This window comes from Thalassophryne amazonica, chromosome 6 (assembly GCF_902500255.1).
Source record: "Thalassophryne amazonica chromosome 6, fThaAma1.1, whole genome shotgun sequence".
Lineage (NCBI taxonomy): Eukaryota > Metazoa > Chordata > Actinopteri > Batrachoidiformes > Batrachoididae > Thalassophryne > Thalassophryne amazonica.
In genome coordinates, this window is record NC_047108.1 from 26,877,386 (window position 1) to 26,949,474 (window position 72,089).

General features: G+C 43.4%; 1 protein-coding gene across 1 annotated transcript; it reads left to right on the forward strand.

Moving 5' to 3' along the window:
• Positions 1–14,458: 14,458 nt before the first annotated feature.
• On the forward strand, positions 14,459–28,330 carry LOC117511435. Its single transcript, XM_034171461.1, is given in 6 exon segments — positions 14,459–16,682; positions 16,870–17,117; positions 21,063–21,249; positions 24,927–24,985; positions 26,221–26,411; positions 28,117–28,330. Coding segments are annotated over 6 exon segments (3,123 nt in total).
• The last annotated feature ends 43,759 nt before the right edge of the window (positions 28,331–72,089 follow it).

Below are 72,089 nucleotides of genomic sequence, written 5' to 3' on the forward strand. Positions count from 1 at the left end.
AGTGGTACAAATATTTAGAGGAAATCAAGAGAGGAAAAAAGAGTCCATCTAAAGCTATTTTGGTACTGTGAAGGAGTAATTTTTGTTTTTCAAATTGTCCTGGGTTTGGTGACGTTGTATACATTGCTGAATGGGACTTGATGACTATAAAAATTGTATTTAATTTCATGCAAAGGATATTTTGTCAAATTGAATTGGTCGTTTCATGTAAATGGAAAGTTGAGGTAGCACATTCATGTTGTTTGATGTTAATTTGGTGGACATAAATTGTGAATTACATGCTTTAAAGCAGCACGGGCCTGTAGTTCAATGACCTTTGATGCTTTCTTTTTTCACCCGCCATGACGGTCAGTGTGCCACCAGAGTAAGTACTAATTAAGCTGAAAAACTGACTTTTATTAGTATTGGAAGCTATCTGATCTAATTTATTGTTGCATATTAATTTGTTGCTATGGTAGGCTATTAAAGTTTGGACTGAAAATTCAGAGCTAATAAAGCTTGGATTCCACATGCATAAAAAACAAGATGGCAAGATGGTGACCCTCCCAGGGATCCCTTGAGCTGTGAATCGAGGTGAATACTGGAAAACTGACAGCATTTATCCTTACTTCTCTCCAACCTGCAGTAAACTCTTAGAAATACAGGACTCACTACTCAGGACCATCAAAGGATTCACACTTAAAGGGAAAAGAGACTTTTATTTGTGACATACAAGGTTATTCAGTCTTCTCCTGAATTATTTTGAGTGTGCTGTTTGTCACATGCATTTTGGTCAACTATCTGTCTATAAAGCAAGAAACTTCTGTGTGTGGTATGTAGCTCAGAGATCTCTCTGACTGTTTTGTCAGATCCACCTCAGCTTTTAGATATGGCTTGCACATGGCATGATGATGTGTATGTTGTCTGGGCCGCCAGAAGAGGAGGCCAGAGGGCGCCCTGCCTGAAGTGCGGGCTTCAGGCACAAGAGGGCGCTGCCGCCACGGACACAGCTGGGGGATGGCAGCTGTCACTCATCAACTCATGACAGCTGTCACCCATCTCCACTTCATCAATCCACTCCATAAAAGCCGGACATCATCTCCACCTCGCTGCCGAGATATCATCTACCTGTGAAGGTAATTGTCTCTGCTGACTTAAACATTGAGTAATAATCTGAACTTCTTTGCAGCCGTATTCCTGTGGCGTTTCCTTATCTGTGGGATTGGCGTAAAGTGTGATCAGCGACGGCTTCGCTTCACACTCCAGCCAGATAAGTGATTTAACAGGAGCTGCACGAGTGTGTGATTAGAGGTGGAGGTGACTTTCCACCTTCTGACTGTTTTTGTTACTGGGTGTGCACACACCCACATCTCACTGTTTGTGCTCCTCGCCAGCAGTACCAGATCCGACAGTCGGGGACGGTGATCACCTGGGAATTCGGGACTTGGCAGCTCCAGTATTCACCAGGTTCGGTGGCGGTGGAAATCGTGTGGTTCCGACTCTTCTCAGGACAGACGTCTTCTATCCTCGAGCCTGCCCACATGTCACCTTTGTGTATTGACTGCTATCAGATTCTGTGATTGTCTGTATAATTGTTGTGCACATTCACAACATTAAATTGTTACCTTTTGGCTCATCTATTGACCGTTCATTTCCGCCCCCTGTTGTGGGTCCGTGTCACTACCCTTTCCCCAACAGGATATTTTGGCCATTGTCATGGATCCCGAGGGGCGTCAACCATCTGTTGGACAGCCAATGGAAGAGCAGGGTGCACAGGCGTCGGCTGGAGGCGTGATTGGTGAGTTGCAGCACATCCTCACCGCCTTTACCGCTCGGATGGACCTGATGACCGAGCAAAACATCATCCTTAATCGCAGGATGGAGGCTCTCACCGCGCAGGTGGAAGCGCGCGCTCAGGGCGCTGCTGCAGCTTCTCCTCCTGTCGACCCGGTGCCGAATACAGACATTCCACTGGTCATTCAACAACCCCCCCCACCATCCCCTGAAGCATACATAAGCCCCCCAGAGCCGTACGGAGGTTGTGTGGAGACGTGCGCGGACTTTCTTATGCAGTGTTCGCTCGTCTTTGCACAGCGTCCCGTGATGTATGCGTCTGACGCCAGTAAGGTGGCTTACGTGATTAATTTGCTTCGAGGTGAGGCACGCGCTTGGGCTACAGCGCTTTGGGAGCAAAATTCACGACTCCTTGCCTCTTATACTGGGTTTGTGAGGGAGCTCAGAACTGTTTTTGATCACCCTAACAGAGGCGAAACCGCGTCTACCGTGCTGCTGTCAATGAGACAGGGGCACCGGCTGCGAGATCCGGCTGGAATATGACTGCGCTCCGCGCCACCTTCATAAACAGACTGTCGTCGGTCCTGAAGGAGCACCTGGTGGCTAAGGAGGAACCGCGGGATTTGGCTGAGCTTATCGATTTGGTTATACGATTGGACAATCGGTTAGAAGAACGCCGACGGGAGCGAGGCGAAGGGCGTGGTCAGGCACAAGCCGTCCCTCTTCCTCCCGGGTCCGAAAGGGAGCAGTCTTCCCCACGCTCCACAGCCACAGTGCTCCGTGTGGCTACAGCACCCCCTGCTGACGATGCTAGGGACACGAGCAGGGCCGCATTCAGACAGAGGAGGCTGGTCCACGGGGAGTGCTTTGTCTGCGGCTCGAGTGAGCATCAGCAGAGAGACTGCCTCAAACGGTCAAAACACAAACGCCCGCCCTTAGAGACTGGGCTGAGGGGGGGTCAAAACATTCACGTGGGTCATACACATCTTTCAACACGACTCCCAGTTACAATCCTGAGCGGGGATTTAACCCTTCAAGCCCCAGCACTGGTGGACACGGGGTCAGAAGGGAATCTGCTGGACAGCAGATGGGCAAGGGAGGTAGGGCTCCCTCTGGTGGCACTTTCTTTGCCAGTGAAGGTGCGAGCACTAGATGGCACTCTTCTCCCTTTTATCACACACAAGACACTACCTGTAACCCTGGTAGTGTCAGGGAATCACCGGGAGGAGATTGAGTTTTTTGTGACTCCTTCTACCTCCCGCGGGATTTTGGGCTTCCCATGGATGATTAAACACAATCCCCGGATTGATTGGCCGTCTGGGGTTGTGACTCAGTGGAGCGAAACCTGCCACCGGAATTGTTTAGGATCCTCGGTTCCTCCCGGTGTAAATGCTAATGAGGAGGTTAAAGTCCCTCCCAATCTGACGGCGGTGCCGGTTGAGTACCACGATCTTGCTGACGTTTTCAGCAAGGATCTGGTGCTCACCCTTCCCCCGCACCGTCCGTACGATTGTGCCATTGATTTGGTCCCGGGTGTTGAGTTCCCGTCCAGCAGGCTGTACAATCTCTCACGTCCTGAGCGCGAATCAATGGAGACCTACATCCGGGACTCATTAGCTGCCGGGAATTCCACCTCCCCGATGGGTGCAGGTTTCTTTTTTGTGGGCAAGAAAGATGGCGGACTCCGTCCATGCATTGATTAAAGGGGGTTGAACGACATAACGGTTCGTAATCGATACCCTTTACCCCTGTTGGATTCAGTGTTCACGCCCCTGCATGGAGCCCAAATTTTCACCAAACTGGACCTTAGGAATGTGTATCACCTGGTTCGGATCCGGAAGGGAGACGAATGGAAGACGGCATTTAACACCCCATTAGGTCATTTTGAGTACCTGGTCATGCCGTTCAGCCTCACTAACGCCCCCGCGACGTTCCAAGCTTTGGTAAACGATGTCTTGCGGGACTTCCTGCACCGATTCGTCTTCGTATATCTGGATGACATACTTATCTTTTCCCCGGACCCTGAGACTCATGTCCAGCATGTACGTCAGGTCCTGCAGCGGTTGTTGGAGAACTGGCTGTTTGTGAAGGGCGAGAAGTGTGAGTTTCACCGCACCTCTTTGTCCTTCCTGGGGTTTATCATCTCCTCCAACTCCGTCGCCCCTGATCCAGCCAAGGTTGCGGCAGTGAGAGACTGGCCCCAACCAACAAGCTGTAGGAAGCTGCAACAGTTCCTCGGCTTTGCAAATTTCTACAGGAGGTTCATTAAGGGCTACAGTCAGGTAGTTAGCCCCCTGACAGCCCTGACCTCTCCAAAAGTCCCCTTCACCTGGTCGGATCGGTGCAAAGCCGTGTTCAAGGAGTTGAAACGCCGGTTCTCGTCTGCACCAGTTCTGGTGCAGCCCGACCCTAGCCGCCAGTTTGTGGTTGAAGTGGATGCCTCTGACTCAGGGATAGGAGCTGTGCTATCCCAGAGCGGAGAGACCGATAAGGTTCTTCACCCATGTGCCTACCTTTCTCGCAGGTTGACCCCAGCTGAACGGAACTATGATGTCGGCAATCGAGAACTCCTTGCGGTGAAAGAGGCTCTTGAGGAGTGGAGACACCTGTTGGAGGGAGCGTCTGTGCTGTTCACGGTTTTCACTGACCATCGGAACCTGGAGTATATCAGGACCGCCAAGCGGCTGAACCCCAGGCAAGCCCGCTGGTCACTGTTCTTCGGGCGTTTTGACTTCCGGATCACCTATCGCCCCGGGACCAAGAACCAGAGATCGGATGCCTTGTCCCGGGTACACGAAGATGAAGTCAAGACGGAGCTGTCGGATCCACCGGAGTCCATCATTCCTGAGTCCACTATCGTGGCCACCCTCACCTGGGATGTGGAGAAGACCATCCGGGAGGCCCTGGCACGGAGCCCGGACCCAGGAACCGGTCCGAATAACCGTTTATACGTCCCACCAGAGGCCAGAGCTGCAGTCTTGGACTTCTGTCACGGTTCTAAGCTCTCCTGTCATCCGGGGGTGCGAAGGACCGTGGCAGTTGACCGGCAGCCCTTTTGGTGGGCGTCTATGGAGGCCGACGTCCGGGAGTATGTCCAGGCCTGTACCACCTGTGCCAGGGGCAAGGCACACCACACGAAGACACAAGGACTTCTGAAGTCTCTACCGGTGCCTGGTCGCCCCTGGTCCCACATTGGCCTGACCTTTGTCACGGGTCTCCCACCGTCCCAGGGCATGACGACCATCTTCACGATAGTGGACCGATTCTCCAAGGTGGCCCACTTCATGGCCCTCCCGAAGCTCCCAACGGCCCAGGAAACAGCAGACCTCCTGGTCTGCCACGTCGCGCGTCTGCATGGGATACCAGCGGACATCGTCTCGGACCGTGGTCCTCAGTTCTCCTCACAGGTGTGGAGGAGTTTCTGCAGGGAACTGGGGGCCAGCGTGAGCCTCTCGTCCGGGTATCATCCTCAGACGAACGGACAGGCAGAACGGGCCAACCAAGAACTTGAACAGGCCCTCCGCTGCGTCACGTCCGCGCACCCGTCGGCCTGGAGTGACCATCTGGCCTGGATCGAGTACGCCCATAACAGCCAGGTATCCTCTGCCACCGCCCCGTTCGAAGTGTGTCTGGGGTATCAGCCCCCACTGTTCCCCGTGGTGGAGGGAGAGGTCGGTGTGCCCTCGGTCCAGGCCCACCTGCGAAGATGCCGACGGGTGTGGCGCACTGCCCACTCTGCCTTGTTGAAGGCCCGGACGAGGGCTAAGGCCCATGCAGACCGCAGGCATTCCCTGGCCCCTGCTTACCAGCCCGGGCAGGAGGTATGGCTATCAACGAAGGACATCCCCTTACAAGTGGATTCCCCTAAGCTGAAGGAACGTTACATTGGACCATTCCAGATCCTCAAAGTCCTCAGTCCGGCTGCAGTGAAGCTGGTAGCGGATCCACCCGGTCTTTCATGTCTCACGTGTCAAGCCATACGACACCTCCACCCTCTGCACTCCTGGACCGGCACCGCCTCCTGCCCGGATCATTGACGGGGAGCCTGCATGGACAGTGCGCAGGCTCCTGGACGTCCATCGTAAGGGCCGGGGGATTCAGTATTTGGTGGACTGGGAGGGGTATGGACCAGAGGAACACTCCTGGGTGAAGAGGAGCTTCATCCTGGATCCGGCCCTCCTGGCCGACTTCTACCACCGTCACCCGAACAAGCCTGGTTGGGCGCCAGGAGGCGCCCGTTGAGGAGGGGGTCCTGTTGTGTGGGCCGCCAGAAGAGGAGGTACTGCTGGCCCACCACCAGAGGGCGCCCTGCCTGAAGTGCGGGCTTCAGGCACGAGAGGGCGGTGCCGCCACGGACACAGCCGGGGGTGACAGCTGTCACTCATCAACTCATGACAGCTGTCACCCATCTCCACTTCATCAATCCACTCCATAAAAGCCGGACGTCATCTCCACCTCGCTGCCGAGATATCATCTACCTGTGAAGGTAATTGTCTCTGCTGACTTAAACATTGAGTAATAATCTGAACTTCTTTGCAGCCGTATTCCTGTGGCGTTTCCTTATCTGTGGAATTGGCGTAAAGTGTGATCAGCGACGGCTTCGCTTCACACTCCAGCCAGATAAGTGATTTAACAGGAGCTGCACGAGTGTGTGATTAGAGGTGGAGGTGACTTTCCACCTTCTGACTGTTTTTGTTACTGGGTGTGCACACACCCACATCTCACTGTTTGTGCTCCTCGCCAGCAGTACCAGATCCGACAGTCGGGGACGGTGATCACCTGGGAATTCGGGACATGGCAGCTCCAGTATTCACCAGGTTCGGTGGCGGTGGAAATCGTGTGGTTCCGGCTCTTCTCAGGACAGACGTCTTCTATCCTCGAGCCTGCCCACACGTCACCTTTGTGTATTGACTGCTATCAGATTCTGTGATTGTCTGTATAATCGTTGTGCACATTCACAACATTAAATTGTTACCTTTTGGCTCATCTATTGACCGTTCATTTGCACCCCCTGTTGTGGGTCCGTGTCACTACACTTTCCCCAACAGTGTATCCTTTATTATGAAAATTTGGGGGATTAATTTTCAAAAGCTTTGTTTTGAAATTAAACCTTTATTTTGACATTGTAACATTAGTACTTCCAAGAGGGCACCCTCCGTGGCATCTCTGTCCTGCAAAACCTCCATTGTTATACAGATTTCCATAAAAATTTGTTTCCATATTCCGTTTATTTCGTCATATGAAACTGCTAACTTAAGAAAATATAAATATATATTTTATAGTTTTATTTTAGCACAAAACATACTCCTCTCAAAAGGTGCGCCTGGGGTAAAAACAAATGCACCCTTTTATTCTTCTATGGTGGATAACGGCAGCCGGCATCCTTATTGCTGCATTGCTGCCACCTTCTGCACCCCCCCCCCCCCCCCCCCCCACCCACACACACACCCCTTGTCCCTCCCATTAGAGAAAACCCAGAGGTGAACTGTCCTCTGTGCGGCGCGCCCGTCCTTTCTTTCACCATCTCCAGCAAGCAGGGGGCCTGCAGCTGCCTACAGGGGGTGCCAATTTGCCAATTCTACAAATCATGACACTCACCTGTTTCCAATTAGGTGTTCTTTGAGCATTGATCAACTTTCCCAGTCTTTTGTTGCCCTGTCCCAACATTTTTGAAATGTGTTGCACGGATCCATTTCAAAATAAGCAAATATTTGCACAAAAACAACAAAGTTTATCAGTTTGAACATTAAATATCTTGTCTTTGTGGTGTATTCAATTGAATATAGGTTGAAGAGGATTTGGAAATCGTATTCTGTTTTTATTTACATTTTACGTCCCAACTTCATTGGAATTGGGGTTGTAAGTCTTGGGCATCCTCACTACACTCTACAAAGAAACATCTGCACATTTTCTTTTTCAGCAAATGTGTGTACTTTAAAGTGAAAAAGCAAAGTAGTAAAACAATAAACACAAGCTCATAAAGTAAATTTAAAGATTTTTCTTTCAAAATTAGCCTGTATAAAACTAGCAGGAGCTGTCTTTCTGCTTGGATACACATCAGCTTCTTCAGTTTGTTGTTTTCTGTGTTGGAATGGATGCCTTATCTCTGCCTGCAGTTGCTGCTGGGTGCCAGTCCCAAGACCACATAGATAAGTACATTTTAGTGAGCAAGAACATCCGGTGTAAACTTGACCAAACTGAACATGCAGATTTGCAATTTTCTTCCAGGATTGGTTTAGGCACAGGAGAATGATGACATCCACAGTACTGTTGTCCAGCAGGGTGCCAGCAGAAATCATGCTGCTGTTTTGTTAAGAGAAGAGAGTAGAGGATAACTGGCATTGAAATGCAAAATGCATAGACTCAGAGTGGAATTGTTCAAAAAGGTTTACTGGTAAAACATGCAGGGTTCGGTACACAAAAAGGCAGTCCAGGAAAAGCAACAGTAACAAGTTCATCAGGCAGAGACGTGGTCCAAAAAACAAGCAGGTGGTCATATAAGCATGAAGAGGCAAGCAGGATGAGAACAACACAAGAAACAAGGCTGGAAGGGAAGGCATGGAGCACAATGATGTGGTGGGAAACAGGTGGAAGGTTTATATACAGGAAGGCGAATAGCCAAAAACAGGGAACAGGTGTGAGGGAAAGATCCAGGGCGTGGGAGTGGAAAGACAGGGGTCACGCTCACCACCAAGCACCAAGTGACAGACAAGTAGAGACAGAAAAACCCCAAGCAAAAAGGCAGATAAGAAAATAATCTCACAGAACTTGTTCAGAACCAAACAATCTAAAGCATAACACAAAAATAACAACCCCCAAACCCTGACAGAGGATATCCTGAAAAACTATACCAAGAGTGTGTTGGAGAGCAAGTGAGTGTCTGACAGGGTGAAGAGTATGATGATTAATGTCATCAGTGCATATGCCCCACAGGTAAGTTGTGAGATAAAGTAGAAAGAATATTTGTAGAGTGAGTTAGATGAGGCCTTAGAGAATGTCATTCAACCCATTCAGGGGCACCAGTATGGAATGGGTCAAGGACTTCCGTTTCCAGGGAGTCCACATAGATGAGAAACTGACCTGGGACAGGAACACTGTACACTTGATAAAGCACAGCAAAGACTCCACTTTCTGAGAATCATCACGAAAAATAACAAACCAGAGATTGCTTGTCTCTTTTTACTGCTCAAGCATGGAGAGCATCCTCACATACTGATTCTATATGTGGTTTGCCAGCTGCATGGTGGCAAACAGTGTAGAGCTTGAGAGGGTTACCAAAATGACAGAGCAGGTCACTGGGTACCCTCTACCCACACTGGGGGACCTTCATGGTTCTTATTGTCTCTTATTGCCAACACTATCCTAAAGTACTCATCCCACCCTGGTCACTCTCTGTTTGAGTGACTGTCATGTGCAATATCCACAGTTTTGTCCATACTTTTCCTTTTTTTTATATGCAATCTCTTTTATGCTACTCCATCCTTATTTATTTTGTCTTCTTTTAATTTGCGCGCTGGACATACCTCTTTCATTCGGATAAATTTTATGTTTATTTTTCTCTTCCTCTCCAGACATTTCAAGTCTGTGCGTAGTCTACTCAAGTTTATACGTATGTGAAATTACTTAGGCTATAAACACCTGTTGGTAACTGTAGCTCAATTTTTCAAAATAGTGTTATACTAACTGGAGAACAATACAATGAGTACATTGAATAAGTACTATGAATAAATAAACAGTGGAGTTGTGAAACATAGATTAAAACATAAATTACCCTTAACATTAAACACTAGCAGGGTGCTATTGTATTAAAAAATAAAATGAAAGATGACTTGAGAGAAATTAATTAATTAGTTTTCACATTTCTGTCACTGCTTGAGCCAGTATTTAACTTTCAAACTAAACCTCTTTAGGTCTGTTTGGGATTTATTTATAATAGTAAACAATTCCATAAGTGTATTTTGTGTATCCTGTAAATATATAAATTTGTTGACAGACGTTAACCAGACTGGACAAAAGACAGACTGTTAACTCACCTGTTTGTGTGTTCTGTGTTCCTTATTTTGTATCTAAAGCATTCTCTGACTGAATATCCACAGCTGAATATTGTTAAATTCTTAATTGTGTGCTATTACATTGTGTGAACATTTGCTTCTGCGCTTTGGAATATTTGGTGTCTGCAGCTCCCATCATATCAACTGTTTCGGAACGAAGTGTTCTCAAAGAGGAAAGTTGTTACTTCTCACACAGAGGAGTGTTAGTCAGTCATATGCTAAAGTAGCTTGGCATATAAAGGTAAATCGCTGAGATATATAAAAACTGAGGGCATATAAACCTAAAAAAATATTTAGTTCCAGGCCCAAATTCAGCCAGATCAGAGATCTACCTGGACCCCATGGACAATGAGGGCGGTACATGTCTGTTTGAGACAGTCTTCCTGGCGGGGATAACAGTTCCTTGTTCTAAACCAACTAGAACCAACAGAAGCAGGATTTCATTTAAGTTATTAAAGTTAATTAAAATTCAATTAAGCATACGTATTACAGTTTACAGTTATGTGAAAAGTTAACTATTGTTAAAGATTTGGGAACAGCAGATGTCCATCTCCCACTACAGGTATCCAGGAGACTTCAGAGTAGAGGTGGGCGGATCGATCCTAATATTGATACCAATGCTGGTATTGATATTGAACGATCCTTGTGTAAAAAGATCGATACTCAAGCTTTTTTCTCTCCCGCACACACTGACTGCTGCGCACGCAGATTCATCAAAGTCTACTCTCTGTCTGTAAGAGCAGAACTGCGCTGTGTCACACAACACGGAGCAGCGCACCCTTGTGTTGTGGTTTGTCAGCCCTCTCCCTCAGGAGATTTTGTTTTAAGTTGTGTTGAGTGATATTTTTTTAAACAAACATGTTGATTGTGATAATAAAGTATTTTGTTGTCATGTACAATGTTTGGCGGAATTCTATCCTAGGTCTTTTGGATCCTTTAGATCTATGAAGCTTAAATATGAAAAAGTATCAGTATCAATATCGGTGATACTGGGCCTGTATTTACTTGGTATCGGATCAATACCAAAATTCCCGGTATCGCCCACCTCTACTTCAGAGGCCTTCAGATGATCCTATTCATTGATGTTTTTATTATGTGATAATCAAGTATCTCGACAAAGTATCTTTGTCCCCCAGGCAAAAGAAAAACGTCCATACTTACACCAGGTTCTAGGTGACAAGAAGGCTGCAAAGGTGAATGGAAAGGCAAAAAGGGGTTAGCATGACAGATGACATCTATGACCTCAGGCTGGCTGAAAAGCTGGTTCAGAGGAAAAGAGGAATCCTAGAGAGTAATGGAGGCTGGCGGTCCTCAACCTGCTGCTGATCAAAAGAGATCCAGGGTGATCTGAACACCTTGGAGGAGTAGAGAAGCTTGACTCTTCGACTGGACTGGGTTGCTTGACGTGAGGATGTTTCGCTTCAAATCACAGAAGCTTCCTCAGCTAAAATTCTTGCTCTGGTATTCTGACTTCTGTCTTGACTCTTGTAGAGAAGAATAAACCAGAAGCCCTTTGAGTCTGGTCTGCTTGAGGTTTCTTCCTCAGAGGGAGTTTTTCCTTACCGCTGTTGCTCTGGGGGTTGGTAAGGTTAGACCTTACCTGTGTGAAGCACCTTGAGGCAACTCTGTTGTGATTTGGCGCTATATAAAGGAAAATAAATTGAAATTGAATTGAAAAACTCTTTATTGTTCTTTCTTTACACTGAGGGCAATGGGAGGAGGATGGGGGCTACATCCTTCTGGGTCCTCAACCCTACTCTCTGACTTACAATACTCCTCTGCTGCCCCACGCTCCTCGTCCCACTCCCCGCTCCCCTGTCAACCAGTCACATCTGCCAAACCAGCCCAGTCTCACTGTTTTTTTTTTCATGCTCCCATCAAGAAATGAGTCACATTTTCGTGACGGGGTTTTTTTTAAACTCACTACTCCTACCCTAACCTTAACCATAACCACCCCGACCCCCACCCCCCACTTCACTTTTAATTTCGTGCAGCCATCACAGAATGAATTACAATGAATTCATGTTGCCATGACGAAAATGAGGCACTTTTCATCATAATATCATGAACCAATAGATTAATGTATATTTCGTGCTGCTGAATCATGACTTGCCGTGAGACCAGGTTGCGTTGTTGATAGAACACGTTATGCTTCTCCAAGTCCAGGGCCCCAATGGAATTAAGCCGCTGTTTATCCTGGCTAAATTTATCCATGATCTGGTTGCACAAAAGCGGGACAGTGGAAAGTGGGATATGTTATGGATTAAGACACCATGGAGATTAAATCTGCAGTGCTAGCCTGCTCTAGACCATGCAAAGTGCCAGGATGTATTTAATCCTGATAACCCCAAAATATCAATAACTGCAAATAGTGAATTATCTACAAACTCTGAATTGTAAAACATGAATACTGAAAAAATACTTGCCGAAGCATGAACGCACATCTCACAAAATGTGAATTTCTTCATGTTTGGTGTGCCATATGTGCTTGGCTGAGGAGCCAATGGTACAAAACGACTATCTGTGGGATCATGATTGCATGCCCCTCACTTGCACCACAGGGCTTCATGTCACCCCACGACTCGCGCATGTTACTGTTTGACATATGTGCTGCCCCAGTCAAACTTCCCATTTGTCACGTGCGTCACATCCAACAGGGCCGGTTGCTTGACACCAGAAGCGTGAGCTTGCTTGAGGCTTGCCTTCCCACCTCATTGGTTGTAGTGACTCCCCCCCAAAAGTTTGCAAAGATAGGGTTTGCGATCAAGATTTCCTGAAGTAATTGTTCCGTAAACTGACATCTGTAAACTAATCTTAATAATTATACTTGCTACAACTTGTACCGCCGTGTGTGGAAAAATTTAAAGTTTAACATATTTTGTCACCCAGCGTGGGGCCATACAATTACATATTTGTTACATATGTAAAAAATATATATGTGATCAGTCAGCATATACACACACAGAGATCATATATCTATCTGTCTATATATATATATATATATAGATAGATAGATAGATAGATAGATAGATAGATAGATAGATAGATAGATAGATAGATAGATAGATAGATAGATAGATAGATAGATACACACATATATATACGAGGTCTATTAGAAAAGTATCCGACCTTATTATTTTTTTCAAAAACCATATGGATTTGAATCACGTGTGATTACATCAGACATGCTTGAACCCTCGTGGGCATGCAAGAGTTTTTTCACGCCTGTCGGTTACATCATTCACCTGTGGGCAGTCTTTGAGTGAGGAGTCGCCCACCCTCTTGTCGTTTTTTCATTGTTTAGGAATGGCCCAGAGACTGCTGCTTTGTTTGATAAAATTTTTTTCAAAAACTGTAAGGCACAACTGAGTGGACACCATTCAATAAATTCAGCTGGTTTTCGGTAAAAATTTTAACGGCTGATGAGAGATTTTGGTCTGGTAGTGTCGCCGTAAGGACGGCCCACGGTGCCTGACAGCGATCTGCGCTTCGAGGTGGCAGCGTCTCGCCGTTTCAAGTTGAAAACTTCCACATTTCAGGCTCTGTTGACCCAGTAAGTCATCAGAGAACAGAGAACTTTCAGAAGAAGTCGGCATGAGGAGTTTATTCGGACATTCCATTGTTAACGGACATTTTGTAATGAAAGAACGTGCGGGCAGAGTCGGGGGGTCGCGACAGGAAAAACACCTCCGTTGGAAGCCTTAACGGGCAAGTTGGAACATGCCCAAGCTGTTAAACAATTTCTCAGTTACTCACTTGTTGAAAGCCATCAAAAGCCGCCTGAATTTTACAAATGGTTTTCAACACGGAGGTGTTCTTCCTGTCGCGGCGCACATCTTTCATTAAAAAATGTCCTTAAACAGTGGAATGTCCGCATAAAGTCCTCATGCCGGCCTCTTCTGAATCTTCTCTGTTCTCTCACGACGTCCTGGGTGAATTAAGCCTTAAATTAGGATGTTTTCAGCTCGAAACAGGCCGACGACGGCGCCTGGAAGCGCTGCACGACGTCCCGGTCCATGGGAAGTCCTTACACCGACAGAAGCACCCCCTAATCTTTCATCAGCCGTTAAACTTTTCACTGAAAACCAGCTTAATTTCTCAAATAGTGTCCACTCGGATATTCCTCACAGGTCCAGAAAAAATGTTGATAAAGCAACGCGCGCCGTCTCGAGCAGCGTGTGAAACAAAGGAATTCAGCCGAGAGGGCGGGACCACATCTCACTCAAGGCCTGCCCACAGGGAAATGACGTCACCGACACGCGTGAAAAAACTCACGCATGCGCACAAGGGTTCAAGCATGATTGGTGTAATCGCATGTCATTCAAATCCATATAGTAAAAAAAATAAAAATAAAAGGGTCGGTTTATTGTCTAATAGACCTCGTATATATATATATATATATATATATATATATATATATATATATATATATATATATATATATATATATAGATAGATAGATAGATAGATAGATAGATAGATATACATATCTATATATATACATACACACACACACACATATATATATAGATAGATAGATAGATACATATACATATGTACATATATATATATATATATATATATATATATATATATATATATATATATATATATATATATATATATATATATATATGTGTCTGCTGGGTGAGAAACGCAGCGGTCAGCTCTCGTGTCCGAAGGAAGACATCAACCGCCACATAAGTAATACTTATAGCGACAGCATGAGAGACCAAGACCTCGGCCACTGTGAAGCCCTTGTATGCCCTCCTGAACCCAGCACCCTGTTTCACATCAGCGTACCCACTCTGAAGGAAGTCAAAGAGGTCATCAAAGCTTCCAGAGCGGCATCAGCACCGGGCCCAAGTGGGGTCCCGTACAAAGTCTTCAAACAGTGCCCCCGCCTGCTGGAGCACCTGTGGAAGATCTTTAGAGTGATCTGGAAAAGAGGGAAGGTACCCCAGCAGTGGAAGTATGCAGAGGGAGTATGGGTCCCCAAGGAGGAGAATGCAAAGGACATCGAGCAGTTCAGATCAATCTCCCTTCTCAGCGCAGAGTGCAAGGCCTTCTTTAAGATCGTTTCCAACCGCCTCATGCGATTTCTGCTGAAGAACTCCTACATCGATACCTCTGTGCAGAAAGGAGGAGTCCCAGGAGTCCCAGGGTGTATCGAGCACACTGGTGTAGTGACTCAGCTGATCCGTGAAGTGAGAGAGAGTAGGGGCGATCTGGCAGTACTTTGGCTGGACCTTGCCAATGCTTACGGGTCGATTCCACATAAGCTGGTGGAATTATCCCTGAGTAAATACCATGTCCCAGAGAAGATGCGCCATCTCATCCTCGACTATTATGACCATTTCAGTCTGAGGGTGTCCTCTGGGGCTTCAACATCAGATTGGCATCGTCTGGAAAAAGGCATCATTACCGGCTGCACGATCTCTGTGTCCCTGTTCGCCCTTGCCATGAAACACCACTATTCCGTCTGTGTCCGAAAAACCAGTGAAGAGCCTCGGAAAGCTGTTCACTGGCGATCTGAAAGACACCGCTGCACGCCAAGCAGCCGGATCTATCAGCATAACATCCTGCCTCGTCTCCTTTGGCCACTGGTGATGTATGAATTCCCAGTTACGACCATGGAGGGCTTTGAGAGCAAGATCAGCCAGCACCTGCGCAGGTGGCTCAGCCTGCCACGGAGTCTGAGCAGTATTGCGCTGTTTGGGCATGGGATTAAGCTCCAGCTTCCATTCAGCATTGTCACAGAGGAGTTCAAGGTAGCCTGGGCCAGAGAAGTCCTGCTCTACAGAGACTCCACTGATGGGAAGGTATCCTCAGCAGGTGTGGAGGTTTGCACAGGAAGGAAGTGGCATGCCCAGGACGCAGTGGAGAGAGCAGAGGCAAGGCTGTGGCACAGTACCTTGGTGGGTACAGTGGCCACAGGTCGGACAGGGCTGGGTAGCATCCCAAAGCCTTGCTTCAGCAGAGCTAAAGGGAAGGAAAGACGGAAGCTCATACAGGAGGAGATTTGGGCAGAGGTGGAAGAGGCTCGCTTCAGCAGAGTGGTGGGCATGAGCAAGCAGGGGGCTTGGACCAAGTGGGAGCATGTCACAAGCCGGAAAATCACATGGACTGAGCTGTGGAAGGCGGAGCCACATCATTTCAAGTTCCTTGTCCAATCGGTATATGATGTCCTCCCAAGCCCTGCTAACCTGTTCACCTGGGGTCTGACGGACTCAGCTGTGTGCCAGCTCTGTCAGAAGAAAGGATCCTTAGAACACATCCTCAGCTGTTGCTCAAAGGCCCTGGGAGATGGGAGGTATCGCTGGCGCCATGACCAGGTCCTGCAGGCAATAGCAGACACCATCTGTACCGGCATCAACATCAGCAAGGGACAACAACCAACCAAGAGCGCAATTGCTTTTGTCCGAGCAGGGGAGAAACCTCAGCCCTCCAAGAAGACTCAAGGGGGCCTGCTTACAACAGCAAGAGATTGGCAGCTTGTGGTTGATCTGGGGAGACAGTTGTGATTCCCGGACAAAATCGCAGCCACGACACTCCGTCCAGACATGGTGTTGATGTCAACGTCCAGCCGGCAGGTGGTGCTCCTTGAGCTAACAGTTCCCTGGGAGGACAGAATGGAGGAAGCCCAAAAGAGGAAGAGAGCAAAATATGCAGAGCTTGTGGCTGAGTGCCGGAGGAACGGTTGGAATGCCCGCTGCGACCCAATTGAGGTGGGCTGCAGGGGTTTTGCAGACAGATCCCTACACCGCGTCCTTGGACTCCTTGGGATTTGTGGACTGCATAGGCGAAGACCCACCAAGAACATCTTGGAAGCAGCTGAGAAGCTGTCAATTATGGGGAGTGCTTGTTTCCAGTTGTTCATTTTGATGTTCGTAGTGTGACGTTGGTTTGTTGTGATTCCAAATTTCTTCCCAAATTATTTTATTTTTTTGTTGCTTACACCCTTAAATGAGACCGAGTTTGCTTCTACAATGTTGATTTTCATTACAAATTTTACAGTACACTTTTTCTATTCATTGTACTGTAGGTCAGATCCTGATGGAGACAGATGCCAATCCAGGACCAGAGAAAAAGAGGCAGAGAACTGGAGCTCCCTGTGTGGTGTATGGCTGTAGCAATGAGGCTCAACATGGGTACTTCATGCACAAACTGCTAGGAAAGAAACCAAGTGGGCAGGAGCGATACAGTCCACTGCAGAGAGCTTGGATATCCTTCATAGGACAAAAAAGGCAGTTTGACACAAAGGTTGCCCGCACCTACAAGTCTGATATCGTGGTATGTTGTGGACATTTTCGTAAAGAGGACTATGATCGTATAGATGCCATGAGTTCAAGGCTGGACTTTGTACACACCCTTCATCACTGCTGAAAACCGCTGTACCGATCATTGATGTGGCTCAACATCCTTTCCACTCAGTTTTATCCAGTTCATCAGCCTCAACATCGACGCTTTATGCTTCTGTCCTTTTGTTATCATCTCAATATCCTATCTACCCATCTGCCAGTTTCCCTCCTTCAACAAGATCATCTTCAACAGCCTCACCATCAGCTTTTCCTCGTCGTGCTGTTTCTTCATTGTCCTACACATCTGTTACCACCACTATGACCTTTGTTTGTAGTTCATCGACCATTTCAGGCACATCTACCACTTCAGTCCTACACACTCCAAAGACATTAAACAGAGAATCAATCTACATTAGAAAAAAGATAGGCAAGCAAACATTTGTGTATATTATGTAAAGCTCATCTTGTAAATGTAATGAAAACAAGCATTCAATTGTGTGTACTGTTCCTCCTACATTCATTCCTAACAATGAAATAGGGGAGGAAATAATAGCCCCCAAAATATGAATCTGAGATAACCCCGATTTGGAGTTAACATTGAAAAAAGGGGGGGAAATTGGGAGCTTGAAAATATGCTAAAATCTACACAGACGACTCATGTAGTGTTGACCAATCTCAAAGAAAATGTACTAGACCTTTATCCCATAGATAACCAAGATTTCTCCATGGTCTAAATGGATCACTGTTTGATCCTCAAATTGGCAATTTAATCTTTATTTCACTCCGGCAACCTTTAGAAAAACAAATTCATGTAGTAGTAAAAACAATCCAGGTCTTAAATCTGGTTGAGTTCCCGGCTACAGGGGTGGCCGGATTTACCCTGCTTCATGCGAGGATTTTGTGAAGCCAAATTTTTACAGCCGGATGCCCTTCCTGCTGCCAACCTGGAACAGGTGGTGGTGAACTACCTGTACAGATAGTACTGGTTTACCAGGGTACCAGTAGCAGGTCCTCGAGGAGAAAAATACAAAAATTCATACCAAAAAAATTACAAATTTGCGCATGAAAAAAGCAGTTATACATTTTCCTCCATGTTGCCAATTTAGTGATTTCAATGATTATTTTCATTTAAACTTTTCTAATTAAAAAAAAAAGTTTAATGTACAGTGGCAGAAATAAATCCCTATAGGTCAGTGATTTTTGCTCTTTTGATGTGTATTTCATAGTTCATGGCATTCTAGTTTCAAAGAAAATGCCTAAGCGTCACTTGAAGGAGACGTCATCTGTGGGTTATTTGGTATTACAAAGAATAAAAAGTATTCATCTCTATTCATAATATCACAACACATTTTTCTTGTATTTTTGGTTAATTATTTTACAGGAAACGACAGCCATATATGCAGACTATGACCGACAAGAAGAGAAAAAAGAAGGAAGTTTGCCAAAGAAATCAAAGATGAACGATTGAGAGACTTTGTGAATAGAACTAAAGGAGTGCAGTGGAGCTCACAGGTCAGTATCAGTGTCAATATTATTACAGAATGCGATCCAGTTACTGCTGAAATGATCTCGCTGACACAGTGTCGTCACACTTTCTTGTTGAAAAAAAAAAAATCCCTTTTTCTCCTTAATAGCAGTTTGCTTGCCAAACCTCACTAACTTTGACATATTTTTTTTTTTCTTATCTGGCATGATATTTTACATGATTATTTTGTTTTACATGTATGACAGATGAGGGACCACAAAGTTGGGACAGACATACATGAACCCAGACGCTCTGTCAATGTTCAAACGAAGCCAAGAGGCATTTCCAAAGGTACGTTATCCGATATTTAATAAGAAGGAATCAATCGTCAATAGGAACAACAATCTGGCTAATAATTTCCTGCCAAAATGTTGTAAGTGAAGATACCCATCATGAATATGAAGGGCAAATTAATTCCATGGAAATTCATAATTCAGATACTGATATAAAATAACTTCAGTTTTAGATTTAGATTTTTTAATTTCAAATTTAGACTGCCTTGGTAAGAAACAAGAAACAAGGCCGATATACATTACAGTCCCTGAGCCTGCCACATTATGTCACTTTCGGCAGAAGTTTCAAGGGTCTTATCCCTGAGGAAGGCTGAAGTATCAGACAAACATTTGGATGTAATATTTTACCAAAAAATTTTTTTCTTATTTTTAGGGGAAAAGTTAACTTTTATTCATCAATCTTTTTTATTAGGTGTCTTGGATGACTATATCTAATACAAAGTATGCTAAATGGGGATGTGAAAATAATGCTCGAAATCAAGAAATGGGAGCCAATTAGGGTGCTTAGACTCATTGGGAATATACAGACAATAATATTTTGAGGGTGCACAGAGCCATTTTGGGGAGCCAATGTCCACTTGGCTCCTGCTAATGTCAAGCCTTGGAGTAATATCAAGTCATAGGTAACTGGCATTTTTTATTCTTCCAGAAATACAAGCAAGTGTTATCAAGAGGCCCTGTACTGATTCTGTATTAGTGCAACAGGCAGATGCTTCAACACAAACTGAAGAGGAGAGGACAGAAGAAGAGGCAGAGTTTTTTGTGATTCCAAAGATGCTGAAGTGGACGATGAAAAACATGATCCAACTTACCAAACAAACACATCCACTGGAATCTCTTTGGACAAAGAATTAATTAAAGTGTAAATATTTTTTTCTTCTAATTCTTCGATCTTCATGATACAAATTTAATTTCATTATTTTTCATTATTGCACCATATATATAATAAGTAACTGAAATGGGAATTTCATTTGATATCAAAGAAAATAAGAAATAAAAAGTTAGGTTTAGAATTTTCCTTTTTTTTAAACTTTGTTATAAAATTGCTGCATTTTAAAAGAATGTTATCTGTATCAATGTGTGTTTTTTGTGTTCTTTTTCTTTTCAGAACTCAAGCTTCAAATCTTCTTCAGGAGGATAAGTTTATAGTCTTCGAATCAAATTTGTTGACCCTGTTCCATACATCCCGATACTGTCAAACGAAGGAGTGGACACAGAAAAAATTCAACCTAAGTGCTTCGGGTCCCAGCTCCGAATCCGTGCAGCATGTATGAATTGTGAGAAAATCTGGGAGTGGGACTCTCAGCTCCGTATCAGAAGTTTTATGGCTGGGAACATACTCCTGTCAGCTGCAATCCTATTCGGTGGGGCCAGTCCTACAAAGGTGCTGCGTTGCTTGAACCATATAAATCTGAAGGTAACTGACTCTTAGTAATTACTTTTCCTGTTAGTCTGTTCGTCCGTCACGAAAATGTTAAAGTTTTTGTTTAACTTGCTCTCATTTCTTTATTTCAGCATCAGTTGTGTTAACACTTGGTACAAATGATCCTTGGGTAATACCATATATTTGTTGATCAGAATGAGAGGTCAAAGGTCATCTAGGGGTCAAAAAGTCAAATGATGTATTTCTGCATTAATTTTGTTCAAACTTGGAACAAACCATCAGTGGGTAATACATGTTTTGTTGATGAGAATGGGGAGGTCAAAGGTCATATAGTGGTCAAAAGGTCGTATTGCATACTTTATTGATCGCGAAAACAAGTGAGACTCATCATTTGCGAGCCACCTTGTTTTTATTTTTCTTTCACCATCTGCTCCACTCTTGGCGATTATTGCTTCCTATCTATCGTTGGAGACTTCGCCAGGTCACTGAGCCAAGTACAGGAGTTACTGTTTGATGGACCTCAAGAGAAAGATGATTCTGGATATCCAACTGGTTCAAGTAGTTATTACACAAATATTACTATTTTGTTTTTGATCAATTATTTCAATTTATAAAGATTGCATAAAATAGTTACTTTTGCTTTTCAGGAATTTATCTGGACTAGTCTATATTCAATACATCTTTATAAAAGTAACATTTCAGGTAATTCATCTTGATATTTCTTTTTCTTTACAGAGCAACGAAGTTACCTCGAGTAATGCCATGGAAAGGGAAGGACTAGAGAGATGTCTGGAAAAGTTAAGAGATTTGGGCCTGGAAGTTGGTACCCTCAATACAGACAGGCAAGCAGGCATTTCCAAGTTTGTTCGACTGAACTACCCAACCATAGACCACCGGTATGACGTGTGGCATATTGTCAAAGGTTCAAGGAAAATTCTCAAATAAGTAGCAGATCGATTCCTGAGGTGGAGTAAGTAGCATTTTCACAATGTCCTCCAGTTTTAATCAGTTTTGTCTACGATATTGTGATGGCCGGATTTATCCATGGCAATCATCCATAAACCATACCGTCCCAAAGACACAAACACTGTGGATCAGATTCATGACATTGCAATCATTTTTACACCCTTTTGCCACTCATTAAAACCTTCTCTATTAAATATTTCATTCTTGGGTACTTGCCTTGTCTATTTAATTCAGGAATCGAAAAGAAGCTGACAGCACTATAGAAGGTGAAGGATTGCCAGGATGCTCATCTGTGGAAGAAATCCATCGTCTATCATGTGTATTGGTGTGCCTTGTCAACGCCTGATGGAGATGGGCATATGATGGAGGCCAAATACAGGTCTATGTTTAATCATGTCCAGGGAATCCACGTACACGACACAGAGATCTTTCCTCAATGTCAACATTCAGAAGATTATCCCCAGCGTGAATGGTTGAGAAATGGTATGTCATGTTTCAATGTACAAATAACTCAAGTCATAGAGCTCGAGTGGGACCAGGCACACAACTGCATGCTTCTCAGTTTATTCACTTTCCAATTTCAGGGGGTATGGGGGTTGGTGATTTAGTCTCTAAATTGTAAGAGATCGCAGACCTCCACCAACATCCCCTTTTCCCAGGCATTAATACTGACGGGCCCATTTCAGGTTTGATAATCCCTTGTTTACTTCCAAATATCAGTGATATCTGCCTTTCTAGCCAAGATATAACCAAAAATATACATTAAATAGGATTTCTCATGCTAAATACAAATGGCCGCCATTTCCGTAATCCGGATCAGATCCAGATCCAACTTAACGCAATACTAGAGAGCCACACCCTATATGTCTGTGTAAAGTTTGAAATCAATTGGATGAGCGCCAACAGAGGCACGTTTTTTTGAAATTTCACCCATGTTAAAAGATAGGGATTTTTTTTTTCTTTTTCTTTTTTGTGACCTTGACCTTTGACCTAGCTATCCCAACATTAAATCAGTTCTAAGTTAGACCAGGTCTGATATGTTGACCAAGTTTGGTGATGATCAGTCAAACAACGTGGACGCTACATACAAACTCTGGCAAAAACATAACCTCCGTCCAAACTTCATTGGGCAAAGGTAATTACAGGAAGTTGCAATGCTAAAAAAATGACAAATACCTTTGCATTTCTTGTGAAATTTCCGATGACTAAAATTACATCATACACAAATAAACTTAATTACTTCACTCTCCTTTGCACAGGTTGTTGTTGTCAGGACTGCACTGGAATGAGAACAGTGATCGTGACCAGGGGACCAGGGAATGGCACTCCACTCTTCAAGCTCACATACCAGAAGCCAAAAGACAGGCAACTGGCCCTCAGCAAAGTGCTTACAGCATATACCTTTTGTGGGATGTATTTAGTTTGGTTGTACACAATTCTACAGATAATTCATAATTCACAGCATTAGTACAGCAAAACCTCACCCAACATGGTCAGACATGTGTCAATGTTTAAAATGCATTTTCAATACTGTTGCTGCTTTGAGGCCTTCATGTTACACTTATAAACATTTATAAAAGTAGGAAAAAAACTTAAGAATATGTGAAATATGTGAGTATTTAAAAATGTGAAAAAACGTGAGATCAGAAGTAAATAGTAAAACAAAATAACAGTTACGTTCATGATCAATGTACACCAGTTCACAATTAGGATGTATACATGTTCGTGGGCGTGTTTGCCTGAGTAATATTAAGCCTTTACTTTGTTTTTATAATATAATAATATTTAATGTTTTCAGACTATGTTGACATGCTTATGGAGGAAATGTCTCTGGTATCAAGTCAGCAGAAGCTTCGTGATGAAATACCAGAGTTGGGAGACATACCAACGTTGTCATCGAAGCATGATAGTGTATAAATGAATCTGCTTTGCTGTAGAATAATTATTTGTTCCCTCTTTTTTGAGGGGTGAGATCTTTGTTCAAAATCATGTAAAATGTCTAGATGCTGTATAAAATGTCCGTCTGATTTCATGCTATTGTTCAAAGTGTGGTGATTTCAATGTGGCTGCCATGGATTTGGAAAGCCTCACAAACACATCTCAAAATTTAACTTTTTGCCAAATTCAATATAAAATCTAATGAAGTGTTACAGTGGCTATTGCAGTAATGTAAATGCAGTTTCATTCACCACACAACTAGAAGGTAGCATAATATGGAGTTTTGGATTGTCTTTAAAGTTTGTTATGCGTACGCCCCGTAAGGGAGCCATAGGCATTATGTTTTCGGGTTGTCTGTCCATATGTCCGTGCGTCCGTACTTTTTTGTGAACAAGATTACTGAAGTAATACTAGTAGGGGCTTGACTTATTTTCACGTCACCTGGAATAAGTAACATAACAAAGTGACAGTTTGCTAAACCCAGAAGTGTGACAAGCAGTGTGGTTGTTAGATATTGCTGAGGATTCTTTGTTCCATGTCGCGTTGTGAAGCCCGCCAAAAATGTGTTATCTCCACCTTATACAGTATTGTATAGTAAAAATAAATTTTGTATTTGTTCGTAAAAACAATGGAGTTTGTCTGAATGGTGTGCGTCCAAATACATGCAACCACTTTAATTTTATAAGAATGGTGTTAAAACCTGGCATTGATGTTAAATACCAAATAAATGAACTTCATCCGGCTTTAAAAATTTTGCTTTCACAAAATCATCGCATGAAGCAAGGTAAATCTGGCCACCCCTGTAGCTGGGGACTCAACCGGATTTGAGAACTGGATTGTTATTTACTACTACATAAAGCGAGGTGAATCCGCCCACCCCCGTAGTCGGGGACTAAACCGGATTTAAAACCTGGATTTCTCTCTCTCTCGCTCTCTCTTGAATCATCAAAAAAAGATAGGTAAAGTTAACGTAAGGGAGTCATTTTGCTTGTCAACGATAACATCAGCCTTTAGCACCATGCTTCAAATCAACCAATGCACGACCCTGAATAATATTTCCCATTAGTGGTAATGTGAATGAAGTATACGAATATGAGGGACACAAAACTAAAAACTCACTTGAAACTAACTCACAAATAAACTCACTTGAGTACCACAGATTTCACTTAGGCAAGGTAGACTGTAGTCTAAACTGTCTGCAATTAATAATGAAAAACAAAACAAAATAGACATACAAATGGACTTGTCATTTAGTTATATACATGTAATATAATAATCAAATTCTTAATCACAAAATAGTGCAAGCCAATATCACCTGCGTAGCGAGAGCGAGACAAATTCATAGGTGTCACTTTTTATAGCCTAATATAGTAGAGCCTACACACAGTTCTTGGAGACAAACTGCAGCATATCTGATAAAATACTCATTGTTTCCATATCGTCATAACTTACAGCCAATTTCAGGTCAATGTGGCTAAATCAATGTAATTACGACAAAGGACCGCACAGGTAAAACAAAGATGTCGGTTTTCTTCATTACCTGTCCGTTTTATGGGTCTTTTGGGCAAAGCAAATTACGTGCTCAGTCTTGAACACTGCAACTAAAATGGCATGGTTTAGCATGGTCTTTAATTTTAATCGTTATCCAGTCGTCGCAGGTGAGTTGCTCTATAAATATTTGCCCCATCTGTGTAGGCGGCCTTGATCGTGTAGAGGACACAGGCTGGCAGCTGGACACGGATGTCTTTACCCAGGTATCCCCAGCACCAACGGACAAATTGCCGATATGAAACATAGTGATATCGCCTGCAGTGGATAAAAATAGAAACAAAAGATAAGATGCAATAAGAATCGAGCATTATGTTTTTTAGTAGAATGGTTTATACTGTGTACGCGGTGTTAAGCATTTAGCACCGTTCCCTCACTCCACCAAAGATTCTTGCTGGGAATCACTCCCAATAATGAGACTCTTTAATTTCTTTTCCTCGTTTATTTCAAGTAGAGGTGAAAAACCTTTAACACACAAACACCAGTGTAGGTTTCCACAATTTAAAAATACAATAAATATGTACACTAAATTATACACAACAACACTCAACATTTATGCTTAGCTCATAATTAGAATTAGGATAATTTGGCCAAATTTGTAATTTGTTAATTCATTGTTACTATCTATAATTCATTTTCACTTAGCATTTAAAACACACTATTCCATAATTCCATATTTTCTTAAAATTGGCAAGCATACAAATTTAATTTTAAATTAATTTTCCTAAGTTTCTAGAACTACCTCAACTAATCATTAAACCCAAACTTCCCAATATTCACACTGAAAGTGCACGTGAAGTCCATATTTACAAAGCACACCTCAAACGCACCACCAAACAATGACAGGAGTAAGTCAGAGGGGAGAGATGGAGAAAAGCGCTGCTTACCGGCAGTCCTCTTCAGTTTGTTTGGCGAGTTTGATGCGTGCATTTACACCGGTCATATTTTGCTTTTTCCTTTTATTAGAAGCCCATCTCCTTACCTACTTTTCCTCCTTCTTGCTCATACGCCCGTGCCTCTTGCTGTTTGCTGTGTGCTGATTACTTTGCACTTAGGCACTCAGCATCACATAACATACTATAAAAAGGGGCGGGGGGAACGGGGCATGTTTAACTCTGTTCACCGCAACACCCCCCACTCAACCTTTTTGTTTGCACTCAGAAAGGTTGCGAACTTGATGTCATAGAGGACAAGGATCATGCGTCTCCACAGGCAGAAGGACAATTAGCCGCCTGACACCTCTGTGCAACACTATTCCTGCCTTCCCCCCTTGCTCACAAGATTCTGTGTGATGGGTGGATGACTTTTGCTTTTGAACAGGGACACAATGGCCATGGGTAACTAGTACTTTTGCATCTCCTATGACACCTTTTGAGTCAGGAGCCACATCAACAACTCTTCCAAGTCTGAACTGTCCTCGTAAATCATTCTGATCACAAAGCCAGACCACATCCCCCACAGCGAGATTCCTCTTAGTAGTATGCCACTTTTGCTGAATGAAGAGATTTGGGCCAGCAAGCTGAGACCAAGCTTTCCAGAAGATGTTAACCTGGGTTTGAATCTCCTGGAGAAGCTTGTAGGGATAATTGGCAAAATCAAAGTCACCATCCTGAGAAGCTTGGCCCAAGAGGAGTGCATTTGGCGTCACATACTGAATACGGTCCTCTCGACTCTGAATTCTCGCATCAATTGGCCATTCATTTACAAGGTTAGCTGCCAACTGAATTGCTGTCAGGAACTCATTAAAAGTGAGATTTATTGTCTTGCCTAGACTTTGAAGATCTCTTTTGGTGATTCGTACAGCAGCTTCAGCTGCACCATTTCTATGTGGCAAATCAGCTGGGAGCACTTTCCATGTCCAACTCGTTCCGTTCTTTGCACCATATTCCTCCAAACTTTCAGCATCTTGATTTTGCAGGAAACAATACAAGTCTTTCGGTACAGCTCTTGCACCGATAAAGTTGGTCCCTGGATCTGACCAGACCTTATGGGGATGCCCTCTGATGGACACAAACCTTTGATAGGCCACGAGGAAGCTTTCTGTAGACATACTGCTGGCCACAACAACGTGTAAGGCCCTGCTTGCCATGCAGCAAAACACAACTCCCCAGACCTTCATGGAAACTCTCCTCTTAACATCATCTCTTACCAGGTAGGGACCAAACAAGTCGACAGAAGTAAACTGGAATGGTAAAGCAGGCCTAGATCTTTCCAAAGGCAAATTACCCATTACTTGTTGGCATACTTGAGCCTTGGCCTTCCTGCAGACAACGCATTGGTTGACTACCTTTTGGTCCAGCTTTCTCCCTTGTACAACCCAAGCCTTCTGTCCCATTCTTAGCAGGGTTCCAGCAACTCCTTCATGCCCTTCTTGATGACTTTGGCGGGCTAACAGAATCCCCAGCTAAGCGTCAAATGGGATCAGAGGAACAGCTAAGCAGTCTTGTATCCAATGCTGAATCCTGCCTCCACACACCAACAGCCCGGTAGTTTCGTCCCTGAACACAACCAGACGCTTTGTTGTGGTACTGGGGAAATTTACTCCTTCTTGGGCTGCTAAACATAAATCTCGGAAGGCATCGTCTCTCTCAGTTACAGTGACAACACCGGTGGACTGGATTGCTTCCCACTTTGATCTTCCCTTGGCTTTGACTTGCAGGAACTTTTTTGCAGCTCTCCAAACAAATGCCAATGCTTTTATCAGGCAAGTTAGATTACTGAACCGCTTTTCATCCAGCAGCTTTGTAGCTGTGGCCCTGGCAGGTGGCCTATGCAGATCTGCTTGGATCTGAGCCAGATTCTTCTTGGGCTCTAATTCTGCCCTGGCCCGGGTTTAAGCAGCAACAAAAGCTTTCTTCTGGATCCGTACAATATTTCCTCTTGCCTCAACAGCAACATCTTTAGCAGACTTTACCGACCACTCACTTTCAGGGAGGTTTAAAAACTCAGGCTCTTTCTGCCACCTGGAAACTTCATCCAAGTCTCTAGGCTCTGCCCCTCTTGTAATAATGTCCGCTACATTGAGTGGTCCAGAGATCCACCACCAGTCTTGTACGTTTGTACTGCCTTGAATTTCTCCAATTCGATTGGCGAAGAATGTTTGATAGCCATAGCTTTCACGTTGAATTGCTCCAAGAACAGTCCGGCTATCAACCAAATGAAAACATTTCTCGACACGAATTTTGCAGTGTCTCTGAAAATAGTTTTTGAGACGGGCAGCATAAACTGCTCCACAAACCTCCACCTTGACTGCATCACCTTTATGATCCAAAGATGTCAACTTGGCCTTAGATTCGACCAGCCGTATAATCACATCTTTTGGGCCTGTCCACCGCAGGTATAACACAGCACCATACGAGTGCTCGCTGCCATCCAAGAACGTAATTCCACATGGCTCCGCACTTGGGTCAGGTGTCAAAGACCTCGCGAATCTCAACTGCTGCAGTTCCGTGTCGTCTTCCATTAAACGAATAGCATCTTCCCGAAGACCATCAGATAAAGGCGTGTCCCATGTATTTTCTGATGGGCTGTACTGTACCTTCGCTTCTTGAAAGGCCCTTCTCACCAAGATAGCCCTCTTCTACTTAACTGGTGTTGCGAGCCCGAGCGGATCATACAGCCCAGAGACTTGACTTAAGAGTTGTCTTCGAGTGAGCGAGGTGCTTGCGGCCTTACCTCATTTTTCAACAGATTTTCTCCCAACCTCATCTTTTTTCTTCTGAGAGAAGTTCACAGCAACCATCAGATGGAGCTTGTCCTCTTCTAGGTCATAGCCAAGACCCAATGCTTTATTATCCTTCTCTGTAAGTTGGTTTGGGAGAACTATGATGGAAGGTTCATTCCTCTCTAAATCTTTGGATCCTGGCATCCCACTTTGGCCTGAATAGATCCACAGTTTTATCTGAAACCCTCCAGCTTCCAAGATCTGCTCAATGTTTGCTGTTATAAGCTTGAGTTTGCTGAGGTCGTTATGAGAGGTGAGAATGTCATCCACATAAGCGTCTTGCTCCAACATGCGATGCTCCTCTTTAAAGTTGTCAAACCTTGGGAGATTTGCAGTCTCGCGCATAACAACCTGAGCGATACAGCCTGCAGGTCTGTCACCAATGTTAACCCTTGTGATGGCATACTCCTGAATGTCCTCATCCTCAGAGTCTCTCCACAGGAACCGATGCAGATGGACTTCTTGGTCTTCAAGCCAAACTGAATTATACATCTTCTTGATGTCCCCGAGCGCGGCAAACATACCTTCCCGGAATCGTAGGAGGACAGCTCGGATGTTATACAGGACATCGGGGCCTTTCAAGAGGAGGTCATTTAGACTCTGGCCCCTGAACTTTTGGCTGCTGTTCCATACAAGACGAACTGGCATAGTAACTGAATGGGGGTTTGGCGCTATAAGATGGCTAATATACCACACTGACCCAGTCCATTTCTCTAGCTGCTCTTTTGAGAGCTTAACTGCAGCTCTCCTGTCAACCATCTCATGGACTTGTGCTTTATAAGCCACCTTACATTCCAGTTCTTTTGCCAATTGCTTTTCAGTCCTTAGGAACGTTACCTCGACCGCCCTTTGATTATTAGGCAATGTTGCCAAATCCTCCACCCAGGGATACTTGGCATGCCAGTGTGGCTCCTCACTATGATGATCTCCGGTCACATATGTCAATCCACTCCTTATTTGCTCTAATTCGCATTCCTCAGAAAGTGTCATCTCTTTTCCTCCAGGCTGACAGTTTCCACATATACAGCCGCCAGAACCTGGGTTAACAGGTGGCTCCGACGTTATCCCACCTCCACCAATTCATAAAATCCCGATTGGAGGCTGATGTAGTAGTCAGAATGATCTGTTGTAATGGGTCTGGACTTTTGGAGGTAACCTCTCTGTACTTAGTTGCTACAGTTCGCGTGGAGCGTGCGAAACGTGTCCTGGAGCCATGAGCTGTGACTGTGGCCTCTTCCAGCAGGTCTGGGTGTGAGCCACCCACTGTTTTGCCAAGAGGGCCATCCCACAAAACCAGATCCCCGTCAGAACATACCTTTTGAGGGACCAATTGGCCCTCCTTATGGCTGATGAGAAGTTTGATTTGTGTGGGTCGGACCAACTCTTGGAGGGGAACACCAGGAAATATTTTTCGCAGTTTCTTCGGTGACACGTGACGATTTACCTCAGCAATACTATCGAGCCCGTAACAAACAAGCTGATGTGATCTTAGAGTACCCTTTGATGTTGTGACCGTGATCTTCAGGAGGTATCGTTTTGTGTTCACAGTGACTTGCATCCCACCAACACTGTGGACTATAAGTGTCACATCCTCACTTCTCAAACCTAGTTCATCAGCAGCCTCGTGAGTAATGTAATTGGTGTCAGATGCCAAGTCTATCAAAGTCCCGATTTTTTGGCCAGTGTTTGCAGGGACCTCCAAGATCATCATTATAACTGGGTATTCATGCAGCCCATAAACTACGCCCAGGTACAGCTGCACTGAATGTTTTTGAGACAGTATTACAAAAGACGTTCCGACACTCCTGTGCAATCTCGGGAGGCAGCCTGGCCAGAAGCTCTTCCTTGGCCTCTGTGTACTTTCTTCCTCCACCTCCCACTGGGCTCGGTTTTGGCCTTTTTGAATCACTGCCCTTGCTTCTAAATTTGGAACAAAGGTAGTAGTGATGACTTTGGGTCTGAGAATCCTTACATACCTCATTTCTGCACAAAAAGGTTGTTTTACACTCTTCAACAACATTGTGCACCTCTAAGCATTTCCCACAAGCTCCAAGCCTCCTTACTGCTTCTTTCTTTTCTGCTAACTTGAGGGTTTTGAACTTTTTACAGTAGAACAACTTCTTCATGTGGCCACTTTCTCCACACACAACACAAGCTAGCGGGATAAACGATTTGGTGGCCTTTGTCCGGGCTTACCTTTGTGGGATCTTTGGCTCTCTCCTACCAGAATCATCATCCCTTAAGTGTTCCAATTGTTCATAGATCCTCTCCTGCTTTTTCAGAGACTTCAAGAGTTCATCAAACCTGTCATCAGGCGACACAGTCTCCTCTACTTCTGAGGCATAAACCAGCCACTCTTTCTTTAGACTCTCTGGCAGCTTACTTTACAGGGACTTAATGATAAATGGATTTTTCAGGGCGCCTGTATTTTCCACCTCTCTGAGATCCTACAAAGCCTTTTCAATCATTTGAATCATGTCCACTATTTTCCTAGGTTGACGACTTCTTACTGGTGGCAGCGCCTGCAGGTCCTCAACAGTTTCTAAGGCAATTGTGGTCTTGTTCCCATATCTGTTTTCGAGGACACGAAAAATTTCATCAGCTGTTCCATATGTCGACAAGCGAAGGTTTCGCCCAACCTTTTCCTCGAGACTGTCCAAAAGCTGGAATTTCTTTACTTCCTTAGAGCCAGTAGGCTCCCCTTGCTTTTGGAGTGCCTCCCAATCCTTTCTCCAGGAGTAAAAGTTCCGCTTATTTCCATCAAACCATGGCAGGGCTGTCGGTCTCAACTTTATGGCTGCTGACTGGAGACAGGGTGATCCCACAGATAAACAACTTTGCTCAAGCTTTGCCTGCATCAGTTCAGCCTTTCCCGAGACCAACTCAGGTACAGAGGCTTCCAAGCTCCACATACGTTCCCTGAACATCACTCTGCTCTGCAGCAGGGTTCCAACGGTTCCAATTCCGAAGAGCTTCTTTGGCCGCTTTTACAAAACCCTCAAGATTATTTAGCATGAGCTTGTACACCTCCAACTTTACGTCTGGGCGACCTGTCAAAAGCCGCTTGCTCTCCCTTTCAGCTGTTCCCAGAGTGAGAGAAACCTCTGGGCTGCCAAAATTGTTCCATAGTACCTTCTGAATGACCCCCTCAATCTCCCCAAGTCTCTGCTCACACTCGTCCGCAACCCTCTTTATATCCAAAGCCCAGTTCTCTTAGATCTTCTCCTCCCCTTCCTCATTTGTCTCAGCATACATAGCTTCCAACCCATTGTTGGCTTCGATCACCTTATTGGCCTCCAGTGTAACCTTAGTGAAGGCTTCCACAAGATCTTCTGCTGACATTTTTGAACATGACTTCACTATTGAGTTTGCCAGCTGAGAGAGCCTCTGCTTGGATATCGTCCTTTCGCGCTTCAGTTGTTGCAAAGACTTTAACTCAGCCATCTTCCTTCTTATTTAGGCCAAGCTTGTGTTTAGACGTTACAGCTGGAGCTTTGGACAGAGGGTATAGAGCATTAGGCGTGGAGGCTGGAGCGTTTGGTCAGAACCTTGGGCCAAAGGATAAAGCACAGGGTCGGGAGGATGGAGCTGGAATTTTGGGCTGGAACACCTTTTTGTGAACGTCCTTGTCAACCAGCTTGACCCGGTTTTTCACTGTTACGCGGTGTTAAGCATTTAGCACTGTTCCCTCACTCCACCAAAGATTCTTGCTGGGAATCACTCCCAATAATGAGACTCTTTAATTTCTTTTCCTCGTTTATTTCAAGTAGAGGTGAAAAACCTTTAACACACAAACACCAGTGTAGGTTTCCACAATTTAAAAATACAATAAATATGTACACTAAATTATACACAACGACACTCAACATTTATGCTTAGCTCATAATTAGAATTAGGATAATTTGGCCAAATTTGTAATTTATTAATTCATTGTTACTATCCATAATTCATTTTCACTTAGCATTTAAAACACACTATTCCATAATTCCATATTTTCTTAAAATTAACAAGCATACAAATTTAATTTTAAATTAATTTTCCTAAGTTTCTAGACCTACCTCAACTAATCATTAAACCCAAACTTCCCATTATTCACACTGAAAGTGCACTGAAGTCCATATTTACAAAGCACACCTCAAACGCACCACCAAACAATGACAGGAATAAGTCTGAGGGGAGAGATGGAGAAAAGCGCTTCTTACCGGCAGTCCTCTTCAGTTTGTTTGGCGAGTTTGATGCGTGCATTTACACCGGTCATATTTTGCTTTTTCCTTTTATTAGAAGCCCATCTCCTTAGCTACTTTTCCTCCTTCTTGCTCATACACTGCAACGCCCGTGCCTCTTGCTGTTTGCTGTGCGCTGATTACTTTGCACTTAGGCACTCAGCATCACGTAACATAAAAAGGGGCGGGGGGAACGGGGCATGTTTAACTCCGTTCGTCGCAACACCCCCCACTCAACCTTTTTGCTTGCACTCAGAAAGGTTGCGAACTTGATGTCATAGAGGACAAGGATCCTGTGTCTCCACAGGCAGAAGGACAATTAGCCACCTGACACCTCTGTGCAACACTATTCCTGCCTTCCCCTCTTGCTCACAAGATTCTGAGGGATGGGTGGATGACTTTTGCTTTTGAACAGGGACACAATGGCCAGGGGTGAGTAGTACTTTTGCATCTCTTACGACACCTTTTGAGTCAGGAGCCACATCAACAACTCTTCCAAGTCTGAACTGTCCTCGTAAAGCATTCTGATCACAAAACCAGACCACATCCCCCCACAAAACCAGACCACATCCCCACATCCACGTAACATAAAAAGGGGCGGGGGGGCATGTTTAACTCGCTGCAACAATGTACTAATACTCGTAGTATGTACTCACTGGAGCAGCCAGGGGGCTATTCAAATGGGCCAACTAGTAACATATCTCTCCTGAAAATGATCTTTGGCTTTTCACGTGAGGTAAATCTGCCCTACGATTGGATTTAGGAAAATGATGTGATGGTGAACCAATTCTGATTGGACACTCACATTGTGCATGTCATCACACAGCTTCTATGAGGAGTACAAAGATGGCCGATGGCTGGCTTGAAAGTCTGCCGAGTTAACTTTTCAGCAAAAAAAAGTAAGTTTCTATCTCATATCATTAAAAAGTTATTTATAATTTAGTAAAGCTTGATCTTAGCCGTCGTATACGATGGCGTCTGCCACAGAGGGTTATACATGTTAAAAAAAACAAAAAACAGTAGAACATACAATCATTCAAAACCTTACCAGTTTCTTAAATTATGTGGGTCAAGTCTGCTAAGATCCATGTTTTGGCCTGCCAGTTCACCCCACACTTGGATCAGCGGCTTCCCCCGTCGCGGCTCGGGTTCGTGCTGGTAGGGTCTTAGCTGTGTGTCCAGCAGCCTCGCTGCTTCTCCACCTTGATCTCCTCTGTCATTTTCCTCATCAAATTCTCCGATATCACCATCATATTGGTCACTATTTGAGCTATCTGAGCTACTGCTAAGATCATCAGGATCCTCTACTTCGACTTCCATATCGAGATCGATCTCACTGTCCGACAATTTGTCATTTTCAAGCATTCGAATTGAGAAATAGCTAGTATTGCATTCACTCAACGCGCGGGATCGGACTGAAGGCGTTAGCACTCTGTCTTCTCTCTTACGTCACAGCAATGTCCCGGATGTACACACGGTTTTCGTGGAGGGCCAAATTTTAGCTGCAAATTTGTCATTTTTAAACAAAGATTTCTCCGCTGAATTACAAATTTGGGCTTGCAGATTTACTTTACTGCATTCATAAGGGTCTTATAAATACATATCAGCTATTTCTTTCTGAGATCTGACCACATTTATTAAAAAAAAAAAAAACAGGTCTACTTTAAACAAAATTGGGCAGGTGCATAAATTTCAGCACCCTTGTCATTTTATTGATTTGAATACATTTAGCGCTAATTATTGTAACACAAAATTGGTTTGGTAAGCTCATTGACCCTTGACCTCCTTACACAGGTGAATCCAATCATGAGAAAGGGTATTTAAGGTGGCCATTTGCAAGTGTTCCCCTCTTTGCATCTCTTCTAATGAGTGGCAACATGGGAGCCTCTAAACACCTCTCAAATGACCTGAAAACAAAGATTGAACAACATCATGGTTTAGCGGAAGGATACAAGAAGCCATCTCAGAGATTTCAGCTGTCAGTTTCCACTGTGAGGAACATAGTGAGGAAATGGAAGACTGCAGGCATAGTACTAGTTAAGGCCTGAAGTGGCAGGCCAAGAAAAATCTCAGATAAGCTGAAGCGAAGAATGGTAAAAACAGTCATAGGCAACCCACAGACCTGTTCCAAAGACCTACAACATGATCTTGCTGCAGATAGTGTCTCTGTGCATCGTTCAACTATACAGCGCACTTTGCACAAAGAGATGCTGGATGAGAGAATAATGCAGAGGAAGCCTTTTCTGCATACAGTCGCTTGAGGTATGCTAAAGCACATTTGGACAACCCAGCTTCATTTTGGAATATGATTCTGTGGACTGATGAAACTAAAGTAGAGTTATTTGGACATAACAAGGGGTGGTATGCATGGCAGAAAAAGAACACAGCATTCCAAGAAAAACACTTTCTACCTACAGTAAAATTTGGAGGTGGTTCCATCATGCTGTGGGGCTGTGTGGCCAGTGCAGGTACTGGAAATCTTGTTAAAGTTGAGGGTCACGTGGATTCCAGTCAATATCAGCAGATTCTTCAGAACAACTTTCAAGAATCAGTGACAAAGTTGAAGTTGCACCAGGGCTGGATCTTTCAACAAGACAACGACCCTAAACACTGCTCAAAATCCACTAAGACATTCATGCAGAGGAACAAGTACAATGTTCTGGAATGGCCATCTCAGTCCCCAGACCTGAATATTATTGAAAATCTGTGGTGTGATTTTAAGTGGGCTGCTCGGAAACCAACAAACCTGACTGAACTGGAGATGTTTTGTAAAGAATGGTCCAAAATTCCTTCAACTTGAATCCAGACTCTCATTGGAAGATATAGGAAGCATTTAGAGGCTGTTATTTCTGCAAAACGAGGATCTACTAAATATTGACTTTTTTTTTTCTGTTGGGGTGTCCAAATTTATGCATCTGCCTAATTTTGTTTAAAGAATTATTGCACACTTTCTGTAAATCCTATAAACTTCATTTCACTTCTCAAATATCACTGTGTTTGTCTGCTATATGATATATTTAACTGAAATTGCTCATCCCAAAAAAAACAATGATTTATAAAGGAAAATCTTGGAAATCATCAGGGCTATCCAAAACTTTATATACAACTGTACATATGACTAACTGACTTACCCATTCTACACACAGGTAATAGAGAAGAATTTTAGAATTTCTTTCATGTCAATTTAGTTAAGGTGTAGTAAGTTGCACTGCATTGTGTGTATGTTGTCAAACTTAATTTTCATAGAGCAATTTGTGACCTTCATGAGACTGAAGTGAATGATGATAAAAAAGGTGACAGCATGTCATATCATTGCAATGCTCTGGCATGCTGTCTACAGCAGGTATATTTTAATTGAAAAAAAAACATGCGCCTTAACGCGTAAGCGGCATGCGCTTACCCATTTGGATTGCAGTTAAAGTGCACCCTAGCCATCTGCTACTACGTAGTATTAAAGTGTCATGTTTCCTACCTGACCTGAGTACCATGTGAACTGGGAAAATAAGGCTTCATTTCCATTGTAATGCATTCCATAATATTCTCCAAAGAAAAAGACATGTTTTGTATAATTTGACTTTGATAATTTGAACATACATAAAGTGCCCCACCACCGCCCTGTTTCTTCATCCTATTTGTGGCAAAAAAAAAAAATCATATCCCTCAAACTGGACATTGTCAACCTGCTCCTCTCGCAACCAAGTCTCATTAATCGCAATGACAGAAAAATGTTTATTAGATGTTTTTAAGCAATACTGAATTTTTGAAAAGTTCATAAGAAGACTTCTACTATTAAAGTGTATTATGGAAAAACTCCCATTTGTCAAAGAATATTTGTTCAGTTGCTCTTCAGTAAGGTATTGACAGTGATGTGTCTTATTTTCCCGAAAAAAAACAAAAAAACAATCTGGATCAATGTTATTTTCAATGTTATGAAAACTATATTCAGTGTCATCAAAAAATTTTAACTTTAACTCCTGTGCAGGAGTAAGTTGTGATAAGGCTGTTGTCATAATAATCGAAACATAATTCTCAACCGAAAAAGCAATGTAGCAAAACTAACTTCCCGATGTAAACCAAGACATGATGTGGAATCTCTCAGAATTAGACCTTTAACAAATAGTGAAGCATTCTTAGTCAAATCAATCAAACTGGCTCATGTTCCGAATACAAAGACCTCTAGCAATTTCGGGAGCATCCTTCGGTTTGATAAAAACCTTACAATTTGTGACCCAGACTGAATTTATTTTACCTTGTTTTTAAGCAGCCTTGCTTTCCTGTCAATGTCTGTGTTTTTTAGTAAGATCTTCGTTGATGTAAACATTCATGTCTTTCTGCTTCCTTCCCTGTTTGAGAAGTTCAACTTTGTGCCTTCTATTTGCGAAATGGACGATGATTATTGGAACAGATGTCTTGTCTCGGAATGGTAAGGTGTGACAAGCTTCGATGTTATCGTTGTTGATGACAATAAGTTTACTATGGAGGAATGCAGTTACCTGTTCCTCCGTGGTAGCCTCATGACCGCCGCCCTCAGTAGTAACTCCCGTTACCGCTTGTGAGAAGGACCTAGGTTTAATTTTTAATCCAGTAATGATGACATCGTTCATTCTAGAATACTGTTCCAAATCAGACTCCCGATTTTTCAGATATGACATTTTCTGTTCGTATTCAGTATTTTGTTGCTTCAACTGCTTGATTTCTCCCAGCAATTCTGTAATGATACAGCCCTGCTTTAACAAAAAAGCCATTTCCGCAGATAACAAGTAAATAGACTCCTTTAATTCATACATGTCTTTTTGGAGATTTTTTTAAAGCTATATTGCATGAAGGACAGAGTAGTTCTTGAATAAAAAACAAATCACGCTGCCACTGTTGCCAAAACTCCAACATGCCTTGAGGAGCCTCGGGCTTGGCGAGACACTTTCAATGGGCTGCGATGACCCTCGTGCCTGGCTGGGCACCTCTGACGGGCCGCGATGAGCCTCGGGCTTGGCTTGGATCTATGAAGTGGACCTGCTTCAGCACTGCGGACCAGAATGGATCCATGATGCTGCAGCGAGGCCGAGGTGGGCCACCGACGCAATCGCGGGGGCTGCAGCGGGTGCTGGGCTGCTGGATTACCGGCCACGAAGGAACCGCGGGTCAAGAACTACGACGCTGTCGCGGGCCGGGATGGACCTGCAATGCCGACACGGGCCTGGATGACGGACCCAGCAACGGTAAGCACTCACGCTGCTCCAATCCATCACGTCATGCTGCTCGATGTCTGCTAACGGATTGGGGCCTCTGACGCTGCAGTGGGGCTGGGTTAGACCGCCGATGCTGCTGCGGGCCTAGGTTGTTGGCCTCCAAGGAACTGCGGGGAGCAGCGGGCCTTGGTTGGGCCTCTGACACTGCTTGCAGGCCTAGGTTGTTGGCCTCTGAGGAGCAACTGGCCTGGTTGGGCCTCCGACACTGCTACGGGCCTGAGTTGGCTGCCTTCGAGGAGCCGTGGGACTGGATGGGTCTGGGACGCTGCTGCGGTCCAGGTAGGTGGACACCAATGTGGCTGCGGGCTGTATCAAGCCAATTCTGCTCAGAATACACTGTCAGCACAAATGCCGACCATCTGTTCTGCTACTCCCTTTCATCATTGTCTTGTGGCTGCACTGCAAGACAATGATGAATATATATATATATATATATATATATATATATATATACACACACAGTTGGAGAGCATATATATATATATATATATATATATATATATATATATATATATATATATATATATATATATATATATATATATATATATGCTGTCCAACTGTGTTATGGCTTATGACAAATGGGGGTGTGGAATCCATTAACTTAGCAGGGAAATTACTACAGCAAATCCACTACGGTGATAGTGCAGTTTATCTGCCAGGGAGGGAAATTCAAGAAGTACAGACTGTGGCCTGCTTCCATAGACATAGATAGATAGGTAGGTAGGTAGATAGATACTTTATTGCTCCCAAAGGAAATTGTGCGTTGTCCATGCTCCAAGGATAGATAGAATTAAAAGATACAATAAAATGGAAGGAACAAAGCCCACCACAAAATAAATAAATAATTACTAAAAACTAGCTGCTAAGGCACATTCTCCCTCCTGCTCCTCCCAGCAGAGGCCTCATTAAACAGCCTGATGGCACATGGAACAAATGAGTTCCTCAGTCTCTCTGTAGAACATCTCAGTGAGAGGAATCTCGAGCTTACTGAGCTTCTCTGGATGGAGAAGACAGAGTTCAGAGGGTGACTCCCATTAGACAAGATGGCATGGGTCTTTGTGAGTGTTCTCTGCTTCACCACTATCTCCACAGAGTCCAAGCCCAGACCCACTACAGAACCGGCCCTCTTAATGAGCCGGGTCAGTCGATGAATGTCCTTCTTAAAAGCACTCCCTCCCCAACACACCGTAGCAGGTGCACTAACTTAGGGCAGACTCTGAACGAGGCCAGCCTTCTGAGAAAATACATTCTGCTCTGGCCCTTCTTATAAGCAGTGTCCATGTTGGCTGCCCAGTTCAGCTTATTGTCCAGATGTAGTCCCAGGTACTTATACGTGGAGACCACCTCCACCTCCACTCCACCGATGTTAATGGGCTGCAGAGAGGGTGGCGCCCGGCGAAAGTCCAACACCATCTCCTTTGTTTTAGTGGTGTTCAACACCACTGCACAAAGTCCTTCACCAGGCCTCTGTACTCCCTCTCGTCCCCCTCCCGAATACATGCCACAATTGCAGTGTCATCTGAGAACTTCTGCATGTGACATGTATTGGAGCTGTAATGAAAGTCCGTGGTATAGAGGGTGAAGAGGAGAGGAGAGAGAGCACTGTGCCCTGAGGTGCTCCAGTACTGCAAGTCAGAGTTGAAGACCTGCAGTCCCCCACCCGGACAAACTGCAGTCTATTGGTAAGGTAGTCTGAGATCCAGCTCACTAGATGGGGGTCCACAGCCATGATGTTGAGTTTATCCTGGAGAAGGCTGGGGTAGATGGTATTAAAAGCACTGGAGAAGTCAAAAAATAGCATTCTCACAGTGCATCCCCCCCATCCAGGTACTTAAGAGCATGGTGTAGGAGGTAGAGGACCGCATCCTCAACACCCACCCTCTCCCGGTAGGCAAATTGGAGAGGATCCCTCACTGCCTGCACCTGGGGCTGCATGAACTGCAGAACCAGTCACTCCAAAGACAGAGCTGTCTTGTAATGTTTTTGTTGTTGTTATTTTTAAACTTAATTTGTAGAAAAAAAAAAAAAAGAAAAAAAAAAAGCCAAAAAGTTGATTTGACCACCATCTGATATAACCGGGTTAAAATAAATAGAACACTGCCATCTACTGGTACCCAGACGCGTAGTACTTCTTGGGGCGAATACTGCCATGAACACTACTGGCCAGTAGATGGCAGTAGCGGCCTTGAAAACTTGCCAAACAAAATTCCAGACAATCCGTGTCTGCTACATTTAACTTTTAAGATGCATGGAATTTAACAAACACAAATACACTAACGTCTATAAACCCAGAGAATATATTCAAGAGAGTTTTAGACACTAGAGTTTAATGCTGTTATCCGTGGAGCCTGAACAGAGTGTCTGAAATGCATTTGTCCTGTCGTGAACATCTGAGATTACCCTATGCTACCCATAATGCATTGCTGCCTGGCACAGCATGTGCTCACAAAACCTTAAAAATTAGCACATTAATTTAAAACGAAAACATATATCTGATATTTTCACTTCATAAAGCTTCAGACATGACAGTAATTTTAAATAACTTGTCCAAAATGAGTAGGTTAAAATTTGAACCCTAAGTTAAAAATGTGTGCCTCTGGATGACTTGGTGATATTGCAATTATATCAGTATGGTGTTAAAGGAAATGATTTATTATTTTGGTCTCCAGTTCTCCTTTGCTTATAACAGGTAGGTCTCAACTGCTTTAATAGTTTTAAAAAATGTTTTTCACTGTTCTGCTTAGTTTACTACGTTATCGGTCTAAAAGTTATTGGACGGCAATTCATCGGAAGATAATTAGTCCGATGATGGTTTTTAAATTTATATAATAAGATAATCCCATAATGAAAACATTATCTTCGATAATTATCTGTTATTGGATTATCGGAAGTGTGCCCACCACTGCCTGCGACAATATGTATCATAACAAAGGCCCCAGTAAGCTCCTCCTTGGTGTCTTCAGTCACCATAGCAAGTTTGGTGTTGATTATTTAGTTTCTGTGGCTGTGCTTAGTGAACACATGCACACACGGTCAGCTTTATATACTCGATCAATCAGCATACAGACACACAAATAGAACATATATATCTATATATAAAAGGCAACCTATGTATGTATGTATGTATGTATGTATGTACAGCCCAGTTTTTATTTTGACGAAATGAGTCAAATTTTCGTGACGTTTTTTTTTAACTCACTATTCCTAACTCTACTCCCACCCCCAACCTTAACCATAACCACCCCGACCCCCTGCCCCTGCTTCACTTTTAATTTTGTGCAGCCATCACGGAATGAATGAGAATGAATTTGTGCTACCGTGGCGAAAATGAGGCGCTTTTCGTCACAATATCACGAACCAATAGATTAATGTATATTTCGTGCTGCTGAACCATGACTTGCTGTGAGAACAGGTTGGTATGTATGTATGCGGCACGGTTTGTGTTTGGAGTGAACTGCTACAGCAGAGGAGCCCCCAACCAATGATGTCAACTGGAAGTGCCCTCCACTGACTTCAGCCAGTGGTGATGTACATGTCAATTTAGTGGCAAATTTGATTCAAATAATATTATCTACACTGCGCTCATACATGCTGCAAGTGTATGAATAAGACTTACTTTTTACGAAGGAATGCACAAACAAATTCTCAAAAAGCATTTCTGTTCCTGCTTAAGGCTCTGGTTGGGATTAAGGAAAAGAAGCTCTGAAAGATACACTGGGGCCAGGCCATTTAGGGCTTTAAAAACAATTAAAAGAAATTTTAAATCAACCCGGTAAAGGACTGGAAGCCAGTGAAGAGTAGCCAAGACAGACGTAATGTGGTCATACTTTTTCTTTCCCGAAAGAAGACGAGCAGCAGCATTCTGAATAAGCTGAAGGCAGTTTACAGAGGTCTGATCCAAGCCAACATACAGAGGGTTACAATAATCTAGTCTACTTGTGACAAAGACGTGGATAACCTTCTCAAGGTCAATCCTAGAGAAATATGGCTTGGACTTGGCTAGGAGAGGGAATTTGAAGAAACTTGTTCTAACAACAGCACTGATCTGCTTATCAAATTTAAAATGGCTGTCAAAAACCACCCCAAGGTTCCTCACACAGGAGTTAATGTTGGAACCCAGTGGACCCAGGACAACAGCAGAGCACGCTGTGGAAGTGCTCCCCCCAAACAGGAACTATGGAACACGACTGCCGACATACTTGGGGTAAAACTCCACCAGACCATGGCGTATCACCCCCAGGCCAATGGACTGACTGAGCGCTTCCAGCGCTGCATGAAACCCACCTTATGCGCTGGATTAACTGATAGCGGTTGGCTAGACAGACTCCTGTAGGTGCGGGTACTAGACTGGCCTGCCTGCAGTCCAGACCTGTCGCCCACTGAAAATGTGTGGCACATTATGAAGCACAAAATACGACAACAGAGACCCCGGACTGTTGAACAACTGAAGTCGTACATCAAGCAAGAATGGGAAAGAATTCCACCTTCAAAGCTTCAACAATTAGTGTCCTCAGTTCCCAAACTCTTATTGAGTGTTGCTAGAAGGAAAGGTGATGTAACACAGTGGTAAACATACCACTGTCCCAGCTTTTTTGAAAGGTGTTGCAGGCATCCATTTCAAAATGAGCAAATATTTGCACAAAAACAATAAAGTTCATCAGTTTGAACATTATATATCTTGTCTTTGTGGTGTATTCAATTGAATATAGGTTGAAGAGGATTTGCAAATCATTGTATTCTGTTTTTATTTACATTTTACACAACGTCCCAACTTCATTGGAACTGGGTTTGTAGTTCAAAGTTCAGTTCACACATGTTCAAAATGAACTGTTCACGTTCATAGTTAACCATTTCAATTTTGAACTAGTTCTAAGTTCAGTTCTTTTTTTTTTAGGTGAGAAATGAAACATGTTTTTCAAACTATGACTTCAATCACTATGCCTACCTTCTAGCCTAAAACTGTTCGCTGTACAGCTTAAATTCTATCACACAAAATGTACGTTTTTGCATATATAGTATTGACAAAGGACAAAAAAATATATATTGTTGTTTTTGGTTTATTTGTCTGTTGCCCCAATAATGTTCCTCTAGAAAAGGACCAGAAAAGAAATGTATCATTAAAAAAACATAAAAATTTTAGTGTTACAGACGGACATTTTGTCAAACAGTTTGAGGTACAAACGTTTCACATTAAAGTGCTAAAGTATTGCTTATACAAAAAAAGGCCATGGTGTTGTACTGCATTTAAACAGAAACTCATTTACTTTTTATCAACTAATGCACCCCTGTAAGGGCCCTGTCCCACTGGCGTTTAGGAGGATTTGCGGATGGAATGCACACAAAAGTGGCCCACATCCGCCAAACAACCGCAATAACCGTGTAACATTCCTGTATGAGTCGGCCGCCATCCGAACACGTCCGTGATCATCCACAGAGGCACGTATGTCCACAACCAGGATTTTTGAGCGGCTCAAAAATCCTGCTGCAGATGAGATCCACATCACTGCCTGAACACATACTGAAGACATACACAGGACATACACAACCAACGCGCCGCATATCCCCTGTCATCCGCTGATATCCGCAACCGAATACATGAGGAAGAAAAGCGGATATAACAGGGAACAGAAGCGAAGGCGACCGCGGAGGCGCAAAGGTGGGTGGAAATGACAAATGTCCCGGGATGAATCCATCCCGGGACATTTGTCATTTCCGCCCACCTTTGTTGCGGACGCTCAGCTTTTGTCTCCTCATTTCATGCACAAATCCTCCTAAACACCAGTAGGACAGGGCCCTAAATTAGGAGTGTCTCTGTATTGGGAAGGTGAATACTCAAAAACAGTACACGAATATGAAAAAAAGTATTCTTATTTTGCTATGTTCCAGTAATGTAACACAGAATTAACACTTGGGTTGTAAGAACAAGTGTGTTCCGGCATTGCTATGCTCATTGTTCACACTCTCACGAGCACCACTAGCCTAGTTTATGACAAGCTAAAAGTGGACGCTCTCATTCTGGCTGAACAACTGTCCAGTTTCTGGGTATTCTGTGTTAGTATGCGCCCGATGTTCTTGATCAATTCCTGCGCAAAAAGTAGTTCCCAGATAACTGTGATATGTGAGATAATGAGTATATCTCATCTAAATTAATTCTAAAATTTACCAGTGATAAAATTATAAAGATAACTGAACTGAATAAATATTTAAGAAATGTAAAGTTTATGAGCAACTTCACCTGTTATCACTCAAGCACACTGTAAACATTGATACGATGGAGTTTGATGCGGAAGAGTTAAGAAAGATACAATTGGAATGGTTTGATGACCATTTACAGTTGGCGATGAAAGACTTGGGCGTTAATTTCGTGTTAAAGTCAGAACAAGAAGCTGCACTGAAAGAGATCTATCTGGGAAAAGTCACATTCTGTGTGTTGTTGCACCAACGAGCAGGGTGGCAACTGAGCAGGGTGGCGAAAGTCGCTCAATCTGTGGGTGCGAGCTATCCCACAATGCTAAAATAGCAGAGATGTCGGTCCAATGAGAGTGGCACTCTGAGCAGGGTGCGCATTGTTATGGCTTGTGTGCGCAATGCAACATGGGTAACATAGTGTGAAGCTGTGTAGTTCACATGCACTTGGCAAGATTTTAAAAATTATCTGTAGGTTTCCAAACCCTGAGAGACCACATACATGGAGATCAAAAAAATAATAGATCTGACAGTTTTGGTCGTACAGTGTGTGGTGTGCAGCCACACAGTAAAAACAACACACCACACACGAACCTTCCCAGGTCAGACAGGAAATCTCACAACATCTCTCGAGATTAAACGTGACTTCAGGAGTAAACAAACGGAGATAGTTTGTGGACTATTTTCAACAGAGGGAAAAAAAAACAATACAAAAAGAAAAGGCATTCTTTAAAGGAGTGGCATCAGCGTGACCACCGGACTTTCTGGTAAACCATAACAGCCGTTTTTGAATTTAAATTTCACTCCGTGTGTCTGTCACCTCGCTTGGCTGCACCTCATATTCAGCAGGATGCGTGCTCATTTGTGGTTGGGGGACACCGCACCCACTGCGATTTCGGGACAAAAGACTCCAAGTACGAGAGCAGGTCATGTCACTCGACTCATCAGGAGAAAACTAATTCGGTCATGTTTAATTGGACCTCAACATTGACGTTCATTTCACACAATCTGAACTAATTCATGTTCAAATTTGTTGTTTACAAATGTGCTGCATTCAGTTCAAAGTTCACAAAAATATATGTATGTATACAGTTGTGCTCAAAAGTTTACATACCCTGGCAGATGTTTTATTTTATTTTATTTTTTGGCCATTTTTCAGAGAATATGAACAATAACACAAAACCTTTTTTTAACTCATGGTTAGTGGTTGGGTGAAGCCATTTATTGGCAAATAACAGTGTTTACTCTTTTCAAATCATAATGACAACAGAAACTACCCAAATGAACCTGATCAAACGTTTACATACCCCTTTTCTTAATACTGTGTGTTGCCCCCTTTAAGGACCCTGTCCCACTGGTGTTTAGGAGCATTTACGTATGGATTGCGCACAAAATTGGCCCATATTCACCAAACATCCGCAATATCCGTGTAACATGCCTGTATGAGCCAGCTGTCATCCGAACACGTCCGTGATCATCTGCAGAGGCACGCATGTCCGCAGCCAGGATTTTTGAGTAGCTCAAAAATCTGGATGCAGATGACATCCGCCTTATATACTCCATATATACTCAATTCATACACAATACATACTCACTCTATGCGCTGTATATCTGCCGTTAACCGCTGATATCCGCAACTGACGGGGATTTGCGGCTTGACAGCGGACTGGGACAGCGTGTAAAATAGATATATATCGTGCCCATCACGTCCACATCACAAACTAAAATATGTTGTAGCAAATGCATACAGATTGGCTGTTGTGAAAGTGTAGGAACACGGACCCACAACAGGGGGCGTTAAATGAACGGGCAATGGATAAGCCAATCAGTAACAATTTAATGTTGTGAAGTGCACAACGGAATACAGACAAATACAGTTCTTGGTACTACAAACAATTATATGTTGAGTGACGTGTGGGCAGGCTTGAGGATAGGAGACGTCCATCCAGAACTGAGCCGGATCCCACACGGCCCTCACCGCCAACGGATCTGAAGAACACCGGAGCTGCCAAGTCCTGGATCCCCAGGTGGCCACCGTCTCCAGCTGTCAGACCTGGTACTGCTGGCAGAGAACAGAAACAGAGTTGATGAGTGTGAGTTTGCACACTCAGTAATCCCACAGTCTGTGTTCTTTTGGGAGGGAGCACCTCCACCTCCAATCACACACACGTGCAGCTCCTGTCTAACCACTTATCTGGTTGGTGTGTGAAGCGAAGCCGTCGCTGGTCACGCCTAATGCCAATCCCTCAGATAAGGCAACACCACAGGAAAACGGCTGCAAAGCAGTTCTGACTATACTTTTACTGCACAGAAAATTACCTCTTATGGTAGCTGATTTCTCGGCGAGGAGGTGGAGTTGCAGTCCGGCCTTTATGGTGATGGTGATGAGTTGTATGAGTGACAGCTGGTGCTGATGATGAGTGACAGCTGTCACTCCCAGTGGCTCCGACGATGCACTCCAAGCAGGGTGCCATCTGGTGGTGGTGGGCCAGCAGTACCTCCTCTTCAGCGTCCCACACAACATTGGCCACGAATAAAGCGTTTTTATTACATCTGCTTAGCAGCTGATTTGCGGACAATCTGTGAATGCATAACAAACACGTCATGTAAACCCAAAGTACTATATGTGGCAGAAAGTGACATACCTGCCAGTCAGTGCCGGTCCAGCTGTGTAGATCCACAAAGACGTAATAGCTGCCGCAATCGCGTCTCCTCCATGACTTTTATTTAACACCAACAAAAGGAAGAGTTGCTGTTTAGCCACAACTCACGCTGAAGTCTGTTTTCTGTGACACTCTCTCTCTCTCTCTCAAAAAAAAAAAACACAGTCTCACACCTTGAGTGGCTTCCCCCCCTCCCCCCCCGCTCCCCAAACTCATGAACAGTTAACCCTTGCATGACAACAAGAACATTAACTCTGTGATCAACTTGTCCAAGTCCAGCACTTGCTCCAGAGCCTGTATTGTTGGTGTGAATAGTGATGCTGAAAGGCCCGAGTGAGCTTACTTTATGACTGCAATGCAGATGCTGTGCACGCGTAACACGTGTGCAATGCATTCATAATACACCCGTAATACTTAATCCTAATAAACCCGCTTCCTTGCCTTCTTGCTCTCGGTCGAGATGGTCGCATTTTTCCTCCCTCCTCCATCCTTATCTTTCCTGCTTCTGTAGTGTGTTGTCTGTGAGGCTGCCAGCTCTACTTTTCTGGAAAACGACAAAATGGATGTGATCAAGTGGTCTCTGAGCGCAGTTGACACTATTTTTTCTACATGACACTCGGGAGCGGAGGACCCGCCCGGTCCTGCCGGCACACATGTGGCGGGGTACATGATGGATAGTTGGAAGAGGTGGCAAGTCATGTGCCTGTACACGTTGTCTGTGGAGGACGCTGAAGATGTCTACTTATTTGGAGCTGTGGTGACCGGGTTTCTGCTGTGTGGAGCGGCCATAGCACTGGTTTACCGGAAAATTAAGAAGGTGGAAGTGGCACTAATTGGCCCGTCCAGGCTGCCCCACATGATTGATTCGATTGGAAGGGCAGTGTCAGCTCAGTCGGCGGGTGTTAACCGCACGCTGGAATCCATCTCGGGGAGAATGGCTGCACTGGAAAACTACTTTGATCGTCAGTAATGACCACATCTCCTCTTCTCTATTCAGATGTATTGGAAGCCACTCTGTTTCAGACTGTGGAATCTTTCAGGCGTCTGGTAATCTGGATATCTATTTGCTTCCCAAACACCAGCTGCTCTTCAAGGCCGTCGGGATGAAATCCTCCTCTGAAGAACACTTCTGATGCCTCACTTCCTTGTCTTCCCTGCCTCTCTGTCTCCTCCCAGTCCTGAGATGTTGACTGTGGGACCTTGAGACTCTGGTGGACTGATTCAGGACTGGGAGCCCCCCTCCCCCCCAGGATGGACAGATAAGGCTGTTGATGGTGCCAAGGGCGGCCTTCTGGGCTGTCTGTCTGAACACTGGACACATTCAAGTCTCGGCTGTCGTCTGTTTTTGTGTGATTGTCACTGTTATCTGTGCGATGGGTTTTTTTTTTTCTTCAGGGCTGTTGCGTGGTTCAACACAGCAGCACTGGAGATTTTCTTCCCAATTTTTACCTTGTGTGTGCTTTTATATGTGTTCATGTACCGGGCCTGCTTATGTGTGTTGTGTGTGTTATGTGTGTGTTGTCTGTTTGTCATGAGGCTGGTCAAGGTTTGCTCAGCCCTGCTGGTGACCTAAGGCAGGGATGTACATTTGGAGCTGGTCCCCGGGCACCAAAAAGGCGACCTCTGCTCCTAACTGGCAATTAGGATGGGTAAAATGCAGTAAACACATTTTATTGTGCAGGGAACATGTTCCTATGTGCATATGACAATAAAATTCTTTTGAATCCTTTGAATCCTTGAATCCTTGTAATACTGCCGTGATAATCTCAACGTGTCGGATCAGTTTCTTCACTACATGCGTTATATAACTGTGATTGTTCATCATATATTTGCGATACATTATTAATATATCTGTAATTCATACTGGGACATTTGTCATTTTTGGCCATTTTTGTTGCGGACGACAACGAACGCCCGCAATTTGTATACTCAATTCATGCACAATTAATCCTCTCCCCAGTGCGACAGGGCCCTAGCATCAATGACACCTTGGAGTCTTTTGTGGTGGTTGTGGACGAGGCTCTCTGATGGTAAAGCTGCCACTGAATATGTTTCAGACTTTATTGACATCAATTACAAAGAAATACAAACAATATAGCACTTTATGGGTGACTGTGCTAGAAGTAGAAGAGTGATGAAAGCCACCAAGACACCCAGACAACCCAGGAGAAGTTATGGGCTTATGTGGCTGTGATTGGAGAAATTGTGCGCAGTGCAAGCTTTGCATTTTGTATCACCAGTTATCCATCTTCATGATGAAGTGGTGTAGAGGAGGATTTTCTTAAAAAGACCTGAACGTTTAGCTACAAATTGCCAGAAGGTACATCTGAGATGCAAGCCTGGATTTGATCTGTTTTGGTGAAAGAAAATCCTTCTCTGCTCTACTCCACTATGAAGCTAAGAGTAGTGATGCAAAATGCAAAGCTTGCACTGTGCACAATTTCTCCAATCACAGCCACATAAGCCCATAACTTATCTTGGGTTGTGCATGAGAGTCTCGTCCACAACTACCACAAAAGACTCCAAGCTGTCAGTGATGTTAAAGGGGGCAACACACGGTATTAAGAAAAGGAGTATGTAAACTTTTAATCAGGGTCATTTGGGTAGTTTGTGTTGTCATTATGATTTCAAAAGAGTAAACACAGTTGTTTGACAATTAATGGCTTCATCCAACCACTAACCATGAGTGAAAAAAATGTTGTGTTGTCATCCATATTGTCTTAAAAATGGCCAGAAAAACATGAAACTTCTGCCAGGGTATGTAAATGTATACTCAACAAAAATATAAACGCAACACTTTTGGTTTTGCTCCCATTTTGTATGAGATGAACTCAAAGATCTAAAACTTTTTCCACATACACAATATCACCATTTCCCTCAAATATTGTTCACAAACCAGTCTAAATCTGTGATAGTGAGCACTTTTCCTTTGCTGAGATAATCCATCCCACCTCACAGGTGTGCCTAATCAAGATGCTGATTAGACACCATGATTAGTGCACAGGTGTGCCTTAGACTGCCCACAATAAAAGGCCACTCTGAAAGGTGCAGTTTTGTTTTATTGGGGGGGTGATACCAGTCAGTATCTGGTGTGACCACCATTTGCCTCATCCGTGAAGAGAACACCTCTCCAACATGCCAAATGCCAGCGAATGTGAGCATTTGCCCACTCAAGTCGGTTACAACGACGAACTGGAGTCAGGTCAAGACCCCGATGAGGATGAGGAGCATGCAGATGAGCTTCCCTGAGATGGTTTCTGACAGTTTGTGCAGAAATTCTTTGGTTATGCAAACCGATTGTTTCAGCAGCTGTCCGAGTGGTTGGTCCCAGATGATCTTAGAGGTGAACATCCTGGATGTGGAGGTCCTGGGCTGGTGTGGTTACACGTGGTCTGCGGTTGTGAGGCTGGTTGGATGTACTGCCAAATTCTCTGAAACGACTTTGGAGACGGCTTATTGTAGAGAAATGAACATTCAATACACGAGCAACAGCTCTGGTTGACATTCCTGCTGTCAGCATGCCAATTGCAAGCTCCCTCAAATCTTGCAACATCTGTGGCATTGTGCTGTGTGATAAAACTGCACCTTTCAGAGTGGCCTTTTATTGTGGGCAGTCTAAGGCACACCTGTGCACTAATCATGGTGTCTAATCAGCATCTTGATATGGCACACCTGTGAGGTGGGATGGATTATCTCAGCAAAGGAGAAGTGCTCACTATCACAGATTTAGACTGGTTTGTGAACAATATTTGAGAGAAATGGTGATATTGTGTATGTGGAAAATGTTTTAGATCTTTGAGTTCATCTCATACAAAATGGGACCAAAACCAAAAATGTTGCGTTTATATTTTTGTTGATTGTATATATATATATAAAATTTTTGTGTTTTTGTTCTATTATATTCTTACTGACCAGTAGGGGTCTCTAGTGTGCATTCAAACCCTCAAGAAATGAGCCACTTTTCAACACAATTTGCAGAGGCTTCAATGTTTCAGGAAACTTCATCTCGCCATCACTAGTTGTAGTTATTTAATACTTTTCTTAATACACTCACCCAGGTTTTGTTGTCAGCTCCTGTCTGTACTTTGTTGTCCTGTCTGATGTGTGTTTGTAGGCATGTCCTTATCACCTGTTTTCCCTCACAGCTGTTCCACATCCCAGTCACAACACCTGTTGCTCATTTCCTCCTCAGTGTCACTATTTAGGTTGCTCACGGCTGTGGTTGCATTGCTAGATTTTTGTCCTCAATTTCTTTGTCTTTGGTTATTGCTCGTGTTCCTTGCTCTTGTTGCATTCCTTCCCAACACTCCTGCCACATATTTGCTTGCCTCCTTTCATCTGACTGTTTTGGACTGCACCTCACCCTAACTCTTCGGTATGGGCTTGTTTTTGCACACTTCACAAGGTGTAAATCCAGCACATTATATCATCCAACCACATGCTTAATGACATTCATATGAAACTGTGATCTTCACTTACAGACTGTGACATTCTAAGGTGCATATCCATGAAAGTAATAATGGTGCTTTGATGTCTTAAATGTCAAACAAAAGGTTGACAGCTTTCAAGAAACGTAGTGAAAAAGGGCTGAAGTGAATGATTTCTGGATGGACTGAAAGCTAAAGCTGAATGTGTGGCAAGTCAATTAAAAAGATTCCCCTTTCACTTTAGGTGCAAATTACACGGTGAACCTCATGACATCTGTCACTGTGAAATATCTGTTGTCACCTCTACAATGTCCACCCTCATGATTCATAATACCACAAGGTCATGAGAGTGATTTGTCTGCCAGCCAGTATCATTGGCTCACAGTGAGGCTAGTTCTCATCTGTAGGATTATTCAAGAGTTATAAAAGAGATGGTCTGTTTTAAGAAATGGCTTTGATCACACAAAAACTAGGGAGAACTGACATTTGCCGTTTGATATGGTTATGTATTTTGAGTCAAGTATGAACGCTGTGAAAACAGAAAGTTGATAGGACAAATATTTTTGGAGAAATTAGCAATTTTAGCTAACCAAAAAAACAATGGATGTTGTGTTGCAATGCACTAAGGGCGTTTGGGATTTTCGGGATTTAAATGTTGTTATTGTGGTTCATGTTAGTTTAACTGTGTTGTTAGTGTTACTGATTCATTGTGTTTTTGTAGTTCATTTGGTTTAGTCAGTTTAGTTAAGTGTTATGTTGCTGTCACCACCAGTGATTTTAGTGTAATGTTGGCACCAAGAGTGAAATGTGTAGTGCTTTTAATGTCTTCCGCCACCATCTCTGTTTTTCAAATTAAAAGCACCTGCATACACAGCCCAGTTTCATGTTTTTTTCATCCTCCTGTCATGAAATATTCAAATTTTCGTGATTTTTTTTAATCTCACTATTACTAACCCTACTCCTACCGCCAACCCTAACCTTAACCATAACCTAATAATACTCCTAACCCTAACCATAACCACCCCAACCCCCCGCTGCACTCTTAATTATGTGCACCCATCACAGAATGAATTAGAATAAATTTGTGCATTTTCGTGACAATATGACAAACCAATAGATTAATGTATATTTTGTGCTGCTGAATCACAACATGCCATGAGACTGGGTTGGCATACAGCAGAATGCAGAAAACACAAACAGCTGTGCATGCTTGTGTGTGTGTGCATGCTTTTAAAATGTGCACTGTGGTTCTGTACTGAAGCAGTGCAGCAGTTCGCTCCAATACTCCCACACTTACAAAGTGAAGCAGATGGAATGTGTTGGTCTCCTGGGTTTAATTGCATTTAATTTATCTAATACAGATCAAGCAAACAATGCAATGGCTTGATCAGGCCAACTTTGATCTTATCAGGTCACAGTGAGACATCCCTAGTATTTTTGATTTGAAATCGAAATACTGACAGAAGATTTACTCATGACAATCTAGATTATTATTATTTATTTATTTATTTTTTTTCCATGCTTGAAAATGACCTTCTTGGTTCAGATCTCTTTTTGCACTTTCACATTTTTTTGATAGAGCTGAAGCAAACATGGATCCAGTTTCAAATGGCTTTAAAGGTTTTGCAATGCAGCAAGTGCAACAGGCAAGCAGCAGGTTCACAACACCTACAGGTAGTGAAGTCTGCAGGCAGACATCTGATAAATGAACAAGGGAGAGCTGAACACCCAAAAGACAGACAGTCATCAATAATCAATCCAAACTCAAGACAAGATACAGCACTAGAATGCAAGGATGGAGAAGGCATATGTCCTACACAGGCCCCAAGGCCCACCAGGCCAGTGTTGTCTCAATCCCGGTTTTCCGTGCCCTCTTCCTATCTTATTTTTCATTTCCCTCATGTCTGATTCTTCTGGCTTTATTTCTATTTTGTCACACACCTGTTTGTTTTATTGTAATTATGTCATTGTGTGTATAACTGCTCTCTCATGCTCCCCAGTGCCTGTACATTGTAGGTTCTGCAGTGACTAGCAGCATTAGTATTCTTCTCCTTGTGATTCCTTATTACTGACAGTTGGTGTTCCAGTTTGATCTCTCTTGTGTCTGTCTCCCTTGGATTTTGTTTGCTTGGACTGACTATCTGAACAGGAGTAAATTCTGTGACTGTCTTTGGAAATTGCCTCTGGCTTCACCTTTGATTACTGTTACCACGCTGCCTGGTCACTTGAACTTGCTAGCCTGTGCTTGTATAAAGCCTCATGGACTGTCCCTGGATTGTGATTTAAGAACTTTGTTCTCATCATTCTGTCTGCTCTCTGGAGTTCAGTGTGTAGGCCATGTGAATTAAAGAATTCCCCTTGATAGGATGCCAGTCCATTGCAGGTTACATCCTGAGCCAAGGCTGGTACCTATTTACAGTTGGGTTAACTGGAGGGATGTCAACAAAGTGTGTTGCCTAAGAATACAGACAACCTGATGCACACACCTGGAACTGTGTTGGCTGGCAGTCCAACTCTGATGCCATCATACCATTTGCTCTGCCCAAGGCTGGAGGACATTACAATCACAAGCATATTACAATGTGGCAAGGCTGTGCTGGCCAGCCACGTGATTATATCATAATCAGCAGTTGGAGAGCAGGTGTGGAGGTCAGGTTGACACTGGATGTGAAATTGACCATAGTGAATTTTGTGAACCACAGTAGAAGGGATAGAAGGAGACTGTTGTGTGGGCCGCTGAAGAGGAGGTACTGCTGGCCCACCACCACTAGAGGGCGCCCTGCCTGGAGTGCGGGCTCCAGGCACCGGAGGGCGCTGCCGCCTTACAGGAGCAGCCAGGATGACAGCTGTCACCCATCACCGGAGACAGCTGATCCCAATCACTACGGAGGTATATCAGCAGGACGGCATCTCCACCTCATTTGCCGAGATATCGTTTCTACCAGAGAGGTAACGTATCAAAGCAAATAGAGTGCATCTTTTGGATTGAGCTAGTTTTTTGGATTACTGTTCCAACGAGAGGTGGAGGTACCTTTCCTGCTGTTCGGAGTCCTGGGTGCATACGCGCCCCCATCTAACTGTTCTTTGCTCCTCGCCAGCAGTACCAGGTCCGACACGCGGAGGCAGTGGCCACCTGGGAGTTCGGGACTTGGCGGCTCCAGTATTCCCGGGGTCCTGTGGCGGAGGAAGCTGTGTGGTTCCGGTCTTACCTTGGAGAGGCGTCTCCTATCTTCGAGCCTGCCCACACGACACCTTTGTGAATTGACTGTTGTCCATTGCTGTGATTGGTTGTATTCGTTGTGCACATTCACAACAGTAAAGCGTTGTTATTTTGACTTACTCCATTGTCCGTTCATTTGCGCCCCCTGTTGTGGGTCCGTGTTCCTACACTTTCCCAACAGAGACATTATATTTATGAAGCATGAAAAGAACAGAAAAAAGACCAACTGACCATACTAACAAATCAAGTCTGTGAGCATGCACCAAACATGTAACTCTCTTGGGTCTCAGTTGGCAAGCAACCAGACAGACAGTTGAGCCATCCTCATCTATAAGTATCCATCTATCTACCATAGCCATGTGAAGCTTGGATGTCCTCAAGGCCTTCTCCAACAGTGGCCGCCAAGCCCTGTCCTCAAAGCCTCTACATTTCTGTTGCTCTGCTCATGTCAATCTGAGCACGAAGAGCTGAAAACATCTTCATTATGTGATACATATTGACATCGATGTTATTCTTTCATGTTGTGCAGCAATATTGGAATTCATGTTCACATCCTCATACCTATTACAATAGGTGTCATTGCCAGTTTCCAGTTGATGCCATTGTCATATTCACAGGCAGTGCCCACATCCTTTAAACTACATGTGCACTTCTGTTCATCTGTGTACAGTCTTAAAAATCTGTCATAAAGTAGCAAAATGCTACTGTGCCACAGAACAACAAAACTCTGGTTTTTAGTGAAGTGCAGAGTTTTGTGTACTTATACTGTATAACATATACAGTTTACATTGGTGGGTTCTTGACATGCATCCAGTTTGTTGTCAACACAGCAACTGAAAACAACAAATGAAGTCAAACCAAACACTGCTGGACACAAAATACAAAACTTCACCTTACTGCTTCACCCCAGGCAGCTTTGGTGTCTGCTTGCATGCACTGATGCACTGCACACAGATCTGGGTCTGCTATCTAAGTAGCAGTGCTCCAGGTTCCAGCACACCCCAGCGCTTCAAGGAGATGAGATATAATACTAATTGGTATAATTAATATGCCCAGGGGTTATTGGGCCAGTGGTTGGGTACACCATGGATATGGTTCAGTCATAGTCTCAGATTTGGTGATGCTGCTCCACATACAGGGTGGCATGGGGGCTAGGTGGTTAGTGCTGATGCCTTACAGCAAGAAGGTTGTGGGATCCCCCCCCCCACTCCTTTCTGTGTGGAGTTTGCATGTTCTCCAGGTGTTTGTGTGGGTTCCCTCCGGGTGCTCCGGCTTCTTCCCACATCCAGAAACATGGAGGTTAGTTGAATTGAAAACTTGAAATTGACTGAAGGAGTGCACGCAAGTGTGAATGTATTTGTCTGTCTATATGGCCCTGCGACAGACCGGCATCCTGTCCAGCCTCATGCCCTATGACTGCTAGGATAGGCTCCAGTGTGCCAGTGACCCTTCATTGGAGTAAATGGGTGTTCTTCATCCCAGTCACTACACACTCAGCCTCAAATCTACCTGGTGTGCATCGGAGGTCACAGTCAGATGAAACCAACACAACCACATCATCCACAGAGCAAAGCAGAGATGTAATTCTGAGGACACCAAACTGGTGGACTATAAGATTGTTGAACATACTACTATGAACAGACAAAGAAAGATAAAGATGGTTGACATTTAACACCAAAATGTCTGAATGAGGACATTTTATATGTTCCACCCACAAGCACTTAATATCACATGATCAAACATAAAAGTTAAACTCAACAGGAACAACAAGAAACCAAGACATTTTCTTTTTCTTTTCCCCTGTCTGCATATATAGTAATGGTAACTGCCACACTGGCAGAACCATTTATGTACAGTAATACACATATATGCAATTTATTCTTGCAAGACAGAAGGTATGTAGTGCGTGAGTGAACGTGTGTGCGTGTATGACCCCCCATCCCCCCTTCCCGATCAGCCTACACCATCCTACTCAAAGCCAACCGACAACTTCTATCAGGAAGGGCCGACCACCAAAACAACACGAAGGCAGATAAGAACGAAAGACAAGTGGTAAAGGCAATAACTGTGAAGTGATGAGAAGTGAGACACCAAGAAGATGGGGCCCCAACCATACAACTTACCAGGACAAACAACCACACATGAACAAGCAGTGACAGCAACAGTCTGTTGTCTAATTAGTGAGTATCCATACTTTAATATAGGACACCAGAGTCTTGATCCCCTTGAGAGCATCCAAAACCGAATTGTGGTGATGGCCACAAACACATAACCATCCATGCACAGAGACCCAGAATATCCATTTGTCACTGTGGCTGGTGTCTTGGGCCAAGACAAAAGTACAGAACCTTACCATATGACGTGGCCCACTCTGGCACGTCAGAAGCCATATGGCCAATTTCATGCAGCAGACAGAAATGGGTCCAGGATGCAGGGTCCCAGGGGAAACCAGGAGAAAAAGGGCAGCAAAAGAGCATAGGGGTCAGGAAAGGCAGCCACCAGAGCCACCAGGGCAGTCAGATGAACCACCAGGGGAATGGCCTGGCGGCGCCGGGATGCACCATGCACACTGCTCCCCCTCACAGAGGCAGAGAAAGCAAACCCATACCCAAGGGAAGCACACAGGGTGCCAGCATGGACCCACAAAAGGGGGGGCCCAGAACCACAACACCTGGACCACGGCCCCCAAAGGTAGGAGCAAGCGGCAGAGGGGACGGGGGGCCAAGGCCAGGCCAGGAAGCACACGAGGTTCCCCCAAGATCCAAGACTCCCCCAGCACAGCCAGCAGGACCCCCCAAACTCCCCCCAGCCCCCAATCCATCCCCAATCTACACCCCCCCACCCTGGACCCCACCCCAAATACCAAAGCCCAAGATCAGGAGACGCTCCCAAGCAAGAGCGGGGAAACACCCTGCCCCATGGAGACCAAAGCCCCCAACCCCTTAGCAGCCATCCACGCCCCATTGTCAACACCCACACCCCACTGCAACCACCCACCCCCTCCCCAAACCAGGGAAAGTGCGAGATGAGACCACTGAACTCTACACTACATGGAATGGGCCCGATCGATCACTGTACCTTGATTTGCCGCTGAGGCATGAAGCCAGCGGATGTACAGAAAATGCCATCTTGTGTCCCCCAGAACTTCGAACGCCGATATAAAAAAGATGCTCGTCACACACTGACAATTTAGATTAATAAACGCCGATTTAGCTTTGTTTGAGTTAGCTTTGTTTGCGCCGCAAAATGCAGTCTTGCGCTGCAATCAATTGCACAAATCGTGATACTTGTGAAAATCGTGGGAAAGGACTTTCAGGATTTTCAGTTTTGCTTTATTATTATGAGTTTTCCATGAAGTTGACAGGCCAGATTCAGTAATATACATTATTCAGTAATATACATATAATACATATATTATACAGTAAAACATATAATATAATACTATAATATATAATATTATAATATATAATATATGTAATATATTATATAATAATAATACATATATTATATAATAATGTAATATACATTTTGAAATTTTCAGCCTCTAACTTGGTCTGGCTTCTTTGAAAATGTTAACTTCTATAGAGCATTATCAACTATTTTTTTATTCTGGATCCAAATAAGATGCTGCTCCATCTGATGATGAAAGTGAGTACACGCTCTGTACATACGCATCTGGTTATGTGTTTGTGGCTGTCACCACAATTCAGTTTTGGGTGCTCTCAAGGGGATCAAGACTGGGTATTTTTCAAAATGTGTTAATCAGATGCTGTAAAGTTTTGAAATGTAAACAACTGTAAACAACTCATTTAAAATTGGGCCATTGCTCTAGTTGTATTTTGTATTTTGTTGTTTCAGACACTAAAGCTGTCACATAGTTCATTTTCAATTTGATAGAGTGTACATTGACGTGTGAATGGATTGACTGCTTTACATCAACTGTGATTGTGATTTGTTGCAATGTTCCTACTTCTGCAAAACTATAATACATTCTAATATTTACTTTACCTGACCAATTACTTGTGTGCCTTTCTGTGTGTGTGCATGACATTTAAAAGTATTTGTGCATTTGATTGTGGTTGATGTGCACCGTTTGGGGGGTGTTTTGAGTGAGTGTGTGTGTGTGTGTGTGTTGTGTCAAATGAACATTATGTGTGACTGTGTGTGTCAAATGAACATTATGTGTGTGGGGGGGGCTTTGTGCGTGTTCACAAGCGTATATGATAGAAAGTATTCAAATAGTGTTGCATTGCAAGAGCTTATAATGTCCATAGATTTAACAAGTTTTTGTTTCTATTTACTTTAGTAATCTATCAAAAACTACATTGTGTGTACAAGTCTTATAAATGGCCTTAACAGAGCTTAATAATATTACATAACAACTCAACGAAGGGCTTAATTCTGCAGAAATTGGTGAGTTTGACCCTATACTATCGACCTGATTCCACCGTGCGGCATTTGTGCCTTTTGGGGGACGCAAGATGACCGACAATGCAGGGCTTGGCTTCACTCGCTCAGCCGTGACACCCATTCCACATAGTGTATAGTTCAGTGGATGAGACCCAAGAGTGGCAGGGGCAACCGAGGAGCAGTGGCGGTTCTAGACTAATTTTACTGAGGGGGCCTGGCTGGGGCCAGGGGTTTTGTCAGAGGGCCACATTCAACCTGGGGCAAAAAAGACAAAGATTCAAAATCTTATTTGATTTATTTTTATTTTCTTAAAACTACTGATTAATGATTATAACCAATGTTGAGCCACGCGCATTAGTTCTGCCTTTTGCGTCAACGCAGTATCACAATTTTAATAAGTACTATATAATCTTCGTTCAGAGGGGCTCCACAGGGGGTCCAGACTCAGTGTTACCCTGCTGGCCCCTCCCCAGGACCACCACAGCTGAAGAGCCAGAGGGAAACAGGCGGGCCCCACAGACCCGGAGGGAGAGGCGGAGGCACGGAGGGCCACATATGCACCAAGCCCTGGGGAGAGGCATCACCCCCCGCCCAGGCACCGATGGCCACCCAATTACCCTTCCCCATCACTACCCCCCCCCCCCCAATAGGACCAGCAGGCCCGTGGTGTGGCACTGGGGCACCCACAGGCAGGCCAGTCGGCCGCACAGCACCCCCCCCCCCCCAGGAACAGAGGCGCACCCACGCCCTGCAAGGGAGGAGCCAGAAGGGTGTGGGGGCCAGCATCCGACCCAAGCCCCCCCCCCGGCATCTCACAGAGCCACCAGGCAGCACTGGAAAGCAAACCCCCCCAGACCCCCGAAAAAATACCCCAACCCCAAATACCCACGCAAGCCCAGGACTTCACTTCCAGACAGCCAAACCATCTCCGCACGCACAGGCCGCACAGCCCCACCATACCCGAGGGGCCACATACTCTGAAAGACACAAGCTCCCTCCTCCACCAATTCAATCATTTTCAAGAGAAAAAAAAACACATAGTGTCAATCTCTGACAGCAAGAATACCACAATGAGCTGCAACCTGGACCACTGAACTCATAAACATTCATTATTTGTATAATATACCTTAGACAAGATTTTCTTTATTGGGAGGAGGTTCTTGATGTCTGTCACTAATGTGGGTGGTTGTGGTGGGCACTGATGCGTCTGAAATTTTGACATCACTGCATACTTTACTTGATGGTAATGAATAAAATTTCCTCCTATAATTCCAAACCTCTGCATCAAGTTATTAAATTACATTAACCTGTTATTTTGAAAGAGGTGATGAAGGTGTGTGATTCCTTTCTGTTCCCATGTGCTGAGGTTTGAATGGAATCATTGAAAAGAGGTAATTAATTTGTGGTAATATTTTCATTTTGATCATTGCCATTCATCCTAATAAGGAGAGGGGGAGGTTGTTCCATCATTTCAAATCATTACAGATTTTGTCAGTGAGTGGGGCGAAGTTCAAGTGGACCAGCTCTCCTAATTTAGAAGAGATGTTTATGCCTAGGTACTTAATATTGCCAGTGGGAAAGGTATAGTGTGGATCTCGGGGTGAAGGATTCCATGAATCCTCAGTTAAAAGAAGTATCATTGATTTTGACCAGTTATAAGAGTAATCTGATAGTTGTGAGAAGTGATCAGTTTATATACTTCTTGTAGTGATTTTGAGGGTTCTTTGAGATATAGTATGATATCATCAGCATATAAATTGATTTTGTGGTCAGATATTGAAGAGTTGATACCCTTGATGTTAGCGTTCTGCCGTATTGCAGCCACAAGTGGTTTGATAGGTATATAAATAATATTGGTGAGACTGGGCAGCCTTGTCTAGTCCCTCTTAGTAACGTGAAACTTTGAGAGGTAATCTCGTTAGTTGTGACTATGGCCTTGGGGGAGTTATAGTGAGGTGTGATCCAATGAATGAATGGTTCTCCAAAACCAAATTTATGAAGGACTCTAATAAGAAAACACCAGGTGACTCTGTCAAAGGCTTTTTCTGCATCCAATGACACTGCTATTGTCTTTGTATTGCTATGCTGTGATTTGTCAAAGAGATTGAGAAGTCTTCTGACATTATTGGTAGAATGTCAACCCTTAATAAACACAGTTTGCTCAATATGTATTATTGATGGTGATTTTTTTTTAAGCACGATGCCAATGCCTTAGCGATGATTTTTACATCAGTATTATTACTGATAGCAGGCAGTAATTAGAGGTCAGAGTAGGGTCTTTTTCTGGTTTCAGTATAAGTTTCCATTCCATGTTTGATATCATACGGTCTGCTCCAGTTAACTAATATGTTCTGGAATCATTTTCAGAAATAAAGCATTCTGAATTTTATGTCCGTATCATGACATAGGGAAGAAAGCAAAACCAATTAAAGCAAAGCCTGTATGACAACTACCCAAGTGAATGGAAATGAAATCCACATCAACATTCATAAAAAGCAGTTAGTAGGTCAGTCTTTTGGTGTTAGGAGCTCAACATCCTTAAAAATCCTGCCCATTACTCAAAAGGCTGGCAATGATAGAACATTCGTTCAATTTGCTTTTGATCCTGCACCCCTCAGGAATATGTGTATAATTTTACAGACTGGTAACTAGTAACATCTGTCCTATTAATAAGCAGCAGAGACATTTTTCTTTGTCAGGCTGACTGACCTGTGCAAAATAACACAGTGCTTCTCAGAGTGATGTGAGTGAATTTAATCACAGCTTTTGGCTTTTCACAAAACTGGTGATGGCAATTTAGAAAGCATCACTGGAATAGCCTTGCAAGAGGCATGGCAACTTCAAGCAAAATGTCACAAAAACAGAAATTGTATTTGAATGACCAATCAGTAATTGTAATCATGGCTGAAAAGACTGCCTTGGACCCATAAAATGTGCTATCTGGTCGAACAACTGCAGCATTATTGAAAAGCTGAAAGACATTTTTGTATTGCCAATTTATGCAAATGTTTCTGTTTATTGTTTAAGACTGAATTAATGTATTTTCTGTGGGTTGTGATGGAACATGAGCGGCCTACCTTAACTACAGCAGAAAGTTGTGCACGGTACAATGCATATTGATAGCTGGATTTCCATTACAGATTTGTTCAAAACTTTAGTGATATTTTTAGAATGTGATTTAAAACAAATGACAGAATTTCCATTGACATACTGGTGCTGGATTTTGTCCTCTTGAGAGACCTGTTATTCCAGCAAGTCTTTTGTAAGAACTGTAATTCCAGTAGTAACGGTGATGAAAGGGTATGCTAAATATTCTCATTTTAATTTGGTTTTTATTTTTTAATCCAACATTGCTGTAATGTCATCTCGGTAACGCTTTACTTGAAGGTACTGTCATTGTAGTGACATGACACTGTCATAACTGTTACATGACACAGTCATGAATGTGTCAAACATTATGTCAATGTCATAAATGTTTATGATTGCTGTCATTAAGTGTCATTCATTTTTTGTCATGACAAATTGACATTTTTGGGTTGCCTTGATTATGACATTAATCAAAGTGACACGACCAGTTGTCTTTGTCATGACAGCTTGACATTACATTTATTGGGAATGTCCTTATTATGACAACTTATCATTAATCAACGTGACATTGCCAGAAAATGTATTTGTCATGACAACTTAACATTAAATTTGTTTGGGATGTCCTTATTATGACAACCTGACATTAATCAAAGTGACATTATCAGAAAATGTCTTTGTCATGACAACTTGGCATTAAATTTCTTTGGGATGTCCTTATTGTGACAACTTGACGTTAACAAAACATACATGTATTTGTGTCTTTTTGGCAAGTTGACATAATGACTATTAGTTAGCACTTCATAATGACTACACCTTATTTAGCCTTAATTAAGCATGAATAAATACATAATGAATTAGTAACAAATAATTAAGAATGACTCAGACTTAATAACTAATTAACTAATACATTTAGTTAATGCTTTACTTCTAATGAATAGTATCCTGCATTGTCTTTACTCATTGTTTTCATACTTAATAAACCATGAACAAACTATTTGTAAGTGCATGTATGCATGTATTATTATGCCATGAGTTAGACATGTATTAATAATTAGGAAGTGTTTGAATAACTGATTTACGAATTGTGCAATGCATGAATAATTCACACAGTTGCTAACACCGAGCAGCGTGAGGTGGCAAAGCCGCTGAGCTTAGCGAGTATGATGACAGATGAGCGTGAGCATGTTCTCATAGTCAATCCACCTCAGTTTCTACCATGACCGCAAACCAGAAGTACACCTTTGTCACCACAAATGGGAAGTTAAAACAGGAAGTACACAAGAAGCATGATGGTAGAGATCAAGGTGCATGATGGGAGAATTTTTTTCCCAGAAACGCATAGAAAAAACATTACATTGTCACACCGGGCACCAGCGAAAGGCTGGCATAGGAATACACTGAGCCATAACTCTGTAGCTTCAGTCAACAAAGTAGTTTGGAAAAATTAATAAGCCAGTTTCGAGTTTCTCAGTGCGCATGCATGATGAGCTAGCTAACACTTGTGGTTCACAGGTCAATGCATACAGACTTGCTGCTGATGCTGTTCACGCTGGTAAGAAGACAGTGTTTTTGACGCAACATAACTGCTTAAAGAGCTGAATGAAATTACACTGTGGACAGAAAACAGTATGAAACATTTCTAGAGTCAGTAGTTGTACCACGTAGGCCCCATTCTATGACAAGCCACTTGCAGTGTTTGTAAGCAAAGTAGCAAAATTATCAGGCTACTAATTAGTTGTTCGCGTACTAATTAAAAGGCAACGGAATATTAATGAAACTACCCTCTGGACCTACATTCAGGTTAGTAATGTTTTTATCTGAAAGTCAAATATAAAGCCCTGTTAGTAATATATTCATGTGTCACATACGTCTTCTTAATGTTGAAATATCCCAGGAATCCACCTGAAATCTGACCATCTAATAGATTAGCTTCTTAAAAAGTGCTCAGTGGTAGTTAGTCATTTATATATGTCTATCTCGGCTTTCAGTGCTTACCAGTCCAGTAAGTATCAGTGAAATTGTGGAGAGCTGGACATGTCCAAACGTGTCCTCTGACATGCCGAAACGGAGGTGTTCCTTTGTCTTGCTTCCAAAGTAAATCTGTCTTTACGCGGGAAGCCCCCGCGCGGCTTTCCATGACAAAATCTCTTGTTAAAAGTGAAATCTGCCAGAAAATGGCTGATGTCCAGCTCTTGTGATAACCAGAGAAAGAGCACACGACGGTCTCGTATCCACAGAGCCATCCGTTTAGAAATGGTCCAGTGGCTTGTGCCGCGTTGTCGCAGCTCGGAGCACGGCGCGCCAAGTGTCATTAAAGGGGTCCTTAAAGCTGTAGTAACAGACCTTATTCTCTGTGAAGCCCGTAAAATTTTCACTGAAAGCCAGATAAATTTTTCGAATGGTTTCCAGGTGCCAGTCTCTAACATCTTCTGAAAAAATTCTGATGGAAAAAAAGTCCTTTTCATTCCGCCATTTCCAGACAATGAAAATCTGACGAGGGGGCGGGACCACTCCTTCCCAAGGCGTGCTCACAGGCGAATGACGTCATCGACAGGTGTGGAAAAACTCACGCATGCGCACGAGGGTTCAAGCATGTCTGACATAAAAACATATGAATGAAATCCATATAGTTTTTGAAAAAAATAAAAGGGCCGTTACTATATTGACAGACCTCGTATAATTACAGTGGTCCCTCGCTATAACGCGGTTCACCTTTCGCGGCCTCGCAGTTTCGCGGATTTTTTTAGTGCAATTTTGCATGCTTTTTTTTTTTAATAGCACATTGTGTTCTGCGTCCTTATCAGGCGGGCTGGTCGCGGCACCGGTCGGCATCACCGCGATTGCTCTCACTGCCTCCGATGCGCTTACTGAGTCTGCGGGGTCGGTAAATGCAGCAGTGAGCCACTCACACCACCCTCCTGTCTGCTGTGCGGAGCTGCGCCAAATCTGGCAACAGGTCCAGAGACTACGCTTGCTTGTTATGTGTCGGACGCAGCTCGGAGAACCGACCAGCGTTTGAAGGACCCAGTATGAAATAAGCAGAGCACGGTACAAAGGCTAACTGAATTTAATACATAACAGTGATAATAACAGAAAGGTGCGGTCTGGCGTGGTGCGCTCCCAGCAGCGCTAACGGTCCGGAGCCAGAAGCTGTTTCGGACCCAAGGACCCCGCCGACACCCCCCAGGTGGCCGCAACAACCGAGTCTGTGAAAGAAGGAACCATTATGTGAGTCCACACTCTACACACAGAACACTTAAAGGTGTACAAACAGCAAACACTTCCTGGCTTGATTGCTGATCAGCTTCCAACCTGCAGGCATGGAACATCCAGTTCACAAAACTCCACCGCAGTGGAAGCTGATACATGACTAACAAACAGCTCAATACAATAAGGTGTGAGGGACACCACATTTACTGACTGTATAACTGTTAGTCACAAAATCCAACGTACCTCAGGAAGTGTGCTGACGAGCGTGAGACCTCACCCCCTCCTCTTTCACAGACTGTGCATCAAACCTGGACGTTTCTCAGCATCCGCTGCTAATGAGATGGCTCCCGAGACGACGATCTCACCCGTCTGGTCACAAGGTCAAGTCTCTGGCAAATGCACACTGTGCACTTCAGTCTTAAATGCCAACATACTCCAATCCCTCCAGATGCACCTCAGCTGTGAGTCCTGACGAGTCGCAGGTGATCAGGGTGAAGTCCTAACAGCCTCAGCAACACAGCCACTCAGTCCCAAATGCATGCCACCTGGGAGGAAAACAAAAAGACAAACAAACCGGCAGCCAGGCCCCCCCCAGCCATATAACATTGCTGTTTTGATGCGGATGTTAACCGCAGCCGCAGAGCTCCATGGCCACAGAGAGAGGACTTGGATTCTTTGCAGGTCCCGCATCCGTACCTCCGGAGGCAGTGAGTGAAGGGAGAGCACGCGCATTGTGTTCTGCGTGTGTCTGTTTATAATCTTCTCGCCCAGAAGAAAAAAGAGAGTGTTTACACAGGAGAGAAAAGTGAGAAAATGTTAATGCCTGTTTGAGAAAAGTGTATAAAGTGTGTAGTGAGGGGTTTTACAGCCTTAAAACATCTATAATAATTGCAAAAATTAGCGCTGACTACTTTGCGGATTTCGCTTATCGCGGGTTATTTTTAGAACATAACTCCCACGATAAATGAGGGACCACTGTACTCTAAATCAATAATAATGACAGTATTTATTTAAAAATACATAAAGCTGAGGATTATGTATTTCAAATAAATAGGATTTATTACAGTAATGAATATGCATCATGTAAGGTTTATTTGGTAGGTTTGTATTAAAATTATCTAAAAAAGTAAATGGGAATTTGTCATGTAATAAAATTACATAAATCTTAAAGTTAGGGTTAAATATTTCTGTGTGTATACATACATATATATATATATATATATATATATATATATACGAGGTCTGTCCATAAAGTATCGTACCTTTTTATTTTTTTTTAAACTATATGGATTTGATTCATGTTTTCACGTCAGACATCTTGAACCCTTGTGCGCATGCGTGAGTTTTTCCACGCCTGTCGGTGACGTCATTCGCCTGTGAGCACGCCTTGTGGAAGTAGTGGTCCTTCCCCGTCGTCGGATTTTCATTGTCTGGAAATGGCGGAATGAAAAGGACTTTTTTTCCATCAGAATTTTTTCAGAAGCTGTTAGAAACTGGCACCTGGAAACCATTCGAAAAATGTATCTGGCTTTCGGTGAAAATTTTATGGGCTTCACAGAGAATAAGATCTGGTAGTACAGCTTTAAGGACCCCTTTAAGGATGCTCAGCGCGCCGCGCTCCGAACTGCGACGACACGGCACAAGCCACCGGACCATTTCTGAGCTGATGGCTCTGTGGATACGAGACCGTCGTGTGCTCTTTCTCTGGTTATCACAAGAGCTGGACATCAGCCATTTTCCAGCAGATTTCACTTTTAACAAGAGATTTTGTCATGGAAAGCCGCGCGGAGGCTTCGCGCGTAAAGACCGATTCGCTTTGGAAGTGAGACAAAGGAACACCTCCGTTTCGGCGTGTCAGAGGACAAGTTTGGACATGTCCAGCTCTCCACAATTTCACTGATACTTACTGGACTGGTAAGCCTTGAAAGGCGAGATAGACATGTCCAAACTTTTAAATGACGGCCAATGTGTTCAAAGTATTCTTTTTCTGTGGAGATGGTGTTTGAAGAGCGACATAAACATTTAAAAGACAGAACTTCTCTGTGTGTCCCTGTCTCATGGGCTGAATGGCTTCTTGACAGATGGGTTCTGAGGCTGCCCCATGTTTTAAATGAGCAATAACACTCCCAATAGAGGCAAGGGAGAAATTCTCCACCATGTCCATGTCTAAGCCTGTAATGCTTTAAAAGATCAGTTCTTCTTGACACTTCAAATTTGCAGATTTTACAGGACCAATTCATGTTTAAAACTAAGCAAAGCTCTGTTTAAACTGCTTGAAATGTTTAGAGATCCACAGCTATAATGCATAAAGCCTATGCAGCAGTATCACTTTTAGAAAAACGTGTTGCCTATGATGTGTTTCTAAATTGAAGGTGGGAAAACCAAAAATTTGCTTGCAACCAACTGCACAAAAATTATCCTTTGTCTTAGGATATAAAATATTTTAAATACATTTGGACTGTGTCATTGTTGTCTCAATATGTTGAAATTTCTTTCTTTAAAAAGTGAATTAAAAAAAACAAGGGGATGTGTTAAACAGAAGTTGTGGTGACTACACATACATTTTGATGATTCCTAACTTCAGAAAATTCCACGTGTCTCAAGAGCAAAACAAAAATACGCAGGCCTACTGCAGCCTCACTAAAAGGAAACCTTTTCTATGGCGTTTCTACAAATAATGTCAGTGCCTTAACGTACTGCACGTAGACACAGACCAACATGTATAAAGTTGAAACAGAAATTTTAGTTGTGACAGACAATCGATCTATCACCATGCACCTGTAGCTAGCAAAACCTTCACCAAACTTTAAACTTGGACAAACCACTTATCTCTCTTACCTTTGCGGTGGCAGTGATACAACTAACGTATAATACTAATTTAATTCGTTCGCCAGCCACAGCAAAAAACATGAACCTTGCAGCAGAAAATGTCCAAGTCTGACAGTCACCTAATAAGAAATAAACGGTCGAGGGACGGCTCTTCAACAGAGAGCGCGGGCAAAAGGAAAGTTCAAAATCATGTGACGAATTATTTTCTTTAAAACAGATTCTTGCACTATTTGCTAATACAGTTAGTAGCGGTTATGAACAAAATAAAGAAAAAACAGTTACCCAGTGACACTCTTTAGAAATTTTTCTTTTTCCTCCTTCTGATTTTTTTAATAACAGCCACAGTCTGGCTCCTCTCTACTTGATAGCAGGTCAAAAACAGAAGCAGGAGTAGAACATCCTCTGAAAGCTGTTGAATATATCACTTTATCAAGTTTTAGCAAGAATGTGACCCTGTAGCTTTCCAATATGTGTAAACTTCATCCAGAAAATGCTACAGAGAAATATTTGGTTTGGATAATTCGTAGATGCCTGTAACAATGTTTGCTCAAACTACCTCTAGGACAGAACAGCCTCAGTTTTTCAAAATAAAAGCTCTTAATATTAAGAACATGAACGGTGTTTTTGTTTTGAAACAGGATGTTTAATGTGGTCGGTCATACATTATCTCACTTGCTGGAAACTCGAAGTCTTCAAAAACAACCTCACAGACAATAACCTAACTTCTTTGACTTATGAAAGAGAAACATACATCTGTATTTAAACATGATTTGAAAATGTTACATAAACTCAGCCCTAAAACATTTAGGATAACCTTTGTTTCTTTTGACTTACATATTTTATGTTTATTTAAATTTTATATTTTTCAATTATTTATCATCTGCCAGCTGCCTATGTTCACCGGCTGTGTTTGGGGCAAAGAGCCACTAACTGACGGGAAGACTCAGTATGTAGCAAAATGTCAGTCCCTGATTCAGCTTAGACAATGAAAGAAGTGGAGCTGATTTTGTCTGGCCTTTGGCCAGACAAACTTTTTGTTGGCAATGTATACATATTTAAGTTAACAGTTTTCCATATTTTCAGCTGGACCAGCTTCTTAAAATAAGTTATCAATTTGTTAAAGTCTATGTTCTTTTATGTTGAAAAAGCTCTTGATTTTAAGCTCAATGAACTAACCCCATATTTTCAGCTAGACCAGCTTCTTAAAATAAGTTATCAACATTTTAAAATAAGTCAGTGTAACAAGCTTATTCTTTTATGTTGAAAAAGCTCTTGATTTTAAGCTCAACTACCTAACCCCATGAATCATTTTTAGAGTGTGGATGTTGTTGATGTGTGGCTTTCGCTTTGCATGGTAGAGTTTTAACTTGCACTTGTAGATGTTGCGACAAAATGTGTTAACTGACAATGGTTTTCTGAAGTGTTCCTGACCCCACGCGGTCGGTTTTTAATGCAGTGCCGACTGAGGGATCGAAGGTCACTGGCATTCAATGTTGGTTTTTGGCCTTGCTTATTGAGTGTTGTTAGAAGGAAAGGTGTTGTAACACAGTGGTAAACATACCACTGTCCCAGCTTTTTTGAAACGTGTTGCAGGCATCCATTTCAAAATGAGCAAATATTTGCACAAAAACAATAAAGTTTATCAGTTTGAACATTAAATATCTTGTCTTTGTGGTGTATTCAATTGAATATAGGTTGAAGAGGATTTACAAATCATTGTATTCTTTTTATTTACATTTTACACAACGTCCCAACTTCATTAGAATTGGGGTTGTAAGCCAACCTGATAGGAGGCATGCCGGATTAATCTGTTTCATCCCGCTGTTGCACTTTTTGTGGATCATGGGGGATCATAATAGAATAGTGCCTTGTGGAATAGGAGTATAAAAGCACAAACTCCCACATTTGAGATTTAACAATGACCATTATAAATGGTAATTGCACTGCATTTATATCGCACTTTTTCCATCTGCATCAGATGCTCAAAGCGCTTTACAAATAATGCCTCACATTCTGTTGTGTGGGCCGCTGAAGAGGAGGTACTGCTGGCCCACCACCACTAGAGGGCGCCCTGCCTGGAGTGCGGGCTCCAGGCACCAGAGGGCACTGCCGCCTCACAGGAGCAGCCAGGACGACAGCTGTCATCCATCACTAGAGACAGCTGATCCCAATCAAGACGGAGGTATATCAGCAGGACGGCATCTCCACCTCATTTGCCGAGATATCGCCATACCTAAGAGGTAACGTACTCAGCCGATTGTATTCTTGACGATAATACCTTGTTGCTTGTGTGTTGGATAGTAGATAGTGAGTAGTACAGCGGGAGATTGTATTGGACTTCTTGGATAAGTACTCACACTCCTGCACTCACCAGTATTTTCCTGATGAGAGGTGGAGGTGGACTCTCCACCCTCCGTTTTGCTGGGTGCAGCCGCATCCACACCTGACTGTTTCTGTTTCCTGCCAGCAGTACCAGATCCGGCGAGCGGAGGCAGTGGCCACCTGGGAATTCTGGACTTGGCGGCTCCAGTATCCCCGGGGTCCGGTGGTGGCGGAGATCGGGTTGGTTCCGGTTCGACTTGGACAGACGTCTCCTATCGTCGAGCCTGCCCACACGACACCTTTGAATTAGACTTAATCTCTCTATTGTTATCAGTTGTATTTGTTGTGCCCTTTTTTTCACAACAGTAAAAACAGTATATTTGATTCCTCCATTGTCCGTTCATTGTCGCCCCCTGTTGTGGGTCCGTGTTCCTACACTTTCACAACACATTCACCCTGATGTCAGGGTGCTGCCATACAAGGAATTCACTACACACCAGGAGCAATAGGTGTGCAGTGTAAAGAACTTGCCCAAGGGCCCTTAGTGATTTTCCAGTCAGGCTGTGATTTGAACTGAGGATCTTCTGGTCTCAAGCCCAACACCTTAACCACTAGACTATTATTAAAGCAAGTTATCTTTGGTATGAAAAGTATTTAACATATATCTTATCTGTATGTGTGGCAGAGTAGCAGGAAACATTAAGTGGGAGAACAACAAATATAATCTGTGCTCTGTGGATGTGCTGATAGAGTTACTTTTCCATTTGTCCTCCACGATCTGTGACATTTTGTCTCGGACCCAGCCGCAAACAAACCGGTTTTTGGCATCCAAGCTTTTGTAGTATTTCAAGTCCTCTGACAGGGCTAGGAGAAAATAATAAATAATTCTTGATGTCCATGTAGCACTTGGCAGTGAACTCTCACTCTCTGACCACACAGATGATGACATTTCATACAATCTTCACCACCAATTAATTTCATCTTCACCTCAAACTGTGATCGTGCATCACTGCTGAGTCCATCTCTATATCTTATGGCTGTGTCATGATGTTTTGCTACATTTCCATGACATTTCAACAAAGGAGAGAGTAGAACATATGCTTCTGCTATCTACTGGGTCTACTCCTTTCTCTGCTCCTGACCCAAGCAGAGTCTCTACATCTGGAGTTGGTCCCCAGGTGCCGGACTGTGACTGCCCACTGCTCCTACAAATGGATTGTGTGTAACTGTAATTAGGATGGGTTAAATGCAGAGGTATTTAACCCATGCCAATAAAGGGCTATATATTACTGTTTACTCGTCGATATCGCCAAGATGGTAGAAATGGCTGGCATGCTCATAATTCTGACATAAGTGAAAACACTTTTTTTACTGCTGTCTCGTAATGTACCACAATGTATTGAGTAACATTTTTGCATACTCCTCATTTATTCTGACAAAAGGTAAAGTAGGGTGAAGTGTTTACAAAGTTAATGTAAGCAATACTAAAAGCAACCAGGTTGCCAATACCAAGTAGTACTCCACTGGCAGTACTGTGCTTTATGAAGAAATTGTAAAAACCCTCTGGGCCTAGAGGTAAATGCAGCGTTGACATATAGAGTTATGAACAAGCCACTGAGATGCTTTTTTGTTAATTGGGCCTTAAATCAAAGGCCTTAGTGAATAAAGCCACATGTCTAGAGGGTGGAGATGTAAAATGATTCAATAGCCAACAGTAAATAGACACCATAAAAGTGGCACAAAACAGCAAGGCTCCAGCC